The 71,731-nt window shown below is 39.3% G+C and overlaps 5 protein-coding genes across 12 annotated transcripts in view; 3 read left to right on the top strand and 2 right to left on the bottom strand.

Moving 5' to 3' along the window:
• Window positions 1-11,935: 11,935 nt before the first annotated feature.
• On the bottom strand, window positions 11,936-20,614 carry nkapd1 (NKAP domain containing 1). 4 transcript variants are annotated; one of them, XM_053647552.1, is made up of 6 exons: window positions 20,544-20,614; window positions 19,932-20,006; window positions 17,322-17,410; window positions 17,084-17,236; window positions 16,927-16,980; window positions 11,936-13,357 (listed from the first exon to the last, which is right to left on the bottom strand). In XM_053647552.1, exons 2-6 carry the CDS (start codon window positions 19,998-20,000, stop codon window positions 12,964-12,966), a joined length of 759 nt encoding a protein of 252 aa, XP_053503527.1. In that variant the 5' UTR covers window positions 20,001-20,006; window positions 20,544-20,614; the 3' UTR covers window positions 11,936-12,963. The 4 variants fall into 4 exon arrangements, with proteins under 4 accessions (XP_053503527.1, XP_053503529.1, XP_053503530.1 ...); XM_053647554.1 differs by having other exon boundaries at window positions 20,548-20,603; XM_053647555.1 differs by lacking the exon at window positions 20,544-20,614 and adding an exon at window positions 20,522-20,541.
• A 13,175-nt stretch (window positions 20,615-33,789) lies between these two features.
• On the top strand, window positions 33,790-42,372 carry il4i1 (interleukin 4 induced 1). Its single transcript, XM_053647783.1, has 7 exons — window positions 33,790-34,095; window positions 36,577-36,791; window positions 37,695-37,807; window positions 39,368-39,569; window positions 39,657-39,725; window positions 39,811-39,947; window positions 41,290-42,372. Exons 1-7 carry the CDS (start codon window positions 33,996-33,998, stop codon window positions 42,047-42,049), a joined length of 1,596 nt encoding a protein of 531 aa, XP_053503758.1. The 5' UTR covers window positions 33,790-33,995; the 3' UTR covers window positions 42,050-42,372.
• Window positions 42,373-44,258: 1,886 nt separating this feature from the next.
• Window positions 44,259-55,405, top strand: sdhdb (succinate dehydrogenase complex, subunit D, integral membrane protein b). Of its 3 annotated transcripts, none has more exons than XM_053647255.1 (6): window positions 44,259-44,524; window positions 44,851-44,885; window positions 46,539-46,697; window positions 47,697-47,807; window positions 52,946-53,096; window positions 54,283-55,405. In XM_053647255.1, the coding sequence occupies exons 3-6, from the start codon at window positions 46,649-46,651 to the stop codon at window positions 54,446-54,448; spliced, it is 477 nt and encodes a 158-aa protein (XP_053503230.1). In that variant the 5' UTR covers window positions 44,259-44,524; window positions 44,851-44,885; window positions 46,539-46,648; the 3' UTR covers window positions 54,449-55,405. The 3 variants fall into 3 exon arrangements, with proteins under 3 accessions (XP_053503230.1, XP_053503231.1, XP_053503229.1); XM_053647254.1 differs by lacking the exon at window positions 44,259-44,524 and adding an exon at window positions 46,321-46,384 and having other exon boundaries at window positions 44,870-44,885; XM_053647256.1 differs by lacking the exon at window positions 44,851-44,885.
• Window positions 55,406-55,838: 433 nt separating this feature from the next.
• LOC128621466 (testis-expressed protein 12-like) lies at window positions 55,839-65,301 on the bottom strand. 2 transcript variants are annotated; one of them, XM_053647258.1, is made up of 5 exons: window positions 65,064-65,301; window positions 61,217-61,292; window positions 59,297-59,408; window positions 59,058-59,109; window positions 55,839-56,529 (listed from the first exon to the last, which is right to left on the bottom strand). In XM_053647258.1, the coding sequence occupies exons 2-5, from the start codon at window positions 61,286-61,288 to the stop codon at window positions 56,385-56,387; spliced, it is 381 nt and encodes a 126-aa protein (XP_053503233.1). In that variant the 5' UTR covers window positions 61,289-61,292; window positions 65,064-65,301; the 3' UTR covers window positions 55,839-56,384. The 2 variants fall into 2 exon arrangements, with proteins under 2 accessions (XP_053503233.1, XP_053503232.1); XM_053647257.1 differs by having other exon boundaries at window positions 65,060-65,300.
• Window positions 65,302-69,331: 4,030 nt separating this feature from the next.
• Window positions 69,332-71,731, top strand: part of sorl1 (sortilin-related receptor, L(DLR class) A repeats containing) — a 92,621-nt gene continuing 90,221 nt past the window's right edge. For both annotated transcript variants that reach the window (XM_053646351.1, XM_053646350.1), the window contains exon 1: window positions 69,332-69,698. In XM_053646351.1, the coding sequence (XP_053502326.1) occupies window positions 69,444-69,698 (255 nt within the window). In that variant the 5' untranslated portion in view covers window positions 69,332-69,443. The remainder of the gene's footprint in view (window positions 69,699-71,731) is intronic.

The raw sequence follows: 71,731 nt of genomic DNA, 5'->3' as shown, positions 1-71,731 counted from the left end.
AAAACAGAAGAAATCAAATACTTTTTCACAGCACTGTTCATTACAATGGCATTAGCATCATCAATAGTCTCTTCATTATTTTTAGTTTCATTATTGTCATAGATTCATTAGTGATTATTTCAGTAATGTAATGTTTTAACCTATCTATCTATCTATCTATCTATCTATATATCTATCTATCTATCTATCTGTTCATCCATCTATCTTATTTGCAGCTCTGTTCTTGTCTCTATTATTCCTGTGGCTTCACTCTTATGTGTAAATGTTCCTCAATGTTCCAGCAGTGAAGAATTACACTGATTATTTCATAATGTCCAAGCAGATGAAACCTGCTTCTCCTATTGTGCAAGCCTTATTACCTTGAAGAGAACATTTGCTCTCCAAATTAGTTTGTTTGTTGTTCTTTTTGTTCCACCCTAATGCACTGCTTCAAAAAAAAAAAAAAGCTCCCGAAGAGCAATTTTCCCTTATTTTACAATGTCATTATCTCAGCATAGTCAAGTGAGTTTTACTTTTGCAAATGGCATGCAGTACTTGGAATAATACAAACGAGTAGTCAGGGATGAGTGGTCTCAGGACTGGCTTGAATTATCCGGTGTAGGAAAGAAACCTCAATGTAATCTTAGTCTCAATGTAAGAATTCGGGAATTGATTATAAGCCGTCTACCCGTTCAGTCCTCCGTATAGATCATGAAGTTGCATGTTCTAATGGGCAGAGGTATTATGCTAGGATTTACCGAACACAGACTGAACGTGGACACCAGTGGTTCTTATGAACATAAACAAAACACATCTGGCTACAAGAACATGCTGCTTTATGATCCAGGGGAAACTGATTGAGTAGGTAATCTCAACAAAGCCACTGAAGATCAAATAACACAGGACTGAAATCATCAAAAAAATGTAAATTACTGATTTAAAAGCCATGCTGTTTGACAAATGGATATTGTATAATTATTCAATATGACTGAAGGCAGAAAGAAAAAGTACAAATTACTTTTCTCAGCAGATGGAAGAAGAAGAAGAAGAAGAAGAAGAAGAAGCCTTTATCTGTCACATATACATTACAGCACACTGAAATTGTTAGGAAGCAGGGGTCAGAGCACATGTTAAGGTGCCACTGGAGCAGAAATGGTTTAGGGCCTTGCTCAAGGGCCCAATAATGGCAGCTTGGAGTGTGATAAGGACCTAAAGAATTTGATTCCAAAACACATTTTGCAAAATTGGGTGACATTTCATTTACATTCTGATAGCTGTCAATAAATTGCATGTTCGGACTACAAACTCCCTGCCCACCGGAACCAACAACTGACGTGGACCGATAACATCCAACCAATCAGGACAAGCAGATCTCTCTATTTGCCTGTCAATCATGTTGCATTCACATAGGTGTTGTGCCATTATAGTGAACACTGAAATACAAGGGTTATATCTTTCCCTTTTCAAAGTTGCTAGTTTCAGCTAACTTCTACTGACTAAACTTAAACAACAAACTAAGTGTGCATACCTATACCATAGAACAGCAAGTTAAAGAGTAGCAAGGAACTCCTCCAACTCCTCTTTTTCCCCCACCCTTAATTTGTATGTTATCAGCAAATTGTTTAGAAGCACACTTGCTTCGCACCTCGAGGGTAGCGGGTTCGATTCCCACCTCTGTCCTGCATGAGTGGAGTTTGCATGTTCTCCTCGTGCTTTGGGGGTTTCCACCGGGTATTCCGGTTTCCTCTCCCAGTCCAAAGACACGCATTGTAGGCTGATTGACATTTTCAAATTGTCCATAGTGTGTGAGCATGTGTGCGTTGGCACCCCATCCAGAGTGTCTCCTGCCTCGTCCTCCGAGTCCCCTGGGGTAGGATGCAGGCTTTGCATGACCCTGTGTAGGATAAGCGGTACAGAAAATGGATGGATGTTTAGAAACAGTCATTTCTCGCATGATCCAGAGCATCACAGGGGAAGAATCTCAAAAAACAATCCCAAATCGTTATAAGAAAGGATTTCAAGTTGGAAGCTAAGAACTCTGAATTATTCATTTCCCATACCACTTTTATCCTACACAGGGTTGCGGAGGAGCCAGGAGCCTATCCCAGGGAACACAGGGCACAAGGCGGGGGACACCCTGGACGCCATCACAGGTCACAATAACACACACATTCACAAGCTACAGACAATCTGGAAATGTCAGTCAGCCTACAACACATGTCTTTAGAGTACCCAGAGGAAACCACAGAAGCACGGGGAGAACATGCAAACTCTGCTCACGCAGGGTGGAAGGCAAGGCAAATGTGCTTACCACTTAGTCACTGCGCCCCTTTGAATTATCTGAGAATGTAGTCTTGTTTTTAGTTGTAGATGTAGTCTCATTATCCATAGTGACAAGTATAAAGTGTGCTATAAAAATCCTTAGCATCTTAAAATGAATATTTTGTTAATGGTATGAAATCTCAGGACGTTTCTTAGTTCAAGTTACTACAGTTAGTGTTTTGGCCTCATGCTTTTTTATTTCGAATAGCTGTAAAATTCAATTGGGCCAGGGTTAAGGTTGCATGGTGTTAACAGCCAAATCTTCATCAACACATAACTTCAAAAAGTATGACAACCTGGTTATTCTTACATGAAGTAAACACATGAATCTTCTCCTTTAACATGTCACAATATACAAGAAACTGTGAGTCACCACAGATTTGCACGTAATCCTGGAGCAGCCACCCTTTACCACCTATAAACAACCTCCAACAATGTTTGGTCTTTCAACCCAGATCACAGAGAACACTTAAGGGCCTGAATCAGACGCTGCATTGGCCACGGTTCACCCCTCGTGTTTATACGGACTCTGAAAATGAGCCGTTATGTTTGTTTCTAGACATGGTGTGGTGTGTCATTTAGCAAGTCTTAGCACGAGTGGAGCCGCGGGTATAACTCACTGACCTCATGTAACCATGTAGGTAGAAGTGTGAAGGTAAAGCTTCAGTTTTGTCATATTGATATTATTGTGAAACACACATCAACTCCACTGTAACATTGTAAGCTTTTTCTGGTTAAACACCTTGACACCTTGAGCAAAAAATATCACGCACCCAATATTTTACCATATCACCTACCTTTACTATATTATGTAGCCTTTGAAAAAGATGGCAGAACGCCACCGTTTATATCAACCATTCAACAAATGTTCATCTTAATAACTCCATACTTTTTAAATTCTGTTGAAATACTATTTGTCTCTTGTAAATGACCAGCAACAGAAAAAAAGTTGATATTTAAAAGATTGTTTGCGTTTCTAGATGTGCATTCAGGGAGCATCACTCATTGCACCATTTAGCTCTGCTGAGTTATTATTACACCTAGTGGTCAAAAATGGAAATTACAACAAGTGCTAATAGAGGCCCATTGGGACACGAACCACGTTGTCCCATGCTAGGTTGAGGAGCAGTGAACAGGACCGTTAATTACAGGGTTGACAGAGTCGCCTTTAGTTATAACTGAGTTAGTTTATAATGCTCTACAGTCACGAACTAGGGTTGCACAGCATACCGGTCCTACTGTGGTATCATGATACTAAAGCTTTAAAATACCGCCGATGCCACTGTATTTTTTTAACATGCCATTGTGTGTGTTGTTACGTCAATACGGTAAGTAATGTCGCATGTGTGGTATTAATACTGTTTTCACTAAAACAACACATCTCACTGCTTTTGCAGAATACACAAAGGTTAGTGACACAATTCTTTACCTTAATCTTCCCTGTTTGTTATTAAACGAGCTAACGTTATGCTAATCACTGTGTGTAAATTCTAAAATTAGCCATGTTTGCTAGTAACCCAGCTAATGTTCCCAATTTTAGGATTTTTTTTTTTTTTTTTTTTTGGGAGTTCGTTTCCAAATTCCAAAATTCCAAAATGTATTCCTAATGAGAGGATCATTCTTAGTGCTCTGAGGGCAATTTCCATTCGCATTTCCATTTCATTAGGCCAATTTTATGATTGTTCTTGAGTTTTTCCAATAGCCAGTTATTCGTTCTCATTAATAAAGTATTCCGAGGAAAATTAGTTTTTGACTGTTTTCATTTATATCTATGCATTTCTGTAAATTTGCTTCATTTTGTAGATTTGAATTAAGAATCAACACAGCACAGCATGGTATCACGATACTATTTGGTATCACTTCAGCTGGTATAGTATCGTAAGATATGTTTATGCTATTGTGACAACCCTACCATGAAGAGCTTGTTTTATTTATGAAAAAAATCGAAGACATTTCTGCAAACAAAGGCAAACTGTGTGCAGACAGTATGTCTATGATGTACAACACCATTTCAGATTTAAGGTGGATTATGGAAAGGATAACGTCCACACATGAGAAATGCGCGTACACCACGGTGACCTTGTTTCTCACACAGGAAAAAAATGAAGAAAAATATGTCTCCTGTTTTCAATGCCAGATTTTTTGGGGTGAGTTTCATGTCTTGTGTTGTTTTTGAGATGTAATTGGGCTGGAAATTTTGCTGAAATCTAGCAACCCTGGTTAATGTTAGCTCTTCTGTGGGTGCCTTGCTGGTGACGGGAGACACACCTGCTATATCGAACACAGCTGAAAGTAGGTACATTTATAACCACTCAAAATGAGCTGCTAGATTGTATGCTGGCTGACTCTTAACTGCCTATTACACACACACACACACACACACACACGCACACATAAAATAGTAGCCTATAGCCTCTTGACGTAACTGAGGCTATTTCGTAATTAATGTCGTACTGTTGTTGCAAACATATCATTTGGGATAACAGACGTGCTGTGCACTTACAGGCACAAACAAAATATGTTTCTCTAGAACACAAGAAGCTTATTTTATTATGTAAGTCACCTCTCATGAAAGTCTTTATACCTTATGAAACAGCATAACAATTTGTCATACCCAAAGCAAAGGTCAGTACTGTGCAGTTACAAAAGCCTCCCCTGAATAGATGATTTTTAACAACAGATGCAGTTGCAGAATTTCATTTTACACCTGCGAGGCAATTGTGGAAAAAAAACCCTTTATCTGCTACCTTTGTATCTATCTTGGATTAAAGGATGTGCTTAATCTTAGTCCCTTATGTGAGGACAAACTTTCTGTGCTCTTTCACTGTATAAGATTGTAAAAAAAGACACACACACACACACACACACACACACACACACACACACACATTAACACAATCATGAGCACCTTGCACACCGCATCCTGTGTAAGTCACCAGGCTGTGAAACTGGTGACGTCTGAGCTTGTCACCTCATGTTCCCATGGTAACCGTCTGGACTTCACTTTGATGTTTTGTTGAAGCAAAAGCATGTGAAAGTGTCTTTAATCATTTAACAGGTGCAGAAACACGGTTTATTAAAGAATAACTGAACAGAGCAATATGTCATATATACACAAATTCGACCAGTATAGAGAGTGCGTATATAGAGTTTTGATCCATGCAAAATTTGTTCCACACACAAGATTAAATAAGCAGGACATGGTTTGGTCATTTGGACAGCACGGATCAGGGAAAATGGAGCAGTCTTAGAAGGGGTTTTCCAATGAATTCATCTAATCTACTCTTGTCACGTTATAACCCTATAACTATTATACATTTATTGCAATATAGAACGGTCTCAAGGAGACAGACAGAGATGATGGGAGACAAAAAGAGAGTACAAATATATGTAATGTGGACATATCATTTTAGAGATGTTTATTTTTAAATTGTATGTGCTGCTACTGCAAGAAACTTATTATAAATCTTTTGACGCCCCCCGCCAAACCATCCATCCATCTCCTATACCGCTTATCCTCCAGGGTCGCGGAGAACCTGGAGCCTATCCCAGGCAGCATCGGGCACAAGGCAGGGTACACCCTGGACAGGGAAGCCCCCCCGCACCCCCCTCCCCTTCAAACCACTGGATTGAATTGTGATTTACTGGTGCCATGAATAAGTGTTTATAAGAAGCTACATTTAATGACCTTTTTAAACAGGTCATTGAGGACAAATTACAAAAGACAATACGTCTCAAATGTGTCCCAAATGACCAAACAGGTCATTACAATTTTTTCAGTTGGTTTTTGACGAAATAGTAAGCCATGCTTAGGGCGCACAGAGGCTTAGTGGTTAGCACGTTCGGCTCACACCTCCAGGGTCTGGGGTTCGAGTCCTGCCGGGGCCATGTGTGTGTGGAGTTTGCATGTTCTCCCTGTGCTGCGGGGGTTTTCTCTGGGTACTCCGGTTTCCTCCCCCACTTCAAAGACATGCATGGTAGGCTGATTGGCATGTCTAACGTGTCCGTAGTGTATGAATGGGTGTGTAAGTGTGTATGTGATTGTGCCCTGTGATGGACTGGCACCCTGTCCAGGGTGTACCCTGCCTTGTGCCCTATGCTCCCTGGGATAGGCTCCAGGTTTCCCCGTGACCCTGAAGAGGAGTAAGTGGTAGAAGATGGATGGATGGATTTAGTAAGCCATGCTTCTTTAGGATATGATACAGATTTTTATCCTTCACATGTAGGTAGTTATCAGCATTCAGAACTTTATTTTGCATTGGGAATTAAAAAAATTTTTTTATTAATGGCAAAAAAAAAAGCTTGGACAAAGTGGAAGTTCAAAAACTTTCCCAATATATCTGAATTCCCCCTACATGCCTTGTAACAAATGAATAATGATCCACTGCTGGTTTATATGTAAACGCTTCATTTGGCACACAGCACTGTGGAATGATGACGATGATATCATCTGTATCTGGTTGCCAAGTATACACAACAGACCCGTGATAAGACAGAGCTTGGGAAACTTTCAGTCAAAAAATTTAAACAGCATACAAGAATTGTTGAATTTGGGCCACTGCAACTGGCTCTTGTGTGTGCTGTGGTCTGGAATCAATTCAATTCAGTTATATCATGGTTTGAACAATAGGTATTGTCCAAGGCAGTTGAGCAGAAATCTAGATCTAGACCACGGCAAGCAAAAACTCCCTTAAATGGATGACGTGTGTGGGATTTTACAGTAAATCACTATCTGCAACTGTATACTGAAAAGTCAAACAGTACTGTGTGTTGAAAGGATGTTCAGTATGAGCATATTGTGACGATTGTTTGAGGTCTGGAATTGTTATGATTACAGAAGCAGTGTAGAGTATCAAGGTTAAATTATCCACTGAAGAAAGTGCGAGACTTGGGAATAAACTGCTTTTAGGAAGTGCAAATATTTAAGGTACAGTAAGGGGAATTATAATATTAAGACACTGTTGTTGTTATTTAATATACCTAAAGTGCACACAGTGGGGTCCATAAGTATTTGGACGGTGAGCAATTTTCCACCGCAATGGATTTGAAATGAAGCGATCACGATGTGATTGAAATGTAGACTTTCAGCTTTAACTCCAAGCAGTGCAGCCTAGAGATTGCTGAGGAAGGTACCGCTTGAAGTACCATGGAAATGGTTTTGGACCTCAATTCCACATGGACATTCTCACTGTGGTTGCTGGGACTATGGTTGCTGCTATGGCCTTGAGACTGCAATTCACACATGCAGTTTTGCACTCAGGTCCCCTTTAGTGAACAGTGGACTAGTTCAAAAAACAGACTTCATGTTAAAAACCATAATGAACTTTCTTTTACTTTCACACTATCCGTTGTTATCCAGACGAGGATGGGTTCTCTTCTGAGGCTGGTTCCTCTCAAGGTTTCTTCCTCATATCATCTTATGGAGTTTTTCCTCGTCACCATCGCCACCGGCTCGCTCAATAGGAATAAATTCACACTTAAAATCTGTATCCTGTGTTTATGTTTCTGTAAAGCTGCTTTGAGACAACGTCCATTGTTAAAAGCTCTATACAAATAAAATTGAATTGAACAAAAATATTGCATTAACCATTTTTCGGTTATCGAGTCCCTCGATTTTCACAGGCTCAAAGGTAATTGGACAAATTAACAATCATGCAAATAAGGATTATTTTTAATACTTGGATGCAAATCCTTTGCAGTCAATGACCACCTGAAGTCTGGAACCCATGGACATCATCAAATGCTGAGTTTAATCCCTTGAGATGCTTTGCCAGGCCTGTACTGCTGCTGTCTTCGGATGCTGCTTGTTTGTGGATCGTTCTGCCTTCAGTTTTGTCTTCAGTAAGTGAAAAGTATGTTCAACTGGGTTAAGGTCAACGGACATTTAAGAACATTTCATTTCTTTACCTTGAGAAGGTTTTGGGTTGTTTTCAATGCATGTTTTGGGTCATTATCCATCTGTACTGTGAAGCACCGTCCTATCAGTTTTGCAGCATTTGATTGAATCTGAGCAGAAAGTATAGCTCTGTACACTTCAGAATTCATACTGCTACTTCACTTCTATCAGCACTCACATCATTAATAAATACCAGTGACTCGGGTCCATTGGCAGCCGTACATGCCCATGCCATAACACTTCCTCCACCGTGTTTGACAGATGATGTGGTATGCTTTGGATAATGAGCTCTGACTTTCCTTCTCCAAACTCTAATCTTCCTATCATTCTTGTATAAGTTAATCTTGCATCAGAATTGGTCAGGGATTTTTAGAGTTTTTGTTTTTTTAAAAAAAAGCAAAGTCTAATATGGCCTTTCTCTTCTTGAGTGTTACCAAGCTTCTGTATTTACATTCATGAAGGTGTCTCTTGATTGTAGACTTTGACAGTCATATGCCTACCTTCTACAGGGTGTTCTTGACATGGCTAGTTGTTGTGAAGGGGTTTTTCTTCACCAAGGAAAGAATTCTGCATTCATCCACTTCAGTTGTATTTGTGATCTTCCAGGACTTTGGGTGTTACTGAGCTCGCCAGTGCATTCCTTTTTTTTTTAAAGAATGTACCAAATTGTTGATTTGGCCACACCTAAATGTTCTGCTGTCTCTCTGATAGGTCTTGTTTTGTTTTTGTTCAGTCTAATGATGGCCTTCTTCACTTGCATCAACTCCTCACTGAACTGCATATTGAGAGTTCCCATGAATAGCTACCTAATGTAAATTCACTTGGAATCAACTTCAGACCATTTATCTCCTTAATTTGTCATGAAATAGTGAGAAAACAGGCCACACCCGGCCATGACGCTGCTAATCAGTCAATTGTCCAATTACTTTTGAGCATGTGAAAATGGAGGGACTCTGTAAAAAAAAAAAAATGGCCATAATTCCTAAATGCAATATTTTTATTTAAGCCCTTGAATTAAAGCTGAAAGTCTACACTTCAATCACATCTTCATTCCTTCATTTCAAATCCACTGTGGTGGTGTACAGAGGCAAAATGACAAAAGTCACGTCACTGTCCGAATACTTATGGACCCAACTGTATATCCACGTCACACTTCAATTTACACACGATGTCTTTTGACTTTGAATTTATAAATATTTATAAACAAAAAAGTATGTATTCATCATAAGTATAAACAAAGACATATTTTAAAAATGAAACTGATAAGGGAAAAGAATTCCGACACCACAAAATAACATCATCAGTACATTGTTGCAAAGCTGATGGCAACTTCAGTTAAAACTGTATCAAGTAATTAGGTTTTGCAGCATTGCGGTTCAGTTTTGGCCATTACTCTTGGCAAATCATCTTCAATTCCCCATTTAACAAAGTTTCCTCTGATGGACTCGCAGTTTCAAAATCCTTGATACATTTTCAACAAGATTCAAGTCAGGATATTGGCTAGACCATACAAGGCCTTCTTGAGTTATTTTGGCTTTATATGTTTGGGATCACTGTCTTGTTGAAAAATCCATCTTCTCCTCAGGTCCAGTTGCTTGGAGTATGAGATAAAATTTTCAATTTATCTTGCACTCCCTTTCACTCCCATGTTCCTATTTCAGGTACTTTCATTATTTAACTTAATACCCATGTGAGTAGTGTGAATTGGGAATAAAGGCTGGTTAGGATCAGACCAACAGTGGAAGTGTCACACTTGAAGACCGGCTGTAAGGACGTGTCACACTTCCTATCGTTGGCCCACCATCATTACTCAGCATCTCATACCCATTTTCTAATTCATTGCACCAGAACAGGCCTCATTAATGCTCAGCCACACACACACAAAAATTTGTATATATTGCTGCTCGCATCCCTCATCATGTAGAATTCAAAAGAGTTAGATAAATTCCATCATTTGACATGAGAATAATAATAAATTATAAATATTATGGGTATTTTCACTTCTACATCACTTGGAGTTACATCCCATCCAGGTTGTGTTCCCGGGATAGGCTCCGGATGCACCATGACCCTGACCTGGATATGCAGTTAGTTTAAATTTTGTGATACATTGTGATCACTTTTAGCCACAACGACCATCTCCAATGATTACATCCAAAAAAAAAGCCCGCTCTAACACACACGACTATGACTCATTATTCTTCTAGGAACTGGGTTTATGAGAGCTTTAAAACCAAATTGCTTAAAAGTAAAGGAGCTCTGCAGGACCCATGTCACTTTACAGTTTATTTACACCTCCAATAGTGCTGAAAAAGTATCAGTGCTTGATCTCTTTATATTTGGAGTGACAGATTCATGAAGTGTGCACTTGAACAAGTCAGCCCTAATAACAAAAAACAAACAAAAAAACCTGACCAGTGCGGCTTTTTCCTTAGAGCAGCGAAGCCTGCGATTGCGCATTTCACTAAAAAGACAGAACAAAATGATCACTCTTAATTAAAGCTGGCTGTGTGTGTCATTTGATTTGCTTCCATCTTAGGATCATGTGATAATCTGCTGTTTTGTGTTTCTGTGCCAGGCACTTTAGAAATGGCCAGTGTTCTTTACCATGGACACACAATGTTCTCTGGACAACGTGTGTTTACACGTGAAAGTGGGAACCAGTGATCCGGATAAAGGACCGTCACAACACACAGCCACAGCACGTACAGCTCTATACACGCTTGACGTGAGATCCCAAAAACAAAAATTGGAACATGCAAAAAAAAAAAAAAAAAAAAAAAGCTGGACATTTGTCCACTCTGCTGGACATTTGCATATGCATCAAGTTCAACTTACAAAGATTCTGATAATTATATACAAAGAAGGGTGCACATAGTAAAGGAAAGCTTTCCAGCACTGGAAGTGCAGAACAAATATCTTTCCCTAATAAAAAGTAGATTAAACTCAAGACAGCTGAACAACAAATTAATCAGGCACACTGTCGAATGGAGACAGAATGGAGGAACAGTGCAACAGCGCTACCTTCTGGATGTTTTCGTCTCTTTAATGTGCCAATATAGCATTCCTATTCTTGATCAGATGCCAGTCCATTGCACACACACACACACTCACACAATATCACACACGGGGCAAACTTAAGGAGCCAAAACCATCTGTGTGTGGTAACCCAAGCTCAAGATCAGAACTGGAAATCCTGGAGCTGTGAGTCGGCAACACTACTACCCTCTGTGCCGTCGTATCGAGGTACGTTCATGCATACAGCAACTCGCAGCGACAAAGGGTCCAGAGACCATTCATTTTCAATGGTGACTTCTGGCGACATGAGCAACAGCGACCGCTGGTGACTAGATGTGGGCGTCTCCAGCAACACAACAACACTGAGAAAAGTTTAACTTTGTGCAAAGTTGGAGCAGCTTGGTGCAGCAACTACCAATGGGAGTGAAGACAGCAGAGCGCACTTGATCCGTGACTCGCCATGCTGCCTGCGAGTCTGAATCGTTTCGTGGTCCCAGACAGTGCCGGTGATAGATGTCTGCAACGGCAAAAAGCATGGCCTAAAATGCTCTATTTTGCTGCATTCTTTTTCAAATTTTGCAAAGCAAATTTTTTTTTTTTGCGGAAAACGACTCGAATTGGCGAAATCGCAATTGCACGAAATTGTTGTGTCTTTCGCAGTGATGCTCTTGGGAAATGAGACCTTTAAGCTGTACACGTGTTCAACACACATGAATCAAAGAGGGCGTTGACTGAATGTGCGTTGTGATGACATGTCACATGACGCGTCTTGGCCCCAAATCTGTGCTCGTTTTGAAAAACTGCAAGATTCTCTCAATATTGCGGAGTTTATTCGATTTTGCGTTAATTTCTGCGATTGCAAAATCACAAAATCCTTGGCGGAGTGACACACTGCTTCTCCTTCATCTTGTAGGATATGATGCACGGGTGGCTGGGACTCAGGTGGTACAGCGGGTTGTCCATTAATTGTAGGGTTGTCCACTAATCGATTCCCAGCCCACATACCGAAGAGTCCTTGGGCAAGACACTGAACCCAAGTTGCTCGCAATGGGCAGCTAGCGCCTTGCAAGGCAGCTCTGCTACCACTGGTGTGTGTGTGTGTACGGGTGAATGAGAAACAATGTAAAGCGCTTTGTAGACCCGCTAAGATTCAAAAAAGCGCTATATAAGTGCAGACCATTTACCATACATACACTGGTAAATTTTATATACAAATGGTCTCCCCTCCAGAATGTTTAATTTTTGCCCCAAGAAAACTGATTTGTTGTCAAAAAATGGAATGCTAGTGATCAGTGCACACTGATCAATGTAACTATGGCAACCAGTAGTAGAAACGCCTTGTGGTGACTTCATAGTACAGCGTCAGGCAGCTTGTGGACATAAAATCATGTGAGAACGTAGCTAAAACGATGAAATAAAAGCACACAACACACTGATTCATCTGAAGCCCAAATGGTCTTGGGTATTTCTATTATCTTCCATTTGGGAGTTAAATACCTGAGTTTCGGTTTAAAAAATAGTTTCATCAAAAATCTATACAAAAAACTACAAAGCATATACAACCACGTGTCTAAATCGTTAAAAATAATATAAAATCATTTGCATCACATAGTTACAAAAAAGATCTATCAAGTGTCCAGTTGGTCCAGATCGGACTGCGCGCTGATGGAGGTAATTGACATCGATGAGTGAACGATTCAAATTCTTCAAACTGAATGACTGAACAGTGAGGTTCATGATATAGTGCGTCAGTCCTCAGAGCTATCCTCTGATTTCTCTTCATTCGCTGCTTTCCAGTTCTTCCGTTTTTTCCTTTCAGGCTCTGTTTGTGTGTCTATTACAGTTCCGTGTCTTTTCCTCCGCGTCTTTTCTCGCCCTCTGTCTGACTCGCAGTCGTCTGTGCTGCTGTCCGCTTCCGTCACTTTGTGTTTGTGTGCCTTTTTCCTGCGGTGTTTGCTTTTACCGCTTTTCCGCTTCCTTTTGGCACCGTTTGTGGCGCTGCTGTCTGACTCTGACCCTTCAGTCCTCTGCTTCGTTTTCTTTTTTTTCTTCTTTCGCTTAGAGGATTTCTTGGTCTTCTTTTGTTTCTCAGTAGACGTTTTGTCCTTGCCGTTTCTTCTGTGTTTTGCATCATCTGTCTCTCTGGGTTAAAGAAAAAGTACAATTTACAAACATCAAATAAATAAATAAATAAATAAATAAATAAATAAATAAATACACACACACACACACACACATATATATATGTTTAAATAATCGCATATTTCAAATTACGTTGAACAAATAACTCTGGTATTACACTACATAATATTAACCAGGCTTAGGGAGTAACGGAATACATGTAACGTGTTATGTAATCAGGATACAAAATAACTGTAATCCGTTACAGTTGAGTTATGTCAAAAAACAAAGTAATCAAATTACAGGCACATTTTGTAAAAAATTGGAATACCTATCAGGATTACAATTTTTTACAAATTAAAAAGAAAGAAATTCATATTTTTCGGACTGTAAAAAAAAAATCATTCGCCCGGGATTTCTACATTTGAGAAAATGTCCAGGATTCGGCTTTAGTTTCATTTTGATGTGTTTATGGTCTAATACTGCATCACGTGTGCGCATGTTTGCATTGCTTTAACCCCTCTCTGTAATTCCCGCCTTCTCGCACTCCAATTAGTCGATCATAAAAGGCTTGCAGCAACTACTGGCCAAATTCCTGCCTCTCAACCATTAGCCTTCTCTCAGTGAACACGTGAAGAACAGTTGTTTGACAATAGCAGCAAATGACAGCTGCGCTGAGTCAAAACAATGATCCATATAAGGTCATTTTTAATTTCATGTTATCACGTTGATTCGTATTACATGGCCATTCAAATATGTAAATGATGGCAGAAGGTAAATTCGTGGCATCTGAAATTTAATTTTATTCCACTGACATTCAAAAGAATGTAGGAAAAAATGTAAACCGTGGGCAGAGTGAAAGTAATATATATATATATATATATATATATATATATATATATATATATATATATATATATATATAGTTATGTGATGCTAATAGTGTGTCTTTTTCAGTGTATTAAAGTTTGCATTCATAGTAGCACTGTTTTGAATGCACTTTTTTTTTTTAGCTTTTTTTGCAGAAAACTACTCGAATTAGCGAAATCGTAATCATGGTCTTTCGCAGTGATGTTTGTTGGTAAATGAAACCTTTTAGCTGTACTCATGACACAAGTGAATCGAAGGCTTTGGCTGAATGTGTGTTGTGATGACATCACATGATGCGTCTCGGCCCAAATCTGTGGAAAATCTGCTCAATTGCGGAAAATTTCAAGTTCCTGCAAATATTGCGGCATTTAGTTGATTTTGCATTAATTTCTAAGGCCGCAAAATCTTGGAGGGACTAATCATTATTTAACCCTCTTACCCCGTACGGCCGAAAAACCGGCTTGCCCATCTTTGATCTATTCCCGTAAGGACGATATACCGGCTTGGTCGTCCATGCCAAATCCCCGTAAGGCCGATATAGAGGATTTACAGTGTAAACGTTATCCCCGTAAGGCCGGTGTACCGGCATTACTCTGCTATGATTCCTTACTTATTTAATTATTATTTTTTGACCCGGAAGGTTGATGACGTCACAATGTGATTACGTTATTACGCCGGCAGTACGATGAAGCTCATCCAAGCATGAATATTGGTGTAATAGTAGAAGTGAACTAAAAATGCCAAAGCGAAAAGCTAATCGTGTTCCAGCTAAAGTTACACCTACAGTGAACACAGGTACATCTAAAACAGTGAAAAAAAAAGAAAACATACACAGTCACACAGGCGAGAGCGAGGATTCTAGAAACCGAAACTGATAGAGATGCAATCTCTCCTGATTCAGACCCTGATCTGTCTTCATCTTCAGCATCAACCAGTGCGACTGACACTGCAGGGGTCTGTAGTCATAACCTGACCATCTCTGTGCATTCATGAAAACACTACCTGCTGGTCTGATTATCACCAGAAACTTGACTTTTGGCGCTAAAATGCATTTATTTATTTATTATTTATAAAGGCATGGACCACGCCGATGCTCGTATGGTACTTCTAAAAGAGTATAAGGATTTTAGCGAGCATTTTTTCGTCATTTCTCTAGTTAAGAATTGTGCTCTAAGTTTAGTAAAAACATTGAACTGCTTCATTTTCAAAGTAATATTACACAAATACATTATTATAAGTTGTTTCAAGGCCTAAAAATGTTAAAATTAAAATGTTGATTTTGGCCCAGGGTTGGCGTGCTGTTTCTCTGGGGAATATAGGGTTATGGGACATAATACTGTGGGAACTTAGGGGTAAGAGGGTTAAATAAAAGAATGTCTTGCAGATTTAAAAAAAAAAAAAAAAAAAAAGTAGGCTTGAACCTATCAGCAAAATGTGTTTGGTTGCATATTCAGTAGCTTGCAAAAGTATTCAACACCCCTGAAACTGATCAGATTTGTCTGAATAACAAATGGTAAATACAATCCTTCTATTCTCTGTTTTTATTTATCAGGGCCTAAATAACAACTGTGTGGTCCTCACCAACTGGTTTTGGAGAAATACTGGCCCACTCTCCTTTACAGCTCATTGACATTTGAGGACATTTATTTATGCGCAGCTCTCTTAAGATCCCATCACTGCATCTCAATGGGGTTAAGGTACTTATTTTTACCCCACCTGGTTTCTGAATGTTGGGTTTACTTTTTGGAAAAAATGACTACATATTGGTACAATTGTTATTTAGGTCCTGATAAATAAAAAACAGACTTGAAGCTTGAATGGATGGAGGAAAATACAGAGGAATATTACAAGAGAAGCTGCTTCAGTCTGCTAAAAAAAAATGTTTTTTATAAAGTTTGGGAGAAACACCTGTCATCAGCACAAAGGTCCAAAACACAAGGTCAAAGCAATGCTGGAGTGTTTTATATATATTTATACATATGGTGATTGTTCTACAGTGGCCAAGTCAAAGTCCAGATCTGAATCCTACTGTGTGGGACTGTTTAAAAATTGCAGGAAGAATGGGTGAAAATTCCTACCAAACAGTGTGCAAAGCTGGATACTGTGACAAGGCTTTACTATGCAAAGCAGAAGCCATACATCAACATTGTCCAGAAGTGCCATCGACTTCACTGGGCTCTGTCTCATCTGAGATGGACAGTAGCACAGTGGAATCGTGTTTTGTGGGCCGACGAGTCAATATTTAAAATAGATTTTGGACAAAACAGCCGTTGTGTTCTCCAGGCCAAGGAGGAAAAGGACCATCCAATCTGTTATCAGCATCAGGTCCAAAAGCCAGCGTCTGTCATGGTATGGGGGTGTGTCAGTGCCCATGGCATGGGTGTGACATCTGTGAGGGCATCATTAATGCAGAAAGATATGTACACATTTTGGAGCAACATATGCTGCCATCCAGAGCAGGACAACACCAAACCACATTCTGCCCTGATTACAAGCGCATGGTTGCATAAGCAGAGAGTGCGGATGCTAACATGGCCTGCCTGCAGTCCTGACCTGTCTCTGATTGAGAATGTGTGGTGCATTATTAAGCGCGGAATAAGGCAACGAAGACCTGTACAGTTGCGCAGCTGAAGAAATATATATTAAAAAAATTAGTAAAAAATTGAGCCAGATTGAAAGCTGCATACCCATGAGCTGAATTAAAATGACTTGACTCTTACCTGTCGGATTGAAACTCCTCTGGATAAAGCTCCTTAAAACCACTATGTCCCCATCTGATAAAGTCAAATCAAATTAGTAATTCATGCGGTAATTACAGGACTCATATAATCTAAATACATTGCAAATAATAATTAATAGCTAGGCATAGCCACTAACCTGTCTGGATCATTGGCCTCAAATTCATAAAGTTTTCGTGTCCAGTAACGAGCCTCTCGCTCATCTCTCTCAGAAAGACATGCTCTTTCACCAAGCCTGCCACGTGCGGGCCCTTCTGACTCTTTCAGATATCGGTCACAGTGCATGCTGCTTCTAAAAAACAAAAACAAAAAACAGGATGGCATCAGGTACTAGCTGAAATTCACAGTGTCTAGCGGCAAACAAAGTGGACTTGAACCTTGTGCTCCAGCTGTGCTTTGATTCACGAGGTGACGAGGTCTTCCGCTCCATGTCCCTTAGCTTCCACATCTCTGACTCCTCCTGTATCTGCAATTATACAGCACACAACATAAAACAGGGATTTAAAAAATAATAATTGTAAAGAAAAATTACACATATGTGAAAGTAAGGAGTCAAACGTAAACTTGATTAAAGATTTAAAACGTACTCATGCACATTCACTACTATTCATTTTAACTGAAAAAAGTTAGCAAAACATATTTTAACAATAAATATTAATCTGAACTAAAACTACATGTCAGATCTTTTTTTTTCCTTTTCCTGTCTTTTTTTGAATGCATGTAGCACACATTAGACTAACATGCAGTTATTTTTCAAAGATCATCACATCTGTAAGTGATGCTCTTATCATCTCAAAACTGGACTATTGCAACGCACTACTCTCAGGCCTCTCAGCCAGCTCCATCAAACCCCTTCAGATGATTCAGAATGCAGCAGCACGCCTTGTCTTCAACCAGCCCAAGAGAACCCATGTCATACCCCTCTTCATCTCCCTCCACTGGCTTCCTGTAGCCGCCCGCATCAAATTCAAGGCCTTGATGCTCACCTACAAGACCTTGTCTGGAACAGCACCCTCCTACCTCAACTCTCTCCTGAAGGCTTACATTCCCTCTGCTATCATTAACGACTAACGCTTAGTAGTGCCTACTCAGCGTGGCTCAAGGACCCTTTCAAGAACCTTCACACTAACTGTCCCTCAGTGGTGGAATGAACTTCCAACCTCAATCCAGACCGCAGAATCTGTCACTATCTTAAAAAAAAACAGCTAAAGACCCACCTCTTCCGTGAACATGTAACCAACCCCTTAAGAAAAAAAACTTTACTCTGGCTCCTACACCTCTACTCTGCACACTTTGCTTCTTCTAGAACTCAATTTAAAGATCTTGTATGGTAGCACTACTTGTATTGTTCTCTGCTTGATATATCACTTTGCTTGTATTTTCTCATTTGTAAGTCGCTTTGGAGAAAAGCGACTGCTAAATGAATCAATGTAAATGTAAATAAATGTAAGTCATTCTGTATATGCCATACATGTACAATATTGGATTATGGTTTCCATACAACTGTTACGAATATGACTGGATGTTTTAAGTAAGGAATAAAACACAACAGGGCGTACAGTTATAGGAAACTATCAACAACAGGGCAGTATGACCTGTTACTACCCAGAAGCAGATTATTTTAACAGCACACACTGAAGTGTTTTATATAAACCTATACCACAGCAATTTGCAAAGAATTATGATTTTAGTTATTAAAGAATGACACCATACTTTAATAATAATACATCAGCAAAACAAATCAGTTTCTGTTAGAATCAACAATTCAACTCTGGCACAAAGAATGTGCCTAATCAACAATTTTGGTACATTCTTAAAAAGTAGGAATGCACTGGCGAGCTCAGCAACACCAAAAGGCCTGGAAGATCACGGAAGCAAACTAAGGCGGATGAATACAGAATTCTTTCTGTGATGAAGATAAAACCTCTTCACAAAATCCAGCCAAGTCAAGAACACACTGGAGAAGGTAGGCATATCATTCTCAAAGACTACAATCAAGAGACGCCTTCATGAATGTAAATATATGCAGTTTACCTCGAGATGCAAACCACTGGTCACACTCAAGAACAGAAAGGAAAGGCCAGATTAGACTTTGCTTTAAAATTTTTTGTTTTTTTTTAAAAAAAAAGCCTGCCCAGTTCTGATACAAGATTAACTTGTACCAGAATGATAGGAAGATCAGAGTATGAAAAAGATGAGGAAGGGATAACATCATCCATCAAACACAGTGGAGGAAGTGTTATGGCACGGGCATGTACAGCTACCAATGGACCTGGGTCACTGGTGTTTATTGTGACTGCTGATAGAAGTAGCAGGCTGAATTCTGAGTTCCTGTTATAGCTGCTATAACGAGCTATTCCTTCACAATGCCTCTTCCCTCCCCCACTCATCTCTTTAAGTTAATAAAACAAAAACACCTTCTATCAACAATTAAGACTTTACTATTTTCTATTACACAATTCTCTGTAAATAACTTACTATAGAAACAACAATGCACGAGAACAAGGGCACTAATAAAAACCTGCGATTTGAATTACACCCAGCATCAACCAAGCTGCTGTTGGAGAAAATAATCAGCACCTTCTGACCAATCAGAATCGAGAACTCACCAAATTAATTATTCAAATAAATTAATAAATAAACAATAAGCTAAAAATGCACAGAAAATGAACAGATTGATTGATTTGACAGCCAGGCAGATGATAAGAGGAGTATTTGATCTTTGAGGTTCAATAAAAGGAATAAAGATTATGTCGCCCCCCCAATTAACCCCTCCCCGACCCACCACTAAACAAGACCTGGGTGAAATGTTTCAGATAAAGTACAAATTCCTTAAAATGACTCATAAGTAAAGTAGGAAGTACTGATTTTTTTGGGTGCTTTCTCATCTATTATAGGACATATCAGCATTATTTCAGCCCAAATACAAAGATAAGGGAAACAACAACAACAAAGAAAGAAATAAAAGTGTGGTGTTGATGACGAGCCTTGTTGTGGGCGTCAGTGTGTCTGATGACATTGCGAAGCAGCACTTTTCCCACAGGAACCTTCGCCATGATTGCCTACAATCAAGGAACAAAGAACCACATATTCAATGTTCTGTCACATTTCATGACGACAACAACAACAACAAAAAAAATGAATGAACAACAAGGACACTTCATGAGGACTTCTAATAAAGTCTTTTAGTGTGAATCCCAATAAGGAGCTATTTCAGGTCCACACAAAGCACAGACATTCTGTTAAACACTTTTGATAATACTGACATTTATTTAAAATATCTGTATTTCTATTAAATTTCAAAACATGACAGAGAAAGCTAGTTTGTTTTACAACCTCTAGTACCTTAAAGAGATATTTGAGCACACAGGCTGAATCCTAAATGACTGACACACACTTCCTCAGATCTTCTGTAGTCCTTGTCTATTTAGAACCGGCGGTAGCTGCTTGTTTTGCTAATTTCTCCACATGCTAATAACAAGCTCTTTGTCTGTCTGTCTGTCTAAATAAACTCCATACCATTCGCACACATTATCATATACATATAGGACACGTTAATTATTAAACAAATACAAACATGAAGTTGTCTTCGTGTTTACCTACACAAGCTGGAAACCACCGAGCCTTTACGTTTCAATACAAACTTCGTCTTTTTCGTCTTCCTTTCTGGTTTAATGGCGGTTGACAAACGACATATGTGGTAAAATACCGCCATCTGCTGTGCTGGAGGAAGTAGCATCAGTCAGAAGGTTTACATGGACAATAATAATCCAATATTAACCCGATTAAGAAAATACTCTGATTAAGAAACTACCATGTAAACAGCAATTTTTTATAACCTTAATCCGATTAAAGTCATATTCGAAGTAAACACAAATCAAATTAAAACGTGGAGTATTCCTGTTTTAGTCACATTATCGACGTGCGTTACAGACATGTACACACCTTAATCACACTGTTAACATTGTGTGGGAGTTTTCACCACATTTTGCAACAGGACACGATCACACACGGCAGTGCTCAACCGTTTTACGGCAAACAAGAGACCATGGCTACGTCCAAAACCACGTACTTATCTGCTATATACTAGGCGAAATACACGTATCTCAGCTACTATATAGTAGGTAAGTACGCAGTTTCGGACGCAGCCCACGGCTTCAAGCAGTCGTCCATTTGCACGTACAGCATGACAATTAACTGCACTTGAAGCGTTCATAAAAATAAAAAATGAAACACCCAAAACTGTATACGGTACCATAACGAAGATGAACGGTATGACGATACATGAAATTCTGGAAGGAACGTCGGACGGCGTGGGGTGAGGATGTAATGATGTGTGCTGTTAATCAATCTATGTTCTATAACATGTACAATGGGAACATGAAAGGAATATAAAAGCAACTCATGTAAAGACCTTAATCACAATATTATCTTACTCAGAATAATGTCAATAATTAGATTACTGCCGTCCATGTAAACGTAGTCTATGACTTTAGCCAGATTAACGTAATGTCAAATTCCAGAACGTAAGGGAGTTGAGGACGGATACAATAGCAGTAAAAGACTATAGTAGAGAGACAGGCAGACAAATCCAAATCAGTAATCCAAAGCGTGGTCCAAAAACATACAAAGGGTCAGGTGATCGGCAAACAGGCATAAATAGGGTGAGGCAATAATCAGAGACAAGAAACAAGGTCAGAGAACACTGAAACGAAACAAGAAACAAAGAACAATCACTTGGTATGAGATAAACTCAATGCTACACAAAGTCACAGTATTTGAACAGTCTCTTATATACTGTGGTGTGAGTTTGTGTGAGATTGGAAACAGGTGTGTGTGATTAGAATTCCGGAGAAGGTGAACGTGTGAGAAGTGTAGTCCATGGTGGCCATGTTTGTAGGCCGCAGTGCAGGATGGGAAATGTAGTCACTGGTTTGCTGTGACATGACAGGTAATCAGAAATCGCTGTTTACATGGTAGTTTCTTAATCAGAGTATTGTCTTAATCAGGTTAATATCGGATTATTGTTGTCCATGTAAACGTAATGAGTGTGGAGAGGCAGTCACTTCATCCATCCATTCATTCATTCATTCATTGGCTATGTTGACATGCACATCAAGATTCTGATATTAACCAGAATTTGGCGATATTCTGATTAGCATTGAGTCATGTAAACGCCACAATCCGCTTGCCCGATTCAGATTAAGACGATATTCTGATTCCCCAAATTCTGATTCGCACCCCTGGATTATGCCTGGTTGTAATCGGAAATGTGTTGCATGTAAACACCTTATTCAGAAAATCCGCTGAAAGGAGAAATATGAGCATGCTCAGTCTGCAGGGAATTGTGGGTGCTAACAGATACTTAGCTGTAGGCTAGGTATTTAGGAATGGCAACTCAAGGCATACTTACCAACCATTTAGACATGAATATTCACAAATATGACCACAACCCTAATATAGACCTTAAACGAAATTTGATGTGCATATAAACATAGTTATTATTAATTTATTCATTCACTCATTCATTTTGGCTTAGTGGTTAGCACGTTTGCATCGCATTTCCAGAGCTCGAGATTCAATTCCCACCTCCACCCTGTGTGTGCAGTGTTTGCATGTTCTCCCTGTGCTTTGGGGTTTCCGCCAGGTACTCCAGTTTCCTCCCCCAGTCCAAAGACATGTACTGTAGGCTGATTTGCAGCTCTACATTGTCCATAGAGTGTGAGTCTGTGTGCGATTGTGCCCTGTGATGGATTTGCACCCCGTCCAGGCTGTCCCTCGCTTTGTGCCCCCAGTCCCCCGGGATAGACTCCGGGTCCCCGAGACCCTACGTAGGATAATCGGTGCAGAAAATGGACAGATGGATGGATGGATGGAACCACGTGAACCACATGTCCAAGACTGAGAGTCTAAGGAGGAGCTTCTTTCCTGAAGCTACCAGAACCTGAACTCTATATTAGGCTTGCTGTGATAGCTGGTGTTCCCAGTGTTCAGGCCGCACACCGATTACATCACTTACCCACTACGGCACCTCCCTCACTGTCATTTTTCCTTTTTATAGTAGTAAAAATCATTTAGTTCAGTTACAATAGAAAACTGAACACAAATGCTCAATTCAGCATGAGCCAAGTCGCAGCACAGACCAGCAGGAGTCAGATTTCATTTATCACGTAACGAGAGTGATTCGAGCTGACTGACAAGACTATGGCAGAAGATTTGGTTTTGAAAGTTCTATGTTTAATATAAGCGAGTTTGTCATTGTACTGTTTTGTAGTTGTTGTAGTTAAAAATAATAATGAACCCACCATTCAAGCAATTGCCGCCCCCAAATTGCCACTAAATTGAAAGCAAAATGCACCCACACAACCACCCCCGACCCGGTGATACCGGTATTAACAGTGTTGTCACACATTGATTAACCGTCACATCTGTCACATCCCTACTCTATCTCTCTCTCTCTCCCTCTCTCTCTCTCTCCCTCCCTCTCTCTCTCTCTCCCTCCCTCTCCCTATATATATATATATATGTGTGTGTGTGTGTGTGTGTGTGTGTGTGTGTTGTGTTATTGGGTGTGTGGGCCTGTGTGTGTTGGTGCACAACTCTAATCTCAATCAGACGCCCTGCACCAACACACATAGGCACCCACACAATTAATGTATGACAACACCGGTAATACCGGTATCACCGGGTCAGAGGGGCGTTTGTGCGGGTGCACAACCGCCCCCCTGACCCGGTGATACCGGTATCACCTGTGTTGTCACATACTGATTAACCGTCACATCTGTCACATCCCTACTCTCTCTCTCTCTCTCCCTCTTTCTCTCCCCCCGCCCCTATATATATATATATATATATATATATATATATATATATATATATATATATATGTGTGTGTGTATATATATATATATATATATATATATATATGTGTGTGTGTGTGTGTGTGTGTTGTGTTAGTGGGTGTGTGGGTGGCTGTGTGTGTTGGTGCACAACTCTAATCTCAATCAGACGCCCTGTGGACCTTTCTGACAAGTTTTCTTAAAAAGTGCACCTCATATTCGTATCTGTAATTATATTTGTTTAGAACACATTATGCTCTTGGAAGACAGTGCATATAAAGGTTGTAGGTGCCACCCCTCATCTGCAAAAAGAAGTACGTATCATGCCTTTAAGCTCCTCCTGAAGCTGTCTTGACTCAAATTAAATGAATACAGAGGAAACTATTTTACAACCCTACTTACAATCCTAAGAGTTGGAAATTCAGACTCTGATAGATGCTGGCTAGGTCATTAATGTGAACATTGAAGCAGTGGAGGGACAGCGAAAAGCCTTAGTACTGTATCTCCCACACCATTTAGTCAATCATAAGAGGAAGGATTGTATGGGTTTCAAGTGCTCATTTGAATGTAATGGGGCAACCTCAGTAAACTCCTCCTTCCATCCAACCTTAGACACTTCCCTCCTTGGTGTGCTGCTGGAGTTATTAAGCATGCGCTGGTGATGTTGATGGTATGTTTCATCAAACCCACCTTTTGCCAGAAGACAAACCTCATGTGGGGGGACTTGGACAGAGATAAGGCATTGTGCGGCCAAATTTATTTGACCAACAAACTAGTGGTTACACTATTGGACCTCTTAGCCATGGAAAGTTTTGAACTGTGGTTTGAACTAGTATTGCCACCTCACAGCTCCATTGTCTCTTGTTTGATCCTTAGCTCACGTTACTGTCTGTGCCGGTGCTTCTGTTGGTCCTAGTTTAATCGTTTTGTTCATGTTTTTATCCAGGCAGAAACTTCAGTCTTAGGACTGTTTCACACTGGATTCATAAGGAGAGCAGAAGCAGAGCACTTCCGCGATCGTTTCGCCATGGAGTCTATTTTTGCTGCGCTGCTCATGCTAAATTAAAGTGGCAATGCATTGTGCTCTCTCATCATAGCAGAGTATGCTGGCGATCATAAACAAAAGCAGGTCACAGGTACAACAGGGGTGGTGGGAGGAGTGCACCTGAAAAAGGCAACATAATGGATGACACTCTTCTCATTGTCAAGGTGGAGAAACACAGAGTACTTAACGAACTTAGCCACTCCTGTATTCGTGGTACACAAGCCATGGCTGAGGTGGTATGGACATGTTCTACGAAGTAGTGAAGACTCAGTAGCCAAAATAACACTAGCACTCAGCCCAGAAGGCAAGTGGCTGCATGGAAGACCAAACAAACGATGGCTAGATCAGATAAAGGAAGACAATGTCACCAAAGTGGATGCAGTAGACTGTACAAAATGGAGGCAACAATGCAGAAAAACTAACCGTGTCACTAAGCAGGAAAACACCTGGGCTGGACAAAGAAGGGAAAAAAGATCATGCTGATCATGAGCACCAGCAAATAAAAGCTCATGTGTGTTCTTACCCTGAGTCTGCTGTGTTCTCTGAGCCGTGTGCTGCTGGAATTGTTCCAGATATTATTGATTTCCAGGAAACCATCAGTTTCTAATGTTATCATGACACCCACAAGTTTCTCAAACTTTGCTGTGGTTTTTGTTTGAGTATTTTTTGCAGATTTTAAAATAATTGCAGTAAACATGACAAAATGAACGTGCCAAAACAAAGGCGAAAAATGAAGTGGTCTGAGTACTTCCTGATTGCTTTTTTATGTCTATAATTACTTCATGCTCTATATATTCATGAGCATGGTTGGGAGGGTTACTTTAAAAATGTATTGCATTACACTTACGAATTCCTTTGTGAAAAAAAAAATGTAATCGGTAACGTAATCCAGGTATAACAATAGGAAAGTAATGTAATCTGATTATTTTTGGATTACTTGTCATGTATCAAGAAACTCTGGACTCCACTTCCCATCAGCCACTGCACTGCACTAGCTGTCACATGACCACCTGCACCTGACTCACGTTTTGTTAATGAGCACTCGTGTGTATATATAGTCCTTGTCCGCGCTGTTTGTGGGTCTTTCGTTGTCCTAGACTCTTCTTGTTTATGTCATGCCACGGTGTTATTCCAAGTTGTCTTAGTGTCTTTGTTTCATAGTATGTTTGTTTCAATAAATGTCATTATCTGCACTTGCTTCTGGCTCAACCTCGATTCGTGACAGAACGAAAGACCCCTCATCAGAAGCAGCAGATCACCAAGATGGATGCCTGGTTTGCAGCATATGTGGAGTAGTATATAGAACTATTGGAGCAGGGAAGAAGGACAGATGAACTGCTCGCTCAGAATAACCGCATGCTAGGCCTGCCCCAGCTGGACAGACCATGCACCAGGCCACACCCGGTGTTCATAAAGGACTACGCCAAGTCTACCGACTCGGTCGCCCAAGTTCTGTCCACGCCCAAGTTCAGCCCATGACCAAGACTACCGACACGACCACCCAAGTTCTGCCAAAGCCAGAGTTTGCTGAAACAAACAACCAAGCTCTGCTCATGTTCCCGTCTGATGACCTGACCCACCAAGTTCTGCTCACGCCCCAGTCTGCTGACACGCACAGCCAAGTTCTGCTCACGCCCCAGTCTGCTGACACGCACAGCCAAGTTCTGTTCACGCCCCAGTCTGCTGACACGCACAGCCAAGTTCTGCTCATGCCCGAGTCTGCTGACACGGCCACCCAAGCTCCGCCCATGCCCAAGGTTCACCTGGTGACCTCAGAGCCTCAGCCTCCCTGGTCAGCTGAGGTCGCCGCTCAGCCTCCCTGTTCAGCCGAGGACGTCGCTCCGCTTTCATGCTCCGCCGAGGACTTCGCTCAGCCTGCCTGCCCTGCTGTGGTCATCACTCTGCCTTCATGCTCCGCTGAGGTCGTTGCTCTACCTCTCTGCTCCACTGAGGACGTCGCTCCGCTTCCCTGCACCGACAAGGACGTCACCCCGCTTTCATGCTCTGGCGAGGATATTGCCCCGCTCTCATGTTCAGCTGAGGAAGTATCTCAGCCTCCCTGGGCCGTTGTGGAAGCCGCTCGGCCTCCTGGTTCTGCTGGGGACATTTTGCCCAGGGGGCCAGGACCACCAGATGGAGGACGTATAATTTTGGGCGCTCCGGGAGTAGCGCCCTTGGGGGAGGGTTCTGTCATGTATCAAGAAACTCTGGACTCCACTTCCCATCAGCCACTGCACTAGCTGTCACATGACCACCTGCACCTGACTCACGTTTTCTTAATGAGCGTGTGTGTGTGTGTGTGTGTGTGTGTGTGTGTGTGTGTGTGTGTGTGTGTGTGTGTGTATAGTCCTTGTCTGCACTGTTTGCTGGTCTTTCGTTGTCCTAGACTCTTCTTGTTTATGTCTCGGTGTTTTGTGTCATGCCACGGTGTTATTCCAAGTTGTCTTAGTGTCTTTGTTTCATAGTACGTTTGTTTCAATAAATGTCATTATCTGCACTTGCTTCTGGCTCAACCTCGATTCGTGACAACTTCAAGGTTACATATGGAAATAAAGTCGAGAAAAGCAATATTAGTCTAGAATACTTCTATTTAGAGGTTAAAAACTTTTTTTTATTTAGAAGATAAAAACATGTTATACTATAATCAAGTAGCTGTCTATATTGTGTTATGTGAAAAGATCAATTTCTTTGGCTTTAAATGAGTTGTTTTTTTGTTTTTTTTTTACAAAATGTAACTGTAATCTGATTTTGTTTCACATAACTAAGGGATTACAGTTGCCAGTTTTTTGTATCCTGATTCCTTAAGGCTGTTAAATGTATTCCGTTACTCCCCAAGCCTGTTCTTGAGTACTGATGAGTCAGAACTAATGACCTTTCTGTAAGTTTCACTTCCATTCTCCAGGCAAATTCCTGCCATGTGGGGATTTTTTTTTTTAAATCAAACCTGTCTCTGCAAGAAAGTATCAAGGCCGGTACATGAATATAAAGTCGTCCACAGTATATGGAGCTCTGCCTGAGTCTTATCTAATAAACCTACCCTCACACGTGAGGAAGTAGAAGACAATATGAATGAAATCCAGTGACTGATACAGCATCTTTCATACAGACTGGGGAAAAATAAAGCAAAAATTAAAAAGCAATATGCGAGACACCACAGCCTGCCAGTTTCAATTTTTTTTGTTACATTTTTTGACATTTGTAGTGCTCCAGAAGATACCAGGGACACAAACCAATTCAACCTGAACACTGCTTTCCCTTATTTGACGTGTAGTTGTCACTGCATAACACAAGTCCTTCCTCTCAGGGTTCTCCAAAGCAAGTTTCCAAAGGAAACTGCAACCAGCTTTCAATCAGCTGATCTGGGGGGTTTGCTGTGGAAAGAGTTATAATTATCTACTTTCGTTTTTTCCAAAACTTTAGACGAATGGAGAACACATATGATCAGTTGTGAAAACTTGGTACTTCCTATACTGTTGACGTTATGTCACACACCCTGCAGTCGGGTCACTGAGTTTGGTTGTTTCTGTTACTTATTGCAACTCTGCGATCATGAAATTATTTGTGTCAGTGAATTTTCATGTGCTTATTACAACACCATCACTGTTTATGGCCAGTCCTGGGACTGTAATATGATCCATGTTGCCAATTACTTTATCAGGTTCCCAAAAAATGGGGTTTTAAAACAGACGCTTGTTTTTTTAAAACTAGTCCTAAAAACCTTTTTTAAAATTCATTAATAATACCAGTTTATTATACACTAAACATATTAATATATTTAGTAATGTTTAATGTGTAATGTTTAATATGTTTAACATTTAATATGCTGCCAGATACCATAACACACCTTCAGAGGTCTTGTGGAGTCCATGCCTTGACGGGTCAGGGCTGTTTTGGCAGCACAAAGGGGACCTACACAATATTAGGCTGTTAGTTTTAATGTTATGGCTGATCGGTGTATATCCACTTCAAATTTACATACACAATATGTTTTGAATTATCACTTATAAATACGCACAAAAATTGTGCATTCATAAGCATAAACAAAGATTATTCCAAGTATTCTGACACCACGAATGACCAACATTAGTACTTTGTTGCAAAGCCTGTGTTGACGAGCTTCGAGATGTCTACGGTAAGATATACTTAGGTTTTTGCAGTGTTGTGATTCAATTTTGGGTGATCATCGACAATTTATCATGGCTCTGATGGACTCATAAAGTCAGGAGATGATTCTTTCGATGATGTGTGAAGCCCCAGTACTGTTTGCACAGACGCAGCCCCATATCATGATGCTCCCACCTCTGTAGTTCACTGTGGATAAGGTTTTGCTGTGTTTATGCACTTCTTTCTCCAAAACATGACAACCTGAAATACTGCTAATATATTTGTTATTATATATAACACCCACCACACACCAGCTATTGGTGGAGAGGAGAGCAGCGGAGAGTGATGCAACCAGTTCAGAGATGGGGATTATTAGGGGGCCATGATAGAGAAGGGCCAATGGGGGAATTTCGGCAAGACTGGGGTTATACCCCTACTCTTTAGGATAAGTGTCCTGGGATTTTTAATGTCCACAGAGAGTCAGGACCTCGGTTTAACATCTCATATGAAAGACGGTGCTGTTTTTACGGTATAATGTCCCTGTCACTATACTGGGTCATTAGACCCCATGCAGGCCACAGGTTGTGCACCCCCTGCAGGCCTCACTAACATCACTTCCAGCAGCAAACTTAGTTTTCCCCAGGAGGTCTCCCATCCAGGTACTCACCAGACTCAACCCTACTTAGCTTCAGTGTGAAACCAGGTGAGAACTGCAGGGAGAGATGGAGAGGCGTGATGTGTAGGAATAGATATGATTGGCGTGCAATTCATTGGTTATTGTTCTGTACGTAACTTTTTGTTTGTGCTGCTTTCAGGTTGTCCTGCAGTCCTTTTTCAGTGACTACCAGCTTCTCTCTGACTTTCTTTATCGTTAAGAAGTCTAAGAGGCTGATTAGTTGTGGTTCCATGAACTTGCATATCATCAAACCAGTTGTACTGACAGGGACATGTAAATTCTTCACTATGGCTCTGTTTCAATTCGATTACATTAATAATGCTGTCCCTGGGAACTTTAGACTCTTTCACCATTAATTATTATATATAGTGTCTGAATGTTTTTTTTATTATTATTATTTCCTTTTTAAACATATCAATGTTATGCTTATAAATGCATATTTTTGTTCATATTTGCAAAGTCAAACAACATTATGTGTGCACACAGAATTAGTGTTTTTTTCACTGCCTTTTATAGGTATGTACTGTACATATGAAATTCTTGTTGTTCCACCTGAACCTGAAAGAGGCATGTTTTAGCATGTCTGGTGCAGGAAAACAACAGGATGGGGACGTCCTATTGCTCGAACATTCTTTGTTTTATTGCTGAAAAAGAGAGCCCTTCTTTCATGGTTTTAGATTTATTAGATTAGGTTATGGATTTCTACTTTTAAGTTTTTCTGATAAGGAAACTCAAAGCTCAGCATAGAGTTGAACATAGAAGCTTTAAGGATTTCTCTAAAGTTACAACTGAAGAACCCTTAGCTGTTTTAGATTTAACTTTTGAAAGAGCAAAAAAAAAAAAAAAATTACCCAGTGGCTATGTTAATCACTTCATCTTTTAAATCATGTTATGAAACATCCATCCATCCATCCATCTTCAACTGCTTACTCCTTTTCAGGGTCATGGGAAACCTGGAGCCTATCCCAGGGAGCATCAGGCACAAGGCAGGGTACACCCTGGACAGGGTGCCAATCCATCACAGGGCACAATCACATACACACTCACACACCCATTCATACACTACGGACACTTTAGACACGCCAATCAGCCTACCATGCATGTACCCTGGCGGTGTGTGGCGAACGTGCTAACCACTAAGCCACCGTGCACATTCATGACTATGACATGAACACTTGCTCATTTTACACACGGCTAGTCTGAGCTAGCTTAACCACATTGCCATTTGATGAGGGAATAGTTGATAGCAATTCACTAATATAACAGCTATGCCTTTAATGCTTGTCATACAGATTAATATGCAGCAAATGATGAATAAGCATTACTAGCCTACGCATGGAAGACAAAACTGGCAGAAGGGCTGAAAGAGCACGGATAGTTAACACAGATACTAATCTAGCCACCATGTCACTCACCACATACCAAAGTGATTAATCTCTTGATTATTGTAATTAAATTAAATCATTTTTCTTTCTTTGGTGTCAAAAACAAAAAGAGTGGTGTGTGGTGGGTTTGGGCATGCCGGATTTACATTATGAACCAAAATGTGTGAATATTATTTTAAATGTATGTATGTATGTATTTCTTTATTTATTTGTTAATTTATGGACAGTGCACATTAAAGAACATGACTGTAAATGTGCCAGAATTAGCCAAATTGCTATTTTTCATCTGTAGACCCTTGACATAATGTTAAAAAGGCACCCTAAAAACAATGCATCTCATAATAATACAATAACAAAACAAAACAAACAAAAAAAACCCACACTAACTACATTATCAAATACTAATTAAAAAATACAAGCACATGATTGATTCCAAGCACAATAAATCATATTAAATACATTATATTAACAGAAAATTTTCTAAACTCATATTGTGCTACGTAAGAGGTCAGAGAGACAGCAACGAGAGAATAACAAATAACCAAGAACAATTATGTTCTTAACATAAGAACAATTCTTTCATCAATTTTAAAATATCTGAATTTATCTGTCACATCCCTACTCTCTCTCCCTCTCTCTCTCTCTCCCTGTCTCTCTCTCTGCCCACATACAGTTCACATAGAGCTGTCTGTCTCCTCCTCTGTTTCCTGAAGTTCACAGTAATCTTACTCTCTTTCTCTCTCTCTCCCTGTCTCTCTGTCTCTACCTCTCTCTCTCTCCCTGTCTCTCTCACTCCCTCTCTCTCTCCCCCTGTCTCCCTCTCACTCTACCTCTCTCTCTCTCTCTCTCTCTCTCTCCCTGTCTCTCTCTCACTCTCCCTGTCTCTCTCCTTGTCTCTCTGTCTCTACCTCTCTCTCTCTCTCCCTGTCTCTCTCACTCCCTCTCTCTCTCTCCCCCTGTCTCCCTCTCACTCTACCTCTCTCTCTCTCTCTCTCTCTCTCTCTCCCTGTCTCTCTCTCACTCTCCCTGTCTCTCTCTCCCTCTCTCTCCCTCTCTCTCCCTCTCCCTCTCTCTGTCTCTCTCTCTCTCTCTCTCTCTCACACACACACACACACACACACACACACACACACACACACACACACACACACAAATTATTCTGACCCTAGCTCTGAACTCCAAATGATGTACAAAGCAGCAACATCATATGCAAAAAATGCAGCAAATGCATTTTTGCAAGGCACATACTCATTACCCACACTGCCACTCGTGTGCCACTCATGAACATTCATATGCACAGATATGAAATTTGTTAGGTTTGGGAATTAACTGTTATTATTAAATATTAAATTATTAAATATTGTTGTTTAAAAAAAAATGGTTAAATAAATGTTATTTATTTATTTTACTCTGTGGCACTATATTCCTTTTCCCCTATGATTGAACCTGTGCCGTTTGCAAAGTTTTGATGTTTAGCTCACTGTTCATGTTATCTTCGATCATCACTCAACAATGTTTTTAAGAGGTCTGTAAACCATTTAATATACAGTAAGTGAGGATGACGTGAGAAATTCCACAAGAAAAGAAGGAATGTCTTGTCAATATATTTAAAATGCTTAACAAGGGTTAAATATGACTGTATTAGTAAATATTATTGTGCATAGCTTAGTAAATCTATCACACATTCGAGCTTTACTTCTTGAACCAGCTGCTCTCCCATATGGACTGTGAGGAGGATGACTGTTCACCCTGAAGTACTGTAACTTCCCACTTTATGATGCATATCAGGAGTTCAGGAGTGACAATTTCTCAAGGGTGCTGACCTTCTTTTTTTCACACCCCAAAAAAACCCGTGCATGCGCCTGCTTAATTACTGTAACATTTTGGTGAGAGGAGATAAAACCGCACAGCACCAAGCATGCTTTCGATTTGAGTCGAGAATAAAAGCCGAGCTGCACGGTAGTCTACATTCATACACACCCCTGCTCCTGACCACAGCAACACGTCTGGTAAGTGAAACTACACGGATGGATGATTTCACCAGCTATTGGTGTGACTAGAAAACATTCAGAACTTAGGCACAGTTAGTTATTTAGAATTTAGGTGCCAAGCATGCGCGTAAAAGTAGGATGACGTCATAATTCTAGGCATTAAATGTGAACATGTTTATATCACATATAGTCTTAATCTTAAAAACATTCAGGATAATTCATAAGTTGTTTTGTGTGGTTTAAAAAAATATATAATTATGTTTAATACTTATATTAGATAGTTTCTTGGATAGTTATGGGTTCTGTATTCTTTTCTAAAAGGGAAGAAAAAACAACAACAACAACACCATTAAATCTCAATAAAATCAAGGTGAATGATAAGAAATGCGCCTAGGTTTTAAAACCTGATCCAAAAGGATAAAGTCATAACGAGTCACTTACAGTGATGAAATGAGAGCAGGTATGTTAATCAACAGGAGAAGTCGCTAATCTAATTTGTTCAGTATGGCTGAACTTGGAGTCGGTGTGGGAAAATATTCCTTACTGAGTTTCCATAATCATCATCATCACCACCACCACCATCATCATCATCATCCTCATCCACTCTATAGTCTACAGTAGCTATATCAGCTCACATGCTTATGTTAAACCTTAACTTTAATTACGGTGAGTATAGGCTACTTTACAAATCGTTGAATGAACAAGGTTGGAATTCATTCTTATAATGATCATGTGTATACAGGGTCATTCATGCTTTATGTAGGCGAAATAAGACCGTTATTGCGCACTGATTTGTATGAATAGCTTTATAATAGATTGCTGTAGCCTAATTATAGGAACTGTATGATAGGCTAAATGTGACAACTGGATGTTTTTGTTTAATGGACGCATTCTTCCACTTTCCACTTATTGTACATGTTTAAAGTCTATATGAATTATGGGAGGAAATAGTCTGAGCTCGTTTCGCTCAGCTTGTACACTATAAGTTTCAGTTTTCAGTTTGTCTCCATAATGAGGAGTATAATTTCCCCCTCTCTCTGTAGGTTTCTGTTTACTGAAATTCCGACCAGACAAAGCAGCATGTCTCAGGACTGTTTCATCTGTCGCTCATGTAAGTACAGTCAAACTTTTTTTTTTTTTCAGTTTAACTGGAGCTTGTTTTAGTAATAATAATAATAATAATAATAATAATAATAATAATAATAATAATAATAATAATAAACTTTATTTTATAGAGCGCCTTTAAAGGCACTGTAGACAAAATAAGCAGTACACAGAATTTTGTTTTATAAAAGTTAAGTTAAGAATAACAGCAATACTACTACTACTACTACTACTACTAATAATAATAATAAAAGTAGACATGAGCAGTCAAATGCAAGTTTAAAAAAGTTGGAAACTTCTGAACTCCACTGACAGAACATATTAGGTCCAAGATGACATTATTTACTGGCTAAAGTTTTTGAGTTAATGAGGTTTGAATTAAACTCATTCAAATGACCAGTTAAAGAGGCTAATCATTGTAAGAACAGAATAATACATATAACATCTTTGATAATGGTGGGTTGTGATTTCTACCACTGTAATAAAATCCAAAAGTCATGGAGCCCCTAACTAGGCTTCACACTGCATTAAGTTAATGATGCTTCTTCCGCTTAATTAAAAATGACAAAGCAAACAAAACAATTGTACTCATATAAAAGGATTCTTCAAGGGTTCTCTAAAGATAGGGTTCCTAAACGAGTTCTGCTTAGAATTATTTTATGATAGGGAACACTGTTGTAGGGTTCTATTTACATAGGACCTTTAATGGTTCTACAGAAAAATCTTTTTTGATTCAAGACTGTAACAACAGAAACCAAGGTGCATTACAACAAGCAGGTCTAAGATGTTTAAACACTGTCTGCATGTGGGTGGCTTGTGCATAACATTACCTTGACTAAATATTGCATTTGGGATTGTCTAATGCAATAAGCCCTTAGACAAACACTAAGGTAGTAAACCATATTTTAATATTTAATCTGGCCTTTTATTATAGTCACCATAGTCCAAGACTTTGATACTCCATCATTTACATTAATGTCCTCTAATTTTCTGTTAGAGGACAGGACTCATTTTTACTAGTGCATTTGTTTCTAATGTTGATATGTTCTAATGTAGAAACTTGAAAATGCACATTTTCAAGTGATAAAACATTAGCCAATGGCTTACAATAGACCTCTGAGCACAGGCTTGGACATGTTGTAAAGAGATTCAGATAAGATCAGAGGTGGGCTTAGAGACTGACATACCATAGACACCCAGACTGAGGCTAAAGAACTAGGGACATTGATTCAGGTGAAGGAAAGTAGAGTAGAAGGGATATCTGTAGCAGGCAGAACAACAATGATGGAGACCACTGGTGCAGGTTCTACTGTGATGTTGGTCAGCCAAGCATGAGCCATTGGAAAATGACCTACATATCAGTTGGTCAAACTATTAGAAGAAAAGCATGTAAATTTCACGCTTTTCTTCATGTCTGCCAAATGGAGTATTAGTAAGCACTATGTTGACATCAGAGTTAATATGGTGCAATGATTTATATCTTTCAGTAGAAGAATGACTTGTGACTAAAGTGTTACTTAGTCACGTAATTGACAGGGTCACATAGTCACATAGTAGACACTGTCATGTAGTCAAACAGGGTTATATTCAGCATTGGAGATTTGCATGGTTAGCCATGTTTTGTACATCCACTTATCTAGCACCAGTAAAAAAAAAGTTAGGATCTAACTGACCACTCGCTGGTTAGAGACAGGCTTGAACCAACTTACAGTGCTCTTTATTTTCTCTTTTTTTACACACACACACACCCACACACACACCCACACACACACTCACACACACACACACACACACACACATGGCTTCTGTGCTGGTCTCTCTCTCTCTCTCTCTCTTTCTATCATCATGTGTCTCACTCTTGCTTATCCTCACCCTGTCTCATTGCAACACAGAACAATCATTAAGAGAACTCCTCACAGGTGTACATTCCTTACCACTCACCACCTCCGGCTCCGCCCTCCTTTCACAAACTGGGGCTCATACACATCCCCGCCACCACAGTTACAAATTCAGACCAACAATAAATAACAATCACTGTAAGTTGTACAGTGTGACTTTACATCCATTGGCTCATGTTCTATTAATCCTGTGACAGTATAATGGCCTACTTTGCCTCAAATGCATGCTTGTTGGGGCCTCTGAGTTGCCAGGATCCCTGAGCACATGCCCAGTAGACCTTGTCAGTAATCTGTCCCGGCTTGATAGTGTCACGTAGTTGACGTTGATTCCAAAATGTGTGGATTAAAACTGATTCTAAAAGCCATAAAAGACAGCTAGACCAACACTGTAGGCAAACCCAAACAAATGGCCAATGACTACAGCTATAGACCAATAGTTTAATGAATAACAAATCAAGCTATAGAGTTGATGTGTGCTTTCGACTTGTGACATCATGCACCTGTAATCCATGTCTCACAAAAGTTAGAATAATTTGTCAAGTCTGAGAAATTTCACAAGAGTGTCCTCCTATTTTACTTTTTTTTTCCAGTATCTGTTGTGATTGTACTGTTCATCGTCTTGAGTGCCAGTGCACACAAAGATGATCCTATTTCAAAATGTCTTCAAGACAATGACTATGATGAACTTATTAAGATAGTCAACCAAGGCCTTCCTCCATCAAAGACCCCGCGTCGTGTGGCCATCATTGGTGCGGGCATTGCTGGACTTACTGCAGCTAAGTTACTAGAGGATGCTGGACATAAGGTAAATGTATGGACCATAGTCCACAATCCACAATCATGTATTCTCTTAAAAAAGACTACACCAAGATTACTTACACTAGATTAGTTTTGTATGCAAGTTTTCGTTTTCCTGCATAAAGTTCCACCACCTATTATACTTTTAAATAGTTTATTTTTAGATGACTATAAATCCCTGGTAAGGCAGCAACAGGAATGAAGACACAAGAGGCAGGCTTTGTTTTTATTTATTTTTACCAGAACCATTTTTAGCCCTTCATTAGGCTAAAGCAAACTAAATTACTTTTTTTTTTTTTTTTTTTTAAATCTAAGCACAAGGCAATCACAGACATCATCAGCCATACCTGTGTAAACTTTCAGTCACAGACTCAACTTCACTGCAACACAAATAGCCTATAAATGCACTTCATAATTACTACACACACAGATGTAAGCACTCACTCAGTACCTGCTCGTTCTCTGCGACTCCTCTACCCATTCAGAGCCAGTGATTGACTGGCCTGGCTGCCATAACGACATGCTCATATTTACTGTATGGAACAGCACACATGTTGTAATGCTGGACATAAAAAAACCAACCTGATGGAAATGTTCTCTAAAAGAGATTATGGAATCCTAGGGGAAAATTTTTTAATTTATTCTCATGTTGCAAGTGTTATTTTGAATGGAATTCCTGGGTGAACATTTTTGCCATTGTTTCTTGATCTTCATCTTTGTGCTACATACTGATTTCTGATTTTCCTGCTATGACACACACAACCAGCTCATGAATACCTTTAATCAGTTGGGAAACATCATTATAACCCTTACGTTTATATGCATTACAAGCTGTATTTATCTGAATTTGGATTTGGATTTAAATTGTTCACATGAATGTTAATCGAATAATTATTTAACGGTTCATTAGGTTACAATCATAGAAGCAAGTGATCAAATCGGTGGAAGAATTGAGACATACAGGGATAAAGTGGAGGGCTGGTATGCAGAATTCGGTGCCATGAGGATCCCGAGTTTCCACTGGTGAGTTCAAAATACCACAAACCCTGTGGTAAATGTTTCCCTGGATCAATGTTCTCAATGTTTTTTTAGCACTTGATCCTATATTTATATGCTATATGTTAAATCTCACATACATTTAACAATCATTATAATCAATATTTTACTTTTTTTAGTTGGAAACTTGTGGGCCATGTGTTTTCTACTGTTAGCTTTATTAGTAATGGATAAAGAAAGAAAAAAATATACTGATCAGCAACGGACTATTTTCATAGATAATGAAACAGAGCTTAGTTTAAATGACAAGGCTAGGCAAAGCATTTACAGCTAGAGGAAATCAAAGTTACAAAGCTCAAGTAACTAGCTGACTTTAAATTACTTAGGCACCCTTTTGAGCTAATCCCCCCCCCCCCCCCCCCCGTACAATAATATTTTGGCTATTAATTGCAGCCTTAGCGCTTTTAATTTATACATTTTCCACTCACAGAACATTTTTATTAAGATTCAAGTTGATTTTTTTATGATACTTGTTATTGAATGGCTGAGGTTTGGATTAAACCATTCAATACAATTCAAATGTTTAATCAAATATGGTAAAAACTAGAGATGTACAGGTGTATCGGCCAATAATCGCTATCGGCCGATAAAGGCAATTTTTCACGCTGATCCCAATTCAATCAAAGGAGGGCGAGAAAACACATGGGTTTCTTGCTGTGTGTAAAGATGATGTCCCTCGTGTGGAATGACAACAAAACTGCAGTTTGTAAGCCCTGTAAAAATTAAAGGGCTGCTAAAATTTTTACACCAGACGCTGCAGCAGTGAAGCGGGAGTTTCGGTGTCGAGTCAAATTCTTTTTGCCCCGCTGCTCGAGCTGATTTAAAGCACCAGTACACCGTGGAAAGATTTAAATGAAGATGAGTTGATAAAAAAGTTTATATTGCACAGAAAAATATATTTGTAGAGTAGTATATTTTATATCCAGTTAATGTTAATATATAAAAAAGTTGATATTATATATTACCAGTTTGATATCAGTGATGAAGTAGAAATGTTTTTGTTTGTGGTGAGTGAATGTGAGACTAACAGGAGGTTTTTACAATTCAGTCAATGTTAATATGAATTAATAACATTCAATAAGTTAAGAAATCTTACTTTAATCTTCAGAATTGAGTTCATGTGTTAATGTTAATTAGAGTAATGTGTTTTCTGTTTATGAGACCAGTTACTGTGAAACAACTTGTTGAAATGGAGAGAATAAAGTTTTTATTTGTATTTCTTTCAGAATTGTGGAATTAATTATTATTCATTTAAAAGGAGGTATAAAAGGCAGAACTATCGGTATCGGTATCGGCCGATATCACTCTGAATAATCTGTTATCGGTATCAGCTGAAAAATTCAGTATCAGTGCATCTCTAGTATCGGTGCAAAAACTAACCCTGTAAATAATAACAGTTTTGACAATGGTCAGTTGTGATTCCCAACACTATAACAAAACTTCAATTTTAAAACTTAATAAAAAAAACCTTTGAGAAGGTCTGTAGTTCAGGTCACATTATTTTGTACCTTCTTTGTTTGTTTCCAGGATTCTCGGGAATTTCTCATCAAAGCTGGGTCTGAAACTGAACAAATTTACTGAAGAAGACATAAACACTTACTATTACATCAATGGCTTCCTTCACAAAACCTACAAAGTGAAGGAGAATCCTGATGTGCTAAACTACCCCTTAAGGGACGAGGAGAAAGGAAAATCGGCCAGTGAACTCTTTGACCAATCTTTGTGGAAGGTGAGTAAAAGAGAAGAACAGATATTTTAATTATTCTTTATTTTATTTTCATTATCCTGATTGAAAATAATTTTCATTGTTTTCTAGATAAGAGAGTATTTGAAGTCAACTAACTGCAGTGCAATGATAAGCAAGTATGATTCATACTCACTTAAGGTAATGAACCTATAACTTTAATTATTCTAAATGAAGTTAAATCTAATTAGTTTGGTTATGAACGGACGTGTGTTTAATTGGACAGGAGTATTTGGTGAGAGATGTTAACTTGAGTGCTGGAGCCTTGCGCATGATTGGAGACATCCTTAATGAAAACAGCTTCTACTACATTTCTCTAATGGAGAGTCTCTACCTGCAGGCTGATGTAAATGATGACACAACGTAAGTATATTTAAATAAAATCTGCATCAGGGGTGGACAAATTACTAATCTGGGACATGCATATTACTTAACAGTTACATATCAGGGCTTTTTTTTTTTAATTCACAGTTGATAAGCAGGTTCTGTAGGCTCTTGAAGAACCAGAATGATAGTCAATTTCAAATAATGTTTTATGTGTGACGAGACACCACCGCGGCTAATAGCCAACATCTTAGAAGTCCAAAGTCTTTTAATGTTTTTGTTGAGGGTGCAAACATGATGTCTCAAGACCTGTGAAATTTGAGACTATGAATACATAAAGTCTCCTCTGCCATGGATTCAAGCACTTACTTATTTTCCAGCGCTACTTTTGCAGTCACCTACTGTGGTTCCTATAGATTATTTTCCTATAACAGCATGTCTCTAAGTATTTTATTCCTCTTATAGTACAGCGATTTGTCAACAATGGAACGATACATTTTTTAAAGTTATTTTCTAGTTTAATGTTGTGGAAGGTCCATGAACAAGTACGTTCCTGTTATCACTTACATTATAACAGCTATAAACAGCTGTTCCCTCAAGAGCCTCTCTTTTTACCCTCTTGATGTTAATAAGACAAAAAATGTCTCTGTTCTGAAGACTTTCCTGTGGTGGAAAACTTACTGACTACACTTTTAAAAAATATAGGTTCTTTAATAGTTCTTTACAGCATCATAGGTTCTACAAAGAACACCCTTCTTGTCAAGAACCAGTTTTCACTGTATATGGCTCTTGAGTTGAGCTAAATTGTTCTTTGGAGATTAAAGAAGTTCTTTATGGTTCATTATAGGTTCTTCAAAGCAGTGTATTGGTTCTTCAAGATATCATCTCTTAACAGGTTAAAGTGAACCCTATAAGGTTCTTCGTGGGACTGGAAAAGGTTCTCCTGGCATCACTCTTAACTTTACTTTGATTCCTTAAAGCACTAACTACGGCTTTTGTTTTAGAAAACTTATGATAACATGGTTCCTTGTGGCACTGCTGTGAAGAACCACTTCTGGGTTCTTTAAAGTGCCAGTAAATAGATGGTTCTCTTAAGAGCGTAAGGGTAAAAAGTTCTTGCTGCAACTTAAAAGGGTTCTCCTATGACATCAGGCTGAAAAACAGGCTTTTGGTTTGAACTGGAACCTTTATTTTTAAGAGTGTAGTGCTGACACTGGAGACTCGTTCATGAGCATAGAACATGTGCATTAATGTAAACTCGGGATTTGAATTGCAACTGGCAATACTGTCAGGGAATTAATCAACACCTTGTGAGCAATCAGTTTGAAGAATTCAGTACAGTACAAATATAAGTACTTCTTTACATTATGTTCTTTTGCAGATATTCTGAGATCACGGGTGGCTTTTATAAGTTACCCAATAGGTTTTATGAAATCCTCAATGCCACAATCCTCCTCAACTCAAAAGTCAAAGGCATCAGTCAGACAGAAAGCCACGTGACCGTGTTTTATGAAGAACGCCGCAACTCATCGATTCTGACCCAGCAAACGTTTGACTACGCCTTGGTGACGGCTACGGCCAAAGCCACTCTCTTCATCAAGTTCCAGCCTCCACTGTCACCCTTGAAGCTGGAGGCCCTACGCTCAGTGCACTACTCTAGCTCCACCAAGGTTGTGCTGAGCTTTAGCCGCAGGTTCTGGGAGGACGAAAGCATTTGGGGTGGCAGAAGCATTACGGATTTGCCCTCACGCTTCATCTACTACCCCAGCCATAGCTTCTCTGGGAAAGGAGGAGCCCTCCTGGCCTCCTACACCATCTCAGACGACTCCACGCTCTTCCAAGGAATGTCGGATGACGAGCTGAAGTCAGTGGTGCTCAACGACTTGATGAAGATCCACGGAGAGTACATCCAGGATCTCTACACTGGAGGTGTTGTGAAGAAGTGGGGGTTGGATCCATACAGCCTTGGAGCCTTTGCTATCTTCACCCCCTACCAGCAAACTCAATATGCTAAATATCTGGCAATGAATGAGAGTAGGATTTATTTTGCCGGGGAACATACAGACATGCCTCATGGCTGGATTGAGACGTCTATGAAATCTGCTCTCAAAGCAGCTAGGGACATAAACAATGCTGTATGAGAAGAAACTGAGCAAACAAGAATTTTTTTCATGATTTGCCCTCATTCATACATCCGTTCCGTTCATCAGACCTCATTAATCATGCCATATAGATCATGTATTTGTCCAGTTCTTGAAGCCTCTGGCATTAGTTTTTGTTCTGTTTAAATATTGAAAACATAAAACCTGATGTAAACAATATTTCTATGTTTTCTACAATATGTGTAATCAATATTTCTACAATGGATTACTCTACGCTGCTAAATTTTGCTGCAACTGACTATGTTAAAACATTTTCCACAAAATTTTTACCAATAAATGCACAACCAGAATTTTGTTAAGATTAAACATAACATTACATATATACAACACACACATATATATATATATATATATATATATATATATATATATATATATATATATGTGTGTGTGTGTGTGTGTGTGTGTGTGTGTGTGTGTGTGTGTGTGATTTCACAATTGTGGTTCCATTTAATCATAAAAGATGAAACATTTGTACAAACATTTTTATTAAAGAAATCATGCATTTAACCATTAAAAAAATATGCTAACCCATCTCTGGCTCTTTTTTTTAATGGTTAAATGCATGATAACCATCTTAAATTAAAAATGTTGAAAAATTGTAAAATGAATAAAAAACAAATAAATAAATACAAATATATATATTTTTTTACATTTGCATTTCATTTATTCATTTAGCAGACGCTTTTATCCTAAATGACTTACAAATGAGGAAATATGATTAAAAAATTTTAAGAAATATATTTTTCATGATTAAATGGTACCATAATTGTGAAATCACACATATATTATGTTTAATCTTAACTAAATTCTAAGCTAATATTCTCAATACCTGGTCTGTGTTAAGTTCAATAAGTTGAGTTTGTCTCATGTGTCTATTACTTTTTTTTTAGAGGTTTCTTTGCTAATAATAGCTGCATTTGCTCTTAAGTAACAGGTTAACGAGGACATTAAGGAATTTTGTCATGTCGACGCTGTAATCGGTGTCCAACTACACTTCCCAGAATACAGCGTGGCCTACAAACATGGCCGCTGAGGACTACAACACCCAAACACTCTCATGTTCACGCTCACCTGATCACACACACCTGGACAATCACAGCCACACTCACAGTTTTTAAGAACTCAGACTCCATGTACTCACTGTGAAGTATAAACGCTGTACCATTTTATACCAGGTGATACCAAGCATGTTAAGTACTGTTTGTCTCCCTTTTTTGGATATAGTTCTGGTTTTCTTGTTTTGTGATTCTGCCTAGTCTAGCTAATCACCTGACCCATGCCTGTTTTTGACATCACTTTTTGATTACATCTCTGTCTTGTTTGCTATGTTAAAAACAACCATTGACTACCTGCAATTGTTACTGTACCTGCTTACTGACAACTTTCTAATGATTTATGTCAAATTAATTGTTTTAAAAATAAATTATATTCAAGTATGTATCACAATAATATTGAAAATAAAGAAAAATAAACAAATAAGAAAACTTCATTTTCTTTTGAATTTTGTTCTTCCCTATATTACTTCTTCAGGAAATGCAGATGAGGCAACTTCCTCTTGAACATCGTGACTTGTGGAATATTCCAGACATCTCAGAAGGGTCAGTGTGTACAGCTAACAGGGATGTGAGAGACAAGTAACTTTTTTTTCATGTATGGGTAACTCACCCATAGGAAAGGGTGTTTTAAGCATCACACATTAATGCAAAAACATGATGTATTTTGAGGATATTTCAAGTAAAGTGGAGTTACAGCAGGCTGGGATAGGCAAAAAATGCTGTTTATATTGATATCTATTTCAGTAGTAAGTACTAATATACAATTTATTTACAATATTAGCCAAGATTTTAAAACAGATATGAGCTCTTTGGCAGTGCTGTTTTCAGAATTATCTATATGGATATTAAAATCCACTCCAATAATAAAACAGTCAAATTCAGATGAAGGAAAATCTTTTTTTTTTTTGTATTCTGGCGGTATATTAATAATTAAGAGTAAAATCCATGGAGCACCTTTTAGTACAGTACTAAGATACTCAAATGACAAGTAATCACTAAGTGACACCTGTTTGCATTTAACACATCTTTAAATATTGCAGCTATTCCTCCACCTCTCCTAACAGCTCTACAGGAACTCATAAGTAAAGTTTGTAGGGGCCGATTCATTGAGGACTGTTGCACTACAGCTGTTAGTTAGTTAGGTAGTTAGTGTTACATTTATATAACATGTTTATATATATGCTATTGAAGTTAGAAACGTGTTTAACAATGTCGTATGTAACTTTAGAGACGGTCCCTTAATTTCCGCATATACGCGAATATCGAACTTCCAACGTCACACCAACTTTATTCCAGTCGTAAAATCGACTCCGTCTGACTAGTTTTGGTTTTGGAGAAACTTCTTTTTCCTGTGGAGAAGAAAAAGTCGGATTTCAGAAAAAGCAACAACTTTAAGGTGTGCATTGTTAGCTCGAAGATAATCATTCTTCTTGGGAAGTTTCATGTACATAAAGCTAAAGTAATGTCTATTACATCCTCCTATAAGATTTTTTTTTCTCGTAAAGATCTTAAAATATTTTATGACTCATTGAATTCAATTACTAGAAATAAGAAGTGTATAAAAACCTCTCTCATACTAAAAAAAAGTCATTTGTAGAAGTTAATATTTTACCCTGTACGATGTAAGATCTGTTATATGTATCCCACAATTTCTGTTTTAGTTTCTGTTTGATATTAAATGTTTTTTTTTTTTTTTTTTTTTTTTTTTTTTTTTTTTTTAAGTTGAATGAAAAAAAGTTCGAAGATGCCACCTACCGGTAAGAAGACATTAGACAAAATACATCCAGCTGTTAACTAAATAATTGACGACTAGATCCTTCCAACTACTGTAAGAAACAAATGCCCCTAAATATATTTCCCCCATTTGTCCCTAAATTAATTAAAAATCAACAACTCTTCTTCTTCCGGTTGGCAAACAAACTTATTGTGGATTTTTCTCCACCGGAGTGTGGCGCATCACTCAGTACGTTTACATGCACAACAATAATCCGATATTAACCCGATTAAGACAATATTCTGATTAAGAAACTACCATGTAAACAGTGATTATTGATTACGTTAATCCGATTAAAGTCATACTCGAAGTAAATACAAATTGAATTAAGATGTGGAGTATTCCTGTTTTAGTCACATTATCGACGTGCATTATAGACATGTACACACCTTAATCACACTGTTAACATCGTGTGAGAGTTTTCACTGCACTTTGCGACAGGACACGTACACACACGGCAGTGCTCAACCATTTGATGGCAAACAAGAGAGTGAGGCTGCGTCGGAAACCGCGTACTTACCTGCTATATAGTAGGTGAGATACATGTATTTTGGCTATTATATAGTAGGTAAGTACGCGGTTTCGGATGCAGCCCATGGCTTCAAGCAGTTGTCTATTTGCATGTACAGCATGAGAAATAATTAACCGCATTTGAAGCGTTCATAAAATTAAAAATGAAACACACAAAACTGTATACGGTTCCATATGGTCACGAGGAAAATAAAAAGTCAACACCTCCTATACATTAGTGGACAATGGCGTAGCGTGGCCTTTAATTTTTATTTATTTATTTTATTTATTTATTTTTTCATTAATGAAATAACAGTAGGGGAATACAAAGTCATACCAAAAACACTTGAATCTATAAAACAGTAAAATCAAAATTCTGCATCTTACATCAAAAATCAATCATACATCAAATACCTCAAGTATCCTTTTTAACAGCCGAGATGTCTTTACAGCTTTACGATTGTTCTGTACCACCATTAGAGAGTCGTAAAAAAAAAAAATCCTTAAGTCAGTGGAAAATAGTCTACCATTTGTTACAGTTAACATATACTTTGCTTTTTGTATATACTTCCCCAAATAAAATTAAAAAAATTCATGATATTGTTCATTTCCAATAAACCAGTATCACACTTCATCAACAAAACCATTATATCAGTTATAGTGACAAACTTGTAAAACAACTCAAAAAGATACAAAGAAAGCTGGGATCAGAATAGATTGGTATAACAAGAACCGAAAAATAAATGTAAGATTGTTTCTGATTCCTCTTTACAAAAACAGCACAATGGAGAAAACCCTTCTTTAAACTTACTAATAAAATCATTACATGGATAATATCGATTTATTATTTTAAAGTGAGTTTCTTTTTCTTTATTAGGAATTACATATTTATTTATATCTGAGCACAGATTTGGGGGGGCGGGGAGGAGGAGGAAGAAGGATAATCCTGTTTCCACTTCACCATTGCTTTAGGTGAAAGGCTTTTTTCTTTGGCTAAGATTTTTCTAATATAAAGGTTATTTAAATGTTATTATTATTATTATTATTATTATTATTATTATTATTATTATTATTAATAATAATAATAATAATAATAATAATAATAATAATAATATCTGATTGAAAGGCTCCCAACAATGAGATCTGGAAGTGGCTTTTAATTTTGCGACGCAAGTCTTCGGATAACAGAAACTACTTCCGGGTGAAACCCGGTGACCTTGGCTGTTTGTGATCGCTATGGCGGCGCTGGCGAGGATTAGCTCGATTTGCAACCGGGGCGTTAGCCGTGAGTATTGTCCTTTAAAGCTGTCTGTAGTGTTTTCCCCCCACCCCTATCTGTCTCTGAAAGAAGTGATTGTGTGTTTGACTACATTTTGTTTATTTCCCCTGAAACGCAGGGTTAGCTCTGATCTCAGTCGGCACAGAGCCCGTAGTCCCTGTTTTAGAGCAAATGTCAAACACAAACATCTTTAAGTTCTAAACCTACAGCGAAGAATCTGACAGCTCGTATAATAAAGATTTATTTTAAAGGTTTTAAATTGAGCAGATTCATTAGGTCTGCTCTAAATACATACATGCTGTTTTATGATTGTCATTAATCACTAGTAACAGGCAGTGATTTATGAATAATAATAAGTCTCTTCTTTCATGTGAGTATCAGATTAAGATTAAACGTGGAATTAATTATTTAATCAGATTTTTAAATCTTTGTTTTTTAAAATTGAGTTATGCTCTTATTATTGCACATGATTTTTTTAAAAAGTGCACCTATTATCCTTTTTCAAATAACCTTTCATGTAGTGTGTTATAGAGCTGTTTGTGAATGTAAATAAAGTTAAAAAAAAAATCAAAGTCAATAGTAATTCCAGATGTAACCTACGTAGGTTTGTAACAAAAAGTCCCGCCTCTTATCTTAATCGGCTGCACGATGACAGCGGTATCACAACAGACTGCGACATCTGACCAATCAGAGCAGAGCATGCTCTCTGAAAGGAGGAGTTTAGAATGAATCCTTTAGAATGGATGGTTTAAGGAGTCGTTTTTGACACTGGGAGGGGGAAGGTAAAGCTGCAGTTTAAATTATGAACACATTAAAGTGTTTTTTGATCTTGGATGCATGTAAATCTATTGTATGAGACCTTTAAAACAAAATTAGGTATGTTTCAAAACCATAATAGGTGCACATTAAAGCTAATTTGTTTGATCTAATGCTGTAGTATAGAAACTCTTCTTTGGCCAGATTTTGTTATTTAACAGTCTCCTTTCTCCTGACGTCTTCCTCCAGCTCTGTTATTCCGCAGTGCTTCTCTTATCAGACCTTTGGCGGCACATAAAAAGGACCAGGATCACTCGTACTTGCTCGCAGCCAAAGTACACACAACACCGGCTCATTATGGTAAGCAGAAATCAATGCGGCATTAGACAATGATGCTTCTCAGTAAGTTGGTATGGTTTAAAAGAAATTTGGCCAGAAATCTTCGAGAGCCTTATTTTGCAAACTAGAACGGAGATCTGCGTTACGTCTAACTTTTTTTTTTTTTTAACGAATATACCTATAACGCAGATGATTCAGTAGAATTAGGGCTCAGAGAAAGTCAGGATATGAATGAGAGGACTGTAACTCTGTAAACAAGTGTTTGGTTTCTGTAAAGCTTTCTCATCTGTTATTAAGTTTCACTTTCATTTACAGTCTCTCCAGAGACAGTTCTGTTTCTGTAGTCAAAGTCCCAATCAGTAATTGCACAGACATTGCCGTACTGACGCATGGGATTTGTTCCGTTTCCATTTTGTACATCTTGTTGACCTTTATAGCCAAAGTGACCTGCAGTTGAGGGCTGAGTCTTGCTCAAAGACCTGACTATGAAAGCTTGGTGAAAGCTGGGATTTAAATAACCTTCCAATCAGCAGCGCAAAAGCCTTAACCCCTGAGCCACCACTTCCCTCCGTTTATTTGCATTGCTGTGTTCGGAAACTTCTGAAATCCGACTAGGGGGGAAAAAAACCCCAACAAAAACGCCCCCCTTTTTGGAATTCTTACTCTGAAAGTCTGGAAAGTTCAGGACATGACATTATATTAACATGGCTGTTTGTTAGGGGTGGGTGAGAACACTGTTTTAGATCGCGAACGTGAGCACGGTCTGTTTTTACCGAAAGATCGTGACACCAAACACATTTTGTCAGTCGTGCTCAAAACGCTCAGACATGGCATGTCAAGTTATTTTATGAACCAGACTTTACTCTTCTCACTAGTCCAGCTGGCGCTTTCCCCAACAGACATGCAAATCACCAAAGATGCCAGTGATGCCGTGACGTTCGACCTAGTCAAGGATATTATACCATCAGAAACAGTGGTTTCTGATGGTATAATGAAACATGTGTTCTGATGTGATGAAACACAAACAGCTTATTTAAAAAATGTTAGTCTTTACAGGATTTCGTGTTTTTTGGGTTTTTGTTTGTGATTGTTGCAGCAAAAATGCTTTTGTTTTGCGATGTAATTTGTGGAGTTTTGGTGCTTTATTTCTTTTTTTTTGGTGGGAAAACTACTTGAATTGGTGAAATTGCTTTATGTTAGTTAGTAAACGAGACCTTTTAGCTGTACTCATGTTCGACGCACGCGAATCAAAGAGGGCTTTGGCCGAACACACGTCGCGATGACGTCACGTGACGCGCCTTGCCATCAAGTCTGTGGAAAATCTGCGGTAATTTTGAAAAATTGCAAGCTTCTCCGAATATTACAGAATTTGCTTGATTTCGTGTTCATATGTGCGATCGCAATATCCTTGACGGACTGGTTAAATTCAAATGTAAAACCCGACTTGGTTTCATGCGTTCTGTATTTAAACACATTTACCTGCTAATCATCTTTCCGTTTACAAACGAATACAAGATATTAGTAGAGGTGATTTTTTACTTCATCTGCTTTGTCCTAAGGTGTGGCTGTTATTCTCTTTTTGAGGTTTACTTGTAGAGCTTCATTTTCATCAGTACAGAATGTTAGTTAACTCTATTCTCAATAATGTTTGCTGGCTAGCTTGTTGATAGCTCATGAGTGTCCAGGTTCTTCCCCCCCGTCTGTAGTTTCCGCTGTCTGAACGTGCTGGAGGAACGTCGTTTCATTTCACTGTGTATTGTACCAGCTGTATATGGCTGAAATGACAATAAAGCCACTTGAACTTGAATCTGCATATGTGCAAACATTATGCCACCTCAGAGCTAAATCGAACACAGCATTAGTACTTCAACACAGCATTAGTAGGTGTGAAGATGATTTCTGATGGACGGTTTAAAGATGCAGGTTGTAATTTGGATTTTTTTTTTAAGTGTTTCTACAGCTTTAATAATACCACAGTGTTTCAAAGATGCCTTTGAAAAACTGTAAAGTCATATTGTCATGCAAAGGACTGCGCTAGTTTTTGTGTTTTAGGCTCCTGTGTACATTTTTTTGACCTGGAAATTAGCTCTCAGCTGCAGAACTGCTGTCCCTTTTCTCAAAAGGGACAACTGGTGCAGTTCCAACAAAATTAGATGAGGTTGCCTGAGGTAAGGGGTGAGTCAGGATTTTCAGTGAAAGTGCAGGTTGCCTTGCTGGCAGCAGATGGCACTAAAATGACAACCAGCTCCTTTTTTTTTTTTTTGGAGTTAATGTCATTTTAGTTACCTTTACTTGGTCCTTTATGTTAACGGGAAACACAGCTTTTTTTTCAGTATGCCTACGATTCCCAGGGAGTAATTTTTTTTTCTTCTTCCACAAATCTAAACTAGGATGTAGTTAGATTACAGGGTCAGCCACACTGAGGAGAGCTGAGGGCTTTGAAAATATGGGCATGTGAACGTACACCCCTCCTAACATAGAACCTTACCCTCTGATCTACCATGACTCATAATGCAGTTTAATAAATATGGTAGAAATTGTAAAGTAGTTATTATAAAAATAAGGTCAAGATTGTCTTGTCCCGAACTGTCATAGCACATTCATATATAACATGGATTTACATTCCACTAATCCCATCTGTGTATATATATACCAATCAGCTATAATATTAAAACTTCTGACAGGTGAAGTGAATAACATTGATTATCTCATTACACTGGCACCTGTCAAGGGGTGGGAAATATTATGGAGCAAGTGAACAGTCAGTTTTTGAAGTTGATGTGTTGGAAGCAGGAAAAATGGGCAAGTGTAAGGATCTGAGCGACTTTGACGAGGGCCAAATTGTGATGGCTAGACGACCGGGTCAGAGTGTGTTCCTCTTATGCAGTGGTTAGTACCTACCAAAAGTGGTCCGAGGAAGGACAACCGGTGAACTGGCGACAGGGACTTTGGCGCCCAAGGCTCATTGATGCATGTGGGGAGTGAAGGCCAGAGTGTCTGGTCCGATCCCACAGAAGAGCTACTGTAGCACAAATGGCTGAAAAAAGTTAATGTTGGCTATGATAGAAACGTGTCAGAGCACACACTGCATCGCAGCTTACTGAGTATGGGGCTGCATTGTGCCCATGCAGACCCGTGTCCACTACTGAAAGCACCTAAAATGGGCATGTGAGCATCAGAACTGGACCATGGACCAATGGAAGAAGGTGGCCTGGTCTGATCAATCATGGTTTCGTGACTGTGTGATGCTCTGTGCAATGTTCTGCAGGGAAACCTTGGGTCCTGGCATTCATGTGGATGTTACTTTGACATGTACCACCTACCTAGACACTGTTGTAGCCCAAGTACACCCCTTCATGGCAATGGTATTCCTTAATGACAGTGGCCTCTTACAACATTATATTGCTCCCTGCCACACTGCAATCATCTTCATTAATAGTTTGAAGAAAATGACCTAGAGTTCAAGATGTTGAATTGTCCTCCAGATTTCCCAGATCTCAATCCGATCGAGCATCAGTGGGATGTGCTGAACAAACAAGTCAGATCCATGGAGGCCCCACCTCACAACTTGCAGGATTTAAAGGATCTGCTGTTAACATCTTGGTGCCAGATACCACAGCACACCTTTAGAGGTCTTGTGGAGTCCATGCCTTGACAGGGGATCTACACAATATTAGGCAGGTGGTTAATGCTGTGGCTGATCTGTGTATGAGACTACTGAAACTAATGTAAGATTAAATAAAAAAAAGAATTGGTTTACAGTCACACTGATTTACATTACATTCAAATTGTGAATTCCTTTGAGATTCTCAGAGAAGGAGTACAGTCAAGCTGTAGAAATGAGCAGTTAAGGCTCTTGATCAAGCGTCTACAGTGGTTTTGTAGTTATCTGGTTAACCACTGAGGTACTACTAAAGGAGTTTATGTTTTAGCTTCCTGCACATACCGTCCCTCCAAAAGTATTGGAACAGTACTGTTCTGTTGTTTTCACTATACATTGAAGACATTTGGGTTTGAGATCAAAAGATGAATGAGACATTAGATCTGAATTTCAGCTTTTATTTCCTCACGTTTACATCTAGATGTGTTAAACAACTTGGAACATAGTAGCTTTGGTGGCAAACCACCCAGTTTTAGGTGAGCAAAAGTATAGGAACAGACTGTAAATTGGAAGATACATTGTTTCTGTAGACTTCTGAATTCATTCTGCTGCTACCATCATGAGTTACATCATCAATAAAGATTATTGAGCCCATTTCAGAAGCAGCCATGCAAGCCCAAGCCATGACATTACCTCCACCATGCTAGACCAATGAGCTTGTATATTTTGGATCATGAGCAGATCCTTTCTTTCTCCACACTTTGGCCTTTCCTTCACTTTGGTAGAGCATAATCTTGGTTCCAGAACTTTTGAGGCTCATCTCTGTATTTCTTTGCTACTTAAAAATCTGGCCTTGTGATTCTTACTGCTCATGAGTGGATTGCATCTTGTGGTATGGGCTCTATATTTCTGCACCTGAAGTCTTCTTCAAATGGTGGATTGTGATACCTTCACCCCTGCCCTGTGGAGCTTGTTGATGTCACTAACTGTTGTTTTTTGGGTCTTTCTTCACAGCTCTCACAATGTTTGTTATCAACTGCTGTTTTCATTGGCCAACCTGTTCCATGTCTGGTTGTTAGTACATCAGTGGTTTCTTTCTTTGTCAGTACATTCCAAATTGTTGTATTGGCTATGCCCAATGTTTGTGCAATGGCTATGATAGATTTTCCCTCCTCGCTTCGATTTTCTCAGCTTCAGAATGTTTTGTTTTTCTCCCATAGACAGCTCTCTGGTCTTCGTGTTGGTTTATCCTTTTTGATCACAAATGCAGTCTTCACAGCAGGAACCAAGAGTAGACATTCAGAGCTTTTAGTTCTTTAAACAATCAATTTAACAGGACACACCTGGGCAGCAAAAAACACCTACCAGTCACATACTCCGGTTAAAATGAAAGGTGTCATGTTCTAAGTTGTTTAACACATCAAGCTAAAATTCTGAACTCGTATCATCTCATTCATATTTTGTTCTCAAACTCAAATGTCTTTAATGTATAGCAAATACAATAGAATTGGCCTTGCTACTGTAATTGTGTCATTAAAGTGTCACTGATTTCCCACAGATGGCCCCGTGTCTAAAGCTGCCTCACTGCACTGGACAGGAGAGCGAATCGTGAGTGTAATTCTCCTGAGCATGGGTCCTATCGCCTATTTCTACCCCGGGGGTGTCATGGACTACTCCCTGGCTGCAGCGCTCACTCTGCATGGCCACTGGTAAATAATTTTTTTGGTCATTTCTGTTTCAAAAGGTAAACCGAAAATGCAATGTGGTTTGGCTACACTGGCAAGAAAACCTTGAGTAAGCTATTTTTTTTTTTATTTTTTTTTAGAGAGAGTTCAGTCGTTAGGTTTATTTTAAAAGCAGGAAAGTTTAAAATTTACCTAATTTTGTCAAGACATCTACAATTAATATGCATAAATAATCCCTAAAACTATCCCTATCAGAAGAAGTTGATACCAGCACACTGAGTAGTTGATATGTTTACTTTTAGTGATTTTTAAAAACCAGACTAAAATTAAGCAGTTCTTATTGCTTTGGTCTACAAAGACAAGTTTGGGGGTGTAAAACGCTAATGAAAGCAGTTCATCATTAAGGAAAGCTCTACTGTAAGAAGCTCATTTCCATTTGCCTTTCACATTTCTAAATAATTTCTAATGTTATTTCTAAATTACTGCAGCATAATAGTGTACTATAATAAGCAAATGTATACAATTAACATTATGCCATACTACAGTGCCCTCCATTAATATTGGCACCTTTGGTAAATATGAGCAAAGAAGGTTGTGAAAAATTGTCTATTGTTGAACCTTTTGTTAAAAAAACCCCAATAAAGATATATACATTTTGGATAAACCTGTTTGTTGTTTTTTTTTTTTTTCAATTGTTTGATATCCATGAGAGCAGAATATTTTTGTGAATTTTTTAAACAAAAGGTTAAACAATAACGACATTTTTTTCCACAGCCCTCTTTGCTCATATTAACCAAGGGTGCCAATATTAGTGGAGGGCATTGTATTTTTAACTGTATGCAGTGGTATGGTCTTGATCATTGATATTTTCAATCAATAATTTGAATTGTACAGTGGATTCTGATGTTGGGTGAGAAAGCCTAGTGTGCAACAGTCATTCCAGTTCATCCCAAATGTGTTCAATGGACCCTTACAGTAGCTAGACCCCTAAGTTCCAGTGAAGGGAAATTGTAATGCTACACCATACAAAGACGTCTTATACAATTGTTTGATTCCAACTTTGTGTAAACAGTTTGGGGATGGAGCACATATGGCTGTGATGGTCAGGTGTCCCATCCATCTAGTGTAGTATTATGTTCACATTGTACAATTCAAATTACACAAAATATGTTTGGTTATCAATCTGAACTGTGTGGAATTTCTCTTTCAGGGGATTGGGCCAGGTTCTGACTGACTACGTTCACGGAGATACGAAAGTCAAGTTGGCAAAAGCAGGCCTCTTTATTCTGTCCACCGTTACCTTTGCGGGTCTGTGCTACTTTAATTACCACGATGTAGGGATCTGTAAAGCCGTGGCGCTCCTCTGGAGTAAATAGATGGACAGTCACAAAGGGATGGGAAAGTGGTTCGGGTCCTGAAGGTTTTTTTTTTTCCTCAGTAGATGTCCCGGTTGATTGTATACATTTGTGGGATTAAATGTAAATTCTATAAATATATCATTTTGACAAGATACGACATTGATTCATGGGTGTTTATAATTGCTGTTGACCAAATTGAATATTTTTCTGCTTAAATTATGACTGCATATACGTGGAGGTTGACTGGGCAGGGTTGACTTGGTGTGTTTTTGAGAGGGAGAAGTGTGTTAGAGCTCATATCCACACTTGCTGTATTTCATATGGATAGCTTTGGTATGGATACCAAGGGGGGGGAAAAAATCAGCATATGGTTGTTTCTTTTAGTCTTTCTAACATTGTCCTAGATGTCAAAACCCTCACAATGGTTGTTTTTCATTTATTAAATTATTTTTATACATTGAAAACACTCACATGAGAACCTGTCCTGGTTCTCCTTCACTTCGTGCTATCTTGAGGGAATCCTTTCTGTTTGCTGATTAGCAGTATCTAACGATAAAGTCAAAAGTAATTCTGATGCTTTTTTCTTCTTTTTTTTGGAGAACTATGAATCAGTGTCAGCCATTGCTATTTAATCAGTTGGTTAAAATGTACCTTAAAATCTCTTCATTTTTTTTTCATGGCCTTAATTCTATTCAAATTCAGCATTTCATGTAGAAATTTTACATGGCCTTAATTCTGTTACAGTTGATTTTCTGATATCTTGTCATTTATCTGCAACTATGCTCAGAATATTGTAAAGCGATGTGTACATTTGTGTGTGTGTGTGTGTACAAGCTAAGACATGAACACGAATCATGCCTGATGAGTATGTCACTCAGTGTTATTAATCTGACTCGATCACATTTGAATGCACAATTTAGCTTTGGATAAAGTCATTTGTCTTTGGCCTCAATGAAATAAAGTCAGTTTTACGGACTGATTGGACTGAATCTTGAATTAACAAAGTTGTGCAAAGCCTCTACTGTACTGGATATCACTACTGCACTAACTAACTTCCAAATTATAATCATGCAAGACATATTTTCTCATTATATTTTCTTGCAAATTCAAAAGGGAAAGCAGGATATAGTCTAATTGTGATGATCTACTAGTAAGCTGAAGAATAATGCAGTTTTATTCTCCTAATTAAAAGAGTGTGAGTATTCTGGTAATCAATAATGAGGAACTTGGATAAAGTGCAGTTACAATGTTCTGCTATAACACTAAACATCCTAGATCCTGTATAGATGGACGTTTTAGAAAGCTATGAATTGTCCGTATAAATTCAATCACCTTGAATAATATCTTAATAGGCGGTGTGTGTGTGTGTGTTGAAAAGCAAATTAAACTGTAGGACTGTTTTATAAGCACCTCTAGGCCTTTTAATTATGGATGTGGAGGACGATGATGTTCTGTCAGTGGTTATAACCCCTAATAAGTTGTTGAAATTGTCAAGTGCAGAGAGAGAAAATAAAGGTTAGAATACAGCTGCTGCTGAGAAATAAAGGTTTACAAAGAAAAGTACATTTCTAGGTTGCTTGGACAACATCCTGTATTACACCCACAGAGATTTACAAAACTTGAACTTCAAGAACAGTACTCTTTGTATTTGAGCAAAGAAAGAGAATGTCATATGTCTGTTATCGTCATAGGACTCGCATCAAGCATTCTGCAAATCTGTTATAACAATCAACTCAACTGCTGCTATTACAACCTGTTGTAGCATGTTAAATAAAAGGTGTATATACTGTATAGTCATCCTTTTAACATTAACACAGGGAGCATAACACAAATATTATAATAGAAGAATCACAACAATTCACTACAACAACAACAAATTAGCTTCCACAAAGTTAAATCAAACTTGAATTCAAATATAGCTCCAATACCTTCATTTAACATATTTGTCAGTTGGCTATCCCTGCAGTTTGTCTGAAATAACAGCCAAAGACTGTCTCAGGTGATCCTTCTTCTCCTTAAGTTGTGATTCCAAGCTCAAAGCCTCAGTCAGAATATTCGTCAGCTCCTGAATCTGTGATGCATCCACCGCAGCTCTCTCTCTGCAGACACATTTTCATACAGATCAGTGAGGACCAAACAGGTGAATGTATAACATCGTTGGTATATATAGATATAAGTAATTAAGACACTGAAGATTATTGCATTGGACATTGGTGTCAAATGAACTCAATTAAAAGCAAGGTGGACATTACGTGTCTGTGATGGACAGGGTCATGGACACCCAAGGCTCATTGATGTGCGTAGGGAGTGACGGCTAACCCGTCTGGTCTGATCCCACAGAAGAGCTACTGTAGCAAAAGTTGATGAAAAAAGTTAATGCTGGCTATGACAGAAAGATGTTAGAACACGGTGCATCGCAGCTTGCTGTGCGTGGAGCTGCGTAGCTGCAGAGTGCCCATGCTGACCCGTCCACCGCCGAACGCATCTATAATAGGCACGTGAGCATCAGAGCATGGACCATGGACCAATAGAAGAAGGTGGCCTGGTCTGATGAATCACATTTTCTTTTACATCATGTGTGGTTGGGGAAGAGATGCCACCAGGATGCACTATGGGAAGATGGCAAGTCAGGGGAGGCAGTGTGATGCTCTGGGATATGTTCTGCTGGGAAACCTTGGGTCCTGGCATTCATGTGGATGTTACATTGACACGTACCATCTACCTAAACATTGTTGCAGACCAAGTACACCTGTTCATTGCAACAGTATTCCCTAATGACAGTGTCCTATTTCAGCAGGATAATGTGCCCTGCCACACTGCAAAAACTGTTCAGGAATGGTTTGTAGAACAAAGATTTCAAGGTGTTGACTTGGCCTCCAAATTCCTCAGATCTCAATCTGATGGAGCATCTGTGGGATGTGTTGGACAAACAAGTCCGATCCATGGAGGCCCTACCTCGCAACTTACAGGATTTAAAGGACATACTGTTAACATCTTGGTGCTAGATACCACAGCAGCCTGGTCGTTGTATGAGACATTGCTGTGCTCTTGGAAGAATTTTGGAAGGTCAGCCACTTCTGGGAAAGTTCACTACTGTGCTGAATTTTTCCATTTGGAGATAATGGCTCTCACTGTGGTTCTTTGGAGTCCCAGAGCCTTTGAAATAGCTTTGTAACCCTTTCAACACTGATGTTTTTCAATCACCTTCTTCCTCATCCATCCATCCATCCATCTTCTACCGCTTACTCCTTCTTCAGGGTCACGGGGAACCTGGAGCCTATCCCAGGGAGCATCGGGCACAAGGCGGGGTACACCCTGGACAGGGTGCCAGTCCATCGCAGGGCAGAATCACATACACACTCACACACCCATTCATACACTACGGACACTTTGGACACGCCAATTAGCCTACCATGCATGTCTTTGGACTGGGGTAGGAAACCGGAGTCCTTCTTCCTCATCGTTTCTGGAATTTCTTTCAATTTTGGCATAGTGTGTTTCTGGGTAAAACCTTTTAACCAACTTCCTGCTGTTGAAAAAGTTCTATTTAAGTGTTGATTTGATTGAACAGGGTTTACAGTAATCAGGCCTGGTTGTGTCTAGTCCAGCTGAACCCCATTATGAATACAGTTTCATAGATTTGGGGAATTAGTAACTACAGGGGCAAATATATTTTCACACAGGCCCAGTTGGTACTAGATAACCAATAAATAACGTTATCATTTATAAACTGCATTTTGTGTTTACTCAGGTTGTCTTTGGTTTATCTAAGATTTTGTTTTAATTTCTGAAACAATTTAGTACAAGATCTTCACAAAAAACAGAAGAAATTAACAAATCAGAGGAAATGCGTTTTCATAGCACTGTAGTAGAATATATAAGTCACGGGCAACTCATATTTATACCACAGTGCTGTTGAATGCTTGAATCTGATTGGTCAGATGGTGTGCATTATTTTTATATAACGTCACAGGTAGTTCCGGCTGTAATATAAATGATGAGTTAACATTAATGTGCTACGTTATTGTTTCTACACTAACAGCTCATACACAGGGACTTTTATGGCGAACGCTCCAAATAACGTAAGACTAATAACAAGCAGATTTTTAAAAAAAAGTGTTGTTTAACAAAGTAATTATTTATAATTGTTGATGTGGTGAAGTTTTTTCCTTAGGAGATGTTTATTTAACATTTATGGAAGAAGTCTCGGTTGTAAGCCTTCCATTTTCTCTGTAAGATGTCAGGCTGCATTTTGTGTGTGTGTGTGTGAGAGACAGGGGGGGGGGGGGGCTGGTGAAGAATAAAGAATGTTTATCGCAGCTATAATGTAGGTGAAAACAGGAACTAACTTGTTAAATCCAACTGTAATTTAATTAATAAATGAAACATTGAAATCGTTGGCAAATCGCTGTGGTATAAGCAGAAGAACACACTCCAGAGCGTGCTGTTGTGTGTTATTCCTGTGATAGCCTCTCGATTTAATTCAATTTGAGGTTGTCCTTATTAAATGTCATCCTGCCCCATACGAATCTATGGTCACGAGCCACTGCTAGTCAAACCTCTGATGAATTTTACAATTAACAGAAAGGACCGTGTGTGATTGTGTGATCATGTATGTATCACCTACCGCAGCATTTCTGGGTATTTTGTGAACAGGCAATTGATTTCTCTGACAGCACCTGAATGTAAATAAACAGGTACATTAAACGCATATTAAAAGACTGAGTATCTAACTGGTCATTGTGTTATTCATTCAAGCTTGTGTTCAAGACTCCAGTCATATCTACATGTTCAAGATAAAAGAGCTAAATGTAGAGAATTACTTCCCATTAAATCTAAAAAGGAAAAGCTTAAAACTGACCATACCTGACCATGCTTTTTCAAACCCCTCAGTCCCATCCACAGGGGCTAATTTAGTACGAGACACCTTCATCCTCTTTGCTGGAGAATCATCACAAAACCCACCTGCATGTTCAGCCTATAATAAAACATCACATTTGGCTCAAAACACACATATTGAAGTGGCTGTAAATGACTATTGCAAAAATCAGCAAAAAAAAAAAACCCTCAATATTGCAAACTTGAGTGCCATTTTGAAACAGAATATCTTACAGAGTCTGATCTGTTCCTGTAAACCACAAATCTTATTACAATATTTTCTCTTCATTCATTCATTCATTAAAAACTATTTTCAATGTTTGCTGAATCTTCACTTGGTATTGCACCAACAGCAAATCCTGCTTCAGCAGAGGTATGTCCTGTATTTATTGCTAATAATCTCTATGTTAATGCCTATAGCTGCCAATATTAATATTTTAGAACTTCGTTCATTCATCTTTAGTAACACATTTATCCTGATCAGGGTCATGGATTGGCAGTCCACCTACTGGCATGGTTTTTTGGAGGTGGGAGAAAACTCATATGATCATGAGGAGAAAACGTCAAACTCACAGACAGTAACTTGACCTCAGGATTGAAGCAGGAACCTTGGAGCTGTGAGGTTGCAATGCTACACTACTACAGGTACACTACATGGCTTATATATGTGGACACATAACCATCAAACATATATGTGCTTGTTGATCACACCATTCCAGATTCAATCCCTGTTTGCTGTTAAAATAACCTCCACTCTTCTGGGAAGGCTTTCCACAAGATTTTGGAGTGTGGCTGTGTGGATTTGTGCTCATTCAGCCACAAGAGCTTTAGTGAGTTCAGGAACTGATGTCACGTGAGGAAACAGAGGTACAGTCGGCATTCCTGTTCATCCTAAAGGTCTTCAGTGTGGTTGAGGTCCTGTTGAGTTCTTGCACTCCAAACTTGGCAAACCATTTTTGTTTATCAGTGTAAATTGTTATTATTTTGTTTAAAGATCTTTTTTTTCCATATAGTGCTTCCTGGCAGAAGCTACATAAGATATTTACTTTTCCCAGAAGCCAAAATAATAATTTATACCGATCATCCTGTTCAAGGTTTTACACCCCCCTGGCTCGTAATGTATCGTGTTTCTTTCTTGTGCAACAGTGAACGTTTGCACCTTTTGTAATTGTTGTGTACGAGTCCCTCAGTTGTCCTCAGAGTGAAAAGATGGATCTCAACATCATATAGTCGCTGTTAGAAAGGGGTTAAATATGCAGAAGATGCTGGAAAAGCACATGTACAGGACCTGGAGGATTTTTCTGAAGAACAGTGGGCAGTTTAACTGCTCAGGACAAACATGGGACTCATGACCAACTATCACAAAACATAAAAACATGTAGCTGATCATCCAGGTAACGACACACAGTATTAGGAATCAAGCGTATGCAAACTTTTGAATTGGTTCATTTGTGTAAATTCATCTTGTGGACTATATAGAAAGAGGTGTTATGTGAAATAGCTTATTTAGGGCAGTACTAAATAAAATGCAAATGCAATTTTTATGATCCCTTTTTTTTTTTTATTTTAATTACTAACGTTTTGCAGATTCTGCAAGACACATGTAAACTTATGACCTCAACTGTATATGAGCTCATTTCTGGTGCAAATCGAAAGCAACATTAATTCTTATTTGTGGCTCTCATGGTGATTAATCCAATGTAAAAGGCAATAAAGGCAAACATTTGTTTTCTCTTAATATTAAACCAATGGAACAAAAATTGTAAATAAGAAAATATGTTTTTGGACTCTCTTCTTTTTTTTTTTTTTTTTAAATCACTGGAACCTCAGTTCAGTTTTGTACATATGTAGAAGAGGTTTGTGTGTGCTGTGTGATTTCTGATGTCTAATGCTGATTATAAGATTTACCTCTGGCATTTTCAGTTTAGTTCCTTTAACGTCTGTCCCCCTGAGTGTCATCTGTGATCCTTTACCAGTCATTGTCCTGTTTGGTGGTGTGGGGGTAGGGGGGAAACACCCAAAGATAAGGCTTTTATCAGTTGGCAAACACTTCTATCCAAAGAGATTTACAAATAAGACAGAATTATTACAAATAACAAAAAAAAATCCCTTTCTAAATAGGATACTGATATTCTATAATAGCTTGTATGCTTTATAAATGCTTCTGTCTTCTTTTGTATCCTCTGAACAGTTTTTGGACCCTCTCAGTTTATTTAAAAGAATAAAGAAAAAATTGTTAAAGAACTAGAATTTATTGTAAAGTAATGCATTTGAACTATCTGCAAATACTATTTTTTATCTTAATAAATGACTCTGTCCTAACCACAACCTAAAAACAATAGGTTACTGTCCGTAAATCTGGTTCTCTGAAACATCGAGTGGAGAGATCCACTTATGGGAAGGGCATCCGTACCTAACCTCTGTAGAAGCATCCAACTGCACCACATCTGGTTATGACAGACAGGAGCACGTGTCCAATGCCAGGTAAGGGCACACCCCTTACCGGAGTGCATGACCTGTGTGCGCTCCTCTTCCCCAGTGAGCAAATTCACTTCCCATGTGGCAAGCGGGGCAAGCTTGGTGGATCTCTACACTTGATATTTCAGAGAACTGGGGTTACGGACAGTAATCTATTGTTCTCTTTCATCATCTTGTGTTCGAGATCCACCTATGGGAGAAATGGACAACTCCCCGGTCGCCCAACACACTCATAGTGAGGCCCTGTAAGCCAAGGGAAGGTCACCTAGATAGGTGGTGTTTGACACGTCCCATAATGACGTGCCTGGTAACACCATGCACAAAGGTGATAGTGGTACGCAGGCAGAACACGGAGGACATGCTGGTGACATGAATAAGTGAAGCCTGACAGCCCGAAAACGTGGACTAATAGCTCCCTGGGACCGTGAATCAGGCTGGCCACTTCCTGTTGGGGTCGGAGTGGGCGGGGCTAGGGGGTTTCTTGGTCATGGCTACGGCAAAGGACGTTCTCCTCCAAGGCTTCACAGAAGGGGAATTACCCTGCTGAGCCGGTGGCTTATTTGAGGTTTTGGTCTGCCAGCGTTCTGGAAATGGCATCCCACAGGGGGATAAGGTGGCCACAAGGGGCCTGGCACGGCACGGGTTTCCTCGGCATACATACTTTGAGAGCCTCATCCTCCTTCTTTTTGTCATCTCAGCGTTGTTGCATCGAAGCTCCACCGGCGCTCCTGCGATGCGCTGCTTCTCGCTATCGGGGAGACCCGATAGGTTAACTCAGGGCGCACGCTCGTCAACCACCAAGAGGGCCATGAAATGACCGCTCACCTGGATGGCTTAGTGTGCATTGCAAAGTCCATTTTGCTGGGGAGACTGAGCTTGGGGGGAGCGAGCAGGCCGCAAGGTGTCTGGCGATGGCGGGGGGGGTCACCCATGCTGGGAACCACCATATCCTTAACCTCGAAGACTGCGAGACCATCTCCCAGCAGTGTTTCATGTGCTTGGCACATGAGGGGAGAACCGTGAGGGGCTGATTTCTCAGGCCAGGTGGGTGTCCCAGGAGTTTCCCCATCATAAACATCCCTCTCTTGGTCAGTGGCTCGCTCGCAAAATTCAAACAGGACGAACTGAGGTAAGGCCGTGGGAACATTAGCCTGGGGTGTTAAAGAAGACAGGATGACCTCGTCGGAGCCAGGCAGCTCGTTAATGAAGGAGGGTTCACTTCGTAAGATGCCCTTGAGGAGCGAAGGGTCTCTTTGATCCCCGGGAGCGTGCAGTCATCGTTGTTTCCCTGTCAGAGTTGGATTGACTAAAATCCATGCTCTGGGTCATGGCCACTTTGAGCCTTCGGTGCTGGAGCTTTTTGGAAATCAATGGATTCTTCCACGTGTTTGAGGCCCATGCAGACCACGCAGAAGAGATGAGAATCCCTAGCTGCAATGAGAGCACTGCACACAGCCAGGCAGGCACGCGACTGGTTATCCCTGGCGGAAGTCAGTCGGGTCTGTAAGGTGGGCAGCCATAGGGCAGGGGAGAAAAAGGCTTAAGAGGAGGCGGGCAACCTAACAAGCAGTGCGAGCGTGGGCAGCTAGCAGCGAGTGACCCAGATAACCTGGCTAGCGAGACAGACACATCCCTCGGATCAGCCTTCGGCGGACGTGTCCTCCTCCAGACAAAAAGTGCAAGTCGGCGGACCAGCGAGCTGTGTGCACAAAATAAACGCACAGTTCATTTATGCACTCAGATAAGGTAAGGCGTGCCCTTACCTGGCATTGGACACATGATCCTGTCTGTCATAGCCAGACTTGGTACAATGCCCTTCCCATAAGTGGATCCCGAACATGAGATGATGAAAAAGAACACACACGAGTCAAAGCCACATGTTTTACCATGTTCTAGTGTAGGTCTGAGGATTACACCTCTCTCACTTTGAGATTTCTGAATCATTTTCTTAGACAAGTGAATTTACTGAAAGGCTATAAGAAAAGCCAGGTAACCAAGTGCATTAAATTCCTTCACAATATGCACACATTCACTCTTAATCGTATGCCTAATATGCTAAAAAACGGCTCTGTTCATGTTTCTTGTCTCCTCACATTTCAAAACTGCTAAATCTCACAAAAGTTGAGTAGTTTGAACCCCCGGATATTACTGTCGATCGTTTAATATTTCTATCGTAAAACAATTGTCAAATATTTTACCTCGCACTTTTTGATCGTTAAAACAGTGTGTACAGTAAAGCCCCGCCTCCTTTGATTTGATTGGTCAGCTCAAATATTGGCTAGAGCGCTAAGGCAGTTAGCAAGAGAAAGTCGGTTATCTTGGTGTTGTATGATATCTTTGCAGCACCAAATTAAAGTTTTTATTAGGCAATTATTTCACGACTATTATTATATAACCTCGGGAAAAAAAATACTGAGGACCTCGTGACCTTAATGGTGGGTAGGGCCATGTATCTAGCTGATTAGCTAATATGTTAAATGTCATACTATATGGTCGGCTAACGCTCGCGTTTGTTAATGTAATTTACCTCAATATGTAAATACTGACAAAAATATACGGGGTGTTTAGCTATTCTGTCTAGTTAACTACGCTGTAAAAAAAAAAAAAAATCTATAGAAGAGGAATGAAGTACTGTAGCAGAGGGCAGGTGTCCTGCCCATTTGATTCAACTCACCGATAAGAACGGACTCGTTCTGTTCCCAAATGACTCGTTGCCATTTCAACATACTTTTCCATATTCTTTGCCTATAACATTACTTTGCATGGCATTTTTTTCTAAACATGTATTTACAAAATCGTTAAGTCAGCAAGGCACTAAATGTGTGCAATGACAAACACAATCAACCTCCCTGTATTAATATTACTGTGCTGTGTCTATACTTCTTTATGGTTTGTTTTCATTTATCCTGACACACAATTCACCATTAACTCTTACCCCTAACAAGCAGCTCAAACGTTGTAAAGTGATTAAATTACACTGCAATAGTAACGACAAGAAGACAGGTCTACATCTACAAAACAGGCTCGTACACGAGAGTCGACTCGTTCGTGAACACCACACTTTAAATCCGAGTTTAATGTACACAAAGCTGCTTTATTTCTTCTAGTTTCTTGATGTTAATAATATAACTACCATGATCGACATCTGTTCTCTACTCAAAGATGTCTGTTTTGGTAGCTAATCTCTACGCAACATAAATATAAATACATGCACGAGCTAGGTTTTTATTACCAGCCTATTTCCGTTACGTTCAAGTGAAAAATATTGCTTACTGACTTAACTCCTTAGGTCTTATCACTGTGGATGAAATGTGGACGAGAACAAAGTAAATAAACTGAATCGAATCGCACAGGTGCTTGATTTGTTTAGTCGTTTCCACACGCTGTACTGCACATGGCCGCTTGGGGGCGCTGTTAACCACAGGCCTGTCCTGTCCAGTGTGTACCTTGTGGCGGTGAAAAGTCCCCAAAAAATTATTAAAAACATTATGTTTCAATTTTTTTCAAAATTAATTTACGACTCTTCAGATCACGTTTAAACCAGTTAACATATATTTTCGGTTTAACAAAAAACCAAAACAACAACGCACATTATGTTTATCTCTACATTATATGAGCAGTTTATTATTGCAGTTGTTGATCATGTTATCTTTTAGAGCATAATGCTAATATTTGACCATCATGCAATGAGGCCTGGATTGCTGCTAGCCTTTGTTGTTGCTTTATGACCCATACATTAGACTTAAAAAATTAATAATATAAAATAATAATAACAACATTACACAAACAAGGAGAAAACACAATGATGTGTATAGCGTAGCTTGGTGGCAGGAATAGACACTTAAACACAATAGCAGCTTAAAGGTTAACTGAATATTACCACAGAATTTAGCTTACACCTCCTTGAGAAAATCTTTAATGAGGATTTTTCATCATTGCATCAAAACCTTATGGTCACGTGACATCCATCCATCCATCCATCTCCTATACGGTAACCATACACGCATGGGAGCATGGGGCACAAAGCAGGGTACACCCTGAACATGGTGGTGATTTCACATGCAGTATGTATGAAATGCTTTTGTATTTCTCAAAAAAATCTAATAAAATAAATCAACCCCCTTTGTGTCATAGTCAGCAAGGCTGGGGTATTAGGTTGTACTTAAGCTCCTGGGATTTTGCTTTAAATTTGTTTGTGCATTAAATTTGTTTTTGAAGAAATACAGAAGCATTTCATGAACAATCCAGCTGCTCTGAAGAGAAGTGCCGTTCAGGGGCTCACTACTGAAATGTTCATATTGCCAAAAGCTGCTCTTGTCCACCTTTATGCCTGTTATAATATTTTAGGACCCAATCCATTTTATACTAAAAGAGTCTCAGCCTTATGAGTGTTGTATTAATACATCACTAAAAGAATGGATTTTTCTATTACTCGTGAATACATAGCGCTTACATATTGACATTAATATCTATATAAACTATTCAACATGTTACATGATACAACATCAGGATACGTCCATGATTGTCAATGGAAAAACACTGTTAATGGTATAGTCTGTATTACAAAGCTGGATTAATGATACAGTGACTTAATAAGTGTAAATGAAGTTCTAACACACACATATTAAGTAAGCACTATTTTTTTTTATCCTGGTCATGGTTGCGGTGGATCTAGAGCCTATCCTGGGAACTCTGTGCACAATTTACTCTGGATGGGACGAGCGTCCATCACACACACACACATTCACATCTCACATGTTTTTGGGAGGTGGAAGGACACTAGAGGTCGACCGATAGTGGATTTTACTGATACCGATAACTAAGAGCCAGTCATCTAATGTAGCTCTATTATGCTGTGGGAGACATTTTGTTGTGCATGTTTTGTGTCCACATCAATACAAAGTTATTCTAATTGTATTTATCGTTAACCTTTATTCTATGATGTGAGACATTTTCTATCCTGATAGGCATGGTCATAAACCACGCCAATGAAATGACACACACACAATATAACACAGCCACCATCCATCCATTTTCTTTACACAGGGTCGCAGGGAGCCTATCCCAGGGGACATGGGGCACAAGGCAGGGGACACCCTGTATGTACAATTGTGCACTATGGACAATTTAGAGGTGCTAATCACGCATGTCGTTGGACCGAGGGAGGAAACCAGAGTATCCGGAGTCAAACCCAAACACACCCACCAGTTTTCCTTTAATTTCTCACCATTCTGTATGTCTTGGCTTATCTACTGCATTTAGAAAGCTATGTCCATTTCATTTCTGACTGAACTGTTTCCTTAATTGTTTGCAGGATGCAGTAGATCGCTTATATATTTCTTACTTTTTGTAGGTTTTCCAGGATCGCTTTCTTTTCAAGTGTGGTGTAAAGGTATGTTCATCAACAGCATCAAAATGAGTAGTGAGTCTGCTGGTGCTTTGCCTGCCTTATGCTGAAATGGTTTTCAAAGGAGACATTATCTTGCATAATTTAACACATTTCCCTGTGCTCTTTAAAAGACATCTGTGAAGAATGCAATAAAATTCACCCTTAATTAAGCCCTTGGATTGGTGGTAATTTTGTATGCTAATGACTTCTGCTCATTGGTCACCTCAGTGGGGGGGGGGGGGGGGGGGGTTGAAACTATGAGATTAAAGACAGTACAAAACAAAATCCAGCTCGGCTGGAAATAAGTGGAAATAAGAAGATTGTGGAAATAAGTGTGCCTCATGAAAGCTCTAGGTTCCCTGGTTCAGTCCTGAGCTTGGGTTAGAACCTGTATTAAGATTCTGCGCATGTTCTCCACATGTCTGTTTGGGTTTCCTCAGGGTTCTCCGGTTTCCTCCCACCTCCCAAAAAACATACAGTACCAATAGGTGGATAGGCTACACTAAATTGCCTCTAGATGTCAATGAGTATGTGAATGTGTGTGTGCATAATGCCCTGTGATGAACTGGCATCCCATCCAGGGTGTATTGGATGCCTCGAGGGCATTGTTCTTGTGATAACCTTCAAATCTACCACGACCCTGACCAGCTTAAAGCTCTTACTGAAGAGTATCAGTATGAGCAAAAGCAGTAATTTAATTACATTTAAATCAAGCATATTTTAATTAGCTAAATGGTTAAACTTATTATGTATTTCCTGTTGGTTGGAATTGACTCTGGTTTCCTGGATGTCAGTGACTCGTTTCTCGGGTCGAATCTTTAATTTAATATTAGAAATTGCACATAATGCTGTTTTTTTTTTTTTTTTTTGAGTTGCCCTTTATTTGACCCCAAACAAACAAACAAACAAACAAAAAAACAAAGACAAGCTTCTTTTTCTATTCAGTTTTCTTTAATCCCGTGGCGTTAATCCAATTTAAGTTATCCTATTTAAGCCTTACATGACTGCTGAAATCAGATAATGATTGGATTATTAATGTCTCTTCAACTCACACAGAGCAGGATGCACACTGGACCTGGTAAAGAAAACAGTCATAACAATAAGTACAGTGCACATATATGCAGTGTACTTTTGGTATACGGCCAAAAGTTTGTGGACACCTGACCATCACACATATATTTGCTTTTTGAACATCTGATTCCAGATTTAGATCAGGCACTGATGTTGGGTGAGGAGGCCTGGGGTGCAGTCAGCATTCTGGTTCATCTCAGTGGTGTTCAGTGGGGCTGAGATCAGGGGTCTGTGCAGGTCACTCGAGTTCTTCCACTCCAACTTTGGCAAACCATGTCTTCATAGAGCATGCTTTGTGCACAGGGGCATTGTCACGCTGAAACAGGTTTGGTTCTCTTAGTTTCATTGAAGGGAAATCGTAATGCTACAGCATACAGGCATTCTACACAACTTTGTGGTTCCAACTTTGTGGTTCCAACAGTTTGGGGAAGCACCACATATGGGTGGGATAGTCACGTGTCCACAATATAGTATATGAATGTGATAAGAATAGTAGTGTTCATTTAGCTCTGTGTGTGTGTGTGTGTGTGTGTTGGTGTGGGGTGGGGTGGGGTCATTTTATTTTAAACAAAAAACCCTAAAAGAGCCAAAAGGTTTCTTTCATTTTGTTTACCGAGGTTAAAGTTGGGGTTAGATTTAGCCCTGCTGAATAAAAACAAAACAAAACCCCAATAGAAACCCTCATAGAAATTGTAATGGTTTTAATGGAAACTATAATGGTCCCTATGGGTTTCTGCTAGTCATTTGTTTTGCTTCTCCGGTGGCATGTTTATGTCTGGTGAATACCATTAAGCACCAATAGAACACCTTTGACATTTGGTAATGGTTTTAGTGGTTAACAGCTGATGGTTTGTAATGGTGTTTGTAGTGGAAACCATTAGGATATCTGTGATGGTTTCTATTGTTTGTTTGTTTGTTTGTTTTTCTCAACAGGGTGCATATCTGTCCATGTGTCTGTCTGTCTGTCTGTATGGTGTAGCGTAAAGACAAAATGTCCCCACACGGTTATTAGTGCGGTCCTGCCGCTCGAGGCGCTCTTTCACACACACACACACACACACACACACAAAATCGCGCGCACGCACGCACATACACACGCACGCACACACATACACACACACATACACACGCACGCACACACATACACACACACATACACGCACGCACGCAGTCGCTCGAGCGCACACACAAACAAACATGGCGGCCAGGCAGAGGGGTAAGATGCTCGTTGTGGGTCGTTGCGCGGTGTATGTGCTGTTATGGCTGGTTCCCGGTTCGCTTTGCTCCACACTCTGGCTTCACCGGGATCACAGGTTCATGTTGCCGCAGAACAGAGGCTTTTCTTCGGTCAGTGCGTTTGATCAGGTCCTGGAGAGAAGCGCGGAGCAGCACCGACACCGCGCTCGGAGGAGCAGCAGCACCGACACCGCCGTGCCAAAGGTTTACGGACGGGTAAGACAAGTTTGCCTTTTAATCCGTGCTCCAACCCGGGGAAGAACGACAGGTTTAAACGCTCTGCGTCAATTATCAACCTTCAATCAGTGTGTTCTCCCGAAATCTTTCAACATTTCCAACCTGAGTTCACCTTTCTCCAGCACAGCACAGGTCTACTGGGACCTGTTTGTGTTTCTGTTTGTGTCAGTCATAATCTATTTATTCTGCGGATCTAATCTGGCTTGATTATAATATAATATAATCCAGAGATTATCTAATTTAGATCAGATAAGGGAAAACAAAGCAAACCACATCTCTGACCTGCATTGTTAGATAAAACAAACAAAACAAAGCAATTAAAATGTACCTGATCAAGCAGATCAAAGTGAAATCCTATTTATTTATTTATTTTGAAATATATATATTATATATCGTGAATCAGACTATATGTATTTAGATTTTAAGGTCAGATAGATGCACCAAGAGTTGTTGTTGTTTTGCACCCAGTGGTGAACCACTATATCAATAAAGCTATTAGTGGGATTCATTAAAGGGGTGTTGTGCAAGTGATCTCTCATGGGTTGTTATTATTAACCTGTTGCTATTCTGTGGAAGAAAGTGAGCCTTGTGTTTTTATTTGTTTTTGCCGTTATCACACATCGGTGTAGTTTTACGGACATTACTGTTGTCGAGTGTGAGTTGTAAACCCGATGAGGTGAGTGCATAGGAAGAGTTTTGACATTTTGACATCACAATGAGTTGGGTACGGGGGCTTAGTGGTTAGCACGTTTGCCTCACTCCTCCGGCATTGGGGATTTGAATCCCGCCTCTGCCCCGTGTGCGCAGAGTTTGCATGTTCTCCCCGTGCTTCGGGGAGTCCCTCCGGGTACTCCGGTTTCCTTCCCCAGTCCAAGGCCGTTTCTCGATATGCGTCCTTATGCAGACTTATTCTACGTTATCATCTGCTGCCAGCGTTCAGTTCCAATACTCAAGAACGTAAGTGCCGGGGATGCATAAAATTACCCAGATGTGTTCTTGATATCGAGGATGCATCAGATGCAGAATGCATCGAACCCGCTTGAAGTCCCAGACGTCATTGCGACAAAATAGTAGCAGATGACGGAAGCCTGAGGTTAGGTTGATTTGGCATTTCTAAATCGTCCATAGTGTCTGTGTGTGTGTGTGAATGTGCGTGCGATTGTGCTTTGTGATGGGCTGGCCCCCCGTCCAGGGTGTCCCCTGCCTCATGTCCTGAGTTCCCTGAGATAGGCTCCAGGTCCCCCGTGACCCTGTGTAGGATCAGTGGTACAGAAGATGGATGGATGGATGGATGGACATCACAATGACTTAACAGAGTTAAGTTCACACCTTAGTTGTTCCTGTATCTTCACCCTCCTTGAAGTTTTCTATGTTTTGTAGTGTGAAATGGAGTTTATTGGAATTTTACTGAAATATACACAAAAAACATATTGAAGTGATGGGGGGTGGGGGTGGGGTGGGGTGGGGTGGGGGGTGCAGTATAGTTTACATAATTATTTTCAAATAAAAAATGTTGATTGTACAATTATTCAAGGGGGTATATACTTATGGGAGGCACTGTAAATTGGCATCTGAGAAACCTGACCAAGATTTTTCTTATTTATTATTATTATTATTATTCAGGTATTAAGCTTAAAGTGTTTTTAAAACATACAGTAACTGCTATGAATTACTCAGTAGCTGTAGTGAAACCCATAGAAATGTATAGAGTATAAGGATGAGGAATGCAAGTCTGGACCCACCAACTCGTACAAGGGTTTAAGGGTTTAATGGAAGGTTGGTTTGGCCGAGAAGGCACGGAGTCATGTGTTTTTTAGAAATCTTCTTCCAAATCATATAGGAGAGTCAGACCAAATTGCTCCAGTGAAGAGGATCCCAGCATTTTACACCTCGCATGCCGCATGATCGGCCATAAAAGCACCCGCAGCCCACAAGTCAAAACCAAGCAGCCGTTAAAAAATGCACTTACTGTCTTAACACAACACATAATTGGTATTGGTGATCATAAAAAA

Source organism: Ictalurus furcatus, chromosome 17, assembly GCF_023375685.1.
Source record: "Ictalurus furcatus strain D&B chromosome 17, Billie_1.0, whole genome shotgun sequence".
Classification (NCBI taxonomy): domain Eukaryota; kingdom Metazoa; phylum Chordata; class Actinopteri; order Siluriformes; family Ictaluridae; genus Ictalurus; species Ictalurus furcatus.
This window is presented reverse-complemented; position numbering and strand designations above follow the sequence as displayed.

Coding starts and splice junctions, on each gene's coding strand:
- nkapd1 (XM_053647552.1), bottom strand. CDS start 20,000: ATGGCGAAGGTTCCTGTGGGAAAAGTGCTGCTTCGCAATGTCATCAGA. Junction 17,237..17,321: donor AAGCACAGCTGGAGCACAAG/GTTCAAGTCCAC, acceptor TTTGTTTTTTAG/AAGCAGCATGCACTGTGACC. Junction 13,358..16,926: donor GAGGAGTTTCAATCCGACAG/GTAAGAGTCAAG, acceptor TCTTTAACCCAG/AGAGACAGATGATGCAAAAC.
- il4i1 (XM_053647783.1), top strand. CDS start 33,996: ATGAGGAGTATAATTTCCCCCTCTCTCTGTAGGTTTCTGTTTACTGAA. Junction 34,096..36,576: donor CTGTTTCATCTGTCGCTCAT/GTAAGTACAGTC, acceptor TTTTTTTTCCAG/TATCTGTTGTGATTGTACTG. Junction 39,570..39,656: donor TTGACCAATCTTTGTGGAAG/GTGAGTAAAAGA, acceptor ATTGTTTTCTAG/ATAAGAGAGTATTTGAAGTC.
- sdhdb (XM_053647256.1), top strand. CDS start 46,649: ATGGCGGCGCTGGCGAGGATTAGCTCGATTTGCAACCGGGGCGTTAGC. Junction 46,698..47,696: donor TTGCAACCGGGGCGTTAGCC/GTGAGTATTGTC, acceptor GTCTTCCTCCAG/CTCTGTTATTCCGCAGTGCT. Junction 53,097..54,282: donor CTCACTCTGCATGGCCACTG/GTAAATAATTTT, acceptor TTTCTCTTTCAG/GGGATTGGGCCAGGTTCTGA.
- LOC128621466 (XM_053647258.1), bottom strand. CDS start 61,288: ATGACTGGTAAAGGATCACAGATGACACTCAGGGGGACAGACGTTAAA. Junction 59,409..61,216: donor CTAAACTGAAAATGCCAGAG/GTAAATCTTATA, acceptor GTTTTATTATAG/GCTGAACATGCAGGTGGGTT. Junction 56,530..59,057: donor AAATACCCAGAAATGCTGCG/GTAGGTGATACA, acceptor ATGTGTCTGCAG/AGAGAGAGCTGCGGTGGATG.